Source organism: Chlorocebus sabaeus, chromosome X (assembly GCF_047675955.1).
Source record: "Chlorocebus sabaeus isolate Y175 chromosome X, mChlSab1.0.hap1, whole genome shotgun sequence".
Taxonomy (NCBI): Eukaryota; Metazoa; Chordata; class Mammalia; order Primates; family Cercopithecidae; genus Chlorocebus; species Chlorocebus sabaeus.
The window spans coordinates 130,182,921-130,255,009 of NC_132933.1; positions in this window are offsets into that span (position 1 = coordinate 130,182,921).

A 72,089-nucleotide genomic window follows, 5' to 3' on the forward strand; every position below is an offset into this window, starting at 1 on the left:
TCTATCTCCTTCAGTTCTGCTCTGATCTTAGTTATTTCTTGCCTTCTGCTAGCTTTTGAATGTGTTTGCTGTTGCTACTCTAGTTCTTTTAATTGTGATGTTAGGGTGTCAATTTTAGATCTGTCCTGCATTCTCTTGTGGGCATTTAGGGCCATAAATTTCCCTCTACACACTGCTTTAAATGTGTCCCAGAGATTCTGGTATATTATATCTTTGTTCTCATTGGTTTCGAAGAACATCTTTATTTCTGCGTTCATTTCCTTATGTACCCAGTAGTCATTCAGGAGCAGGTTGTTCAGTTTCCTTGTAGTTGAGTGGTTTTGAGTGAGTTTCTTAATCCTGAGTTCTAGTTTGATTGCACTGTGGTCTGAGAGACAGTTTGTTATAATTTCTGTTCTTGTACATTTGCTGAGGAGTGCTTTACTTCCAATTATGTGGTCAATTTTGGAATAAGTGTGATGTGGTGCTGAGAAGAATGTATATTCTGTTGATTTGGGGTGGAGAGTTCTGTAGACGTCTATTAGGTCTGATTGATTCAGAGTTGAGTTCAAGTCCTGGATATCCTTGTTAACTTTCTGTCTCGTTGATCTGTCTAATGTTTGACAGTGGGGTGTTAAAGTCTCCCATTATTATTGTATGGGAGTCTAAGTATCTTTGTTGGTACCTAAGGACTTGCTTTGTGAATCTGGGTGCTCCAGTATTGGGTGCATATATATTTAGGATAGTTAACTGTTCTTGTTGAATTGATCCCTTTATCATTATGTAATGGCCTTCTTTTCTCTTTTGATCTTTGTTGGTTCAAAGTCTGTTTTATCGGAGACTAGGATTGCAACCCCTGCCTTTTTTATTGTTTTCCATTTGCTTGGGATATCCTCCTTCGTCCCTTTATTTTGAGCCTATGTGTGTCTCTGCATGAGAGATTGGTCTCCTGAATACAGCACACTGATGGGTCTTGTCTCTTTACCTAATTTGCCAGTCTGTGTCTTTTAATTGGAGCATTTAGCCCTTTTACATTTAAGGTTAATATTATTATGTGTGAATTTGATCCTGTCATTATGATGTTAGCTGGTTATTTTGCTCGTTAGTCAATGCAGTTTCTTCCTAGCATCGACGGTCTTTATAATTTGGCATGTTTTTGCAGTGGCTGATACCTGTTGTTCCTTCCCATGTTTAGTGCTTCCTTCAGGAGCTCTTGCAAGGCAGGCCTGGTGGTGACAAAATCTGTCAGCTTCTGTTTGTCTGTAAAGGATTTTATTTCTCCTTCACTTATGAAGCTTAGTTTGGCTGGATATGAAATTCTGGGTTGAAAATTCTTTTCTTTAAAAATGTTGAATTTTGGCCCCCACTCTCTTCTGGCTTGTAGAGTTGCTGCCAAGAGATCCACTTTTAGTCTGATGGGCTTCCGTTTGTGGTAACCCGACCTTTTTCTCTGGCTGCTGTTAACATTTTTTTCCTTCATTTCAAGTTTGGTGAATCTGACAATTATGTGTCTTGGGGTTGCTCTTCTCGAGGAGTATCTTTGTGGCGTTCTCTGTATTTCCTGAATTTGAATGTGGGCCTGCCTTGCTAGGTTGGGGAAGTTCTCCTGGATGATATCTTGCAGAGTGTTTTCCAACTTGGTTCCATTCTCCCCATCACTTTCAGGTAGACCAATTACATGTAGATTTGGTTTTTTCACATAGTCCCATATTTCTTGGAGGCTTTCATCATTTCTTTTTACTCTTTTTTCTCTAAACTTCTCTTCTTGCTTCATTTCATTAATTTGATCTTCAATCACTGATACCCTTTCTTCTACTTGATCAAGTCAGCTACTGAAGGTTGTGCAAGCATCGTGTCGTTCTCGTGCCATGTTTTTCAGCTCCATCAGGTCATTTAACGTCTTCTCTACACTGTTTATTCTAGTTAGCCATTCATCTAATCTTCTTTCAAGGTTTTTAGCTTCTTTGCGATGGGTTCGAACATCCTCCTTGAGCTCAGAGAAGTTTATTATTACTGATCGTCTGAAGCCTTCTTCTCTCAACTCGTCAAAGTCATTCTCCATCCAGTTTTGTTCCATTGCTGGCAAGGTGCTGCGTTCCTTTGGAGGAGAAGAGAAACTCTGATTTTTAGAATTTTCAGCTTTTCTGCTTTGGTTTCTCCCCATCTTTGTGGTTTTATCTACCTTTGGTGTTTGTTGACAGTGATGTATAGATGGGGTTTTGGTGTCGATATCCTTTCTGTTCGTCAGTTTTCCTTCTAACAGTCTGGACCCTCAGCTGCAGGTCTCTTGGAGTTTGATGGAGGTGCACTCCAGACTCTGTTTCCCTGGGTATCACCAGCAAAGGCTGCAGAACAGCAAATATTGCAGAATGTTAAATGTTGCTGCCTGATCCTTCCTCTGGAAGCTTTGTCACAGAGGGGCACTGGCTGTATGAGGTGTCAGTCAGCCCCTACTGGGAGATGTCTCCCAGTTAGGTACTCGGGTGTCAGGGACCCACTTGAGGAGGCAGTCTGTCCGTTCTCAGATCTCAAACTCCATGCTAGGAGAACCACTGCTCTCTTCAAAGCTGTCAGAGACGTTTAAGTCTGTAGAAGTTTCTGCTGCCTTTTGTTCAGCTATGCCCTGTTACCAGAGGTGCAGTCTACAGAGGCAGGCAGGCCTCCCTGAGCTGTGGTGTGCTCCACCCAGTTCGAGCTTCCCATCCGCTTTGTTTACCTACTGAAGCCTCAGCAATAGCGGACGCCGCTCCCCCAGCCTCGCTGCCACCATGCAGTTAACTGCTGTGTAGAAATGAGTGAGGCTCCATGGGCCTGGGACCCTGCGAGCCAGGCACGGGGTATAATCTCCTGGTGTGCCATTTGCTAAGACCATTGGAAAAGCGCAGTATTAGGGTGGGAGTGTCCCGATTTTCCAGGTACCGTCTGTCTCCGCTTCCCTTGGCTAGGAAAGGGAATTCCCTGACCCCTTGTGCTTCCCAGGTTAGGTGATGTCCCGCCCTGCTCCATGGGCTTCACCCACTGTCTGACGAGCCCCAGTTAGATGCACCCGGTACCTCAGTTGGAAATGCAGATGTCACCTGTCTTCTGCATCACTTGCCCTGGGAGCTGTCGACTGGAGCTGTTCCTATTCAGCCATCTTGGAACCTCCCCCCCTTGAAATTCTTAATAATTTTATCCTTGAACTTGTGTTTTATAAGTGAAGTCCTAGGGGACAAGGGAGCATGAATGAGCAGAGGAGACAGGTGCAATATATGTGTCCCCCACCCCTTGCTGCCCTGCTCACATATTAGCATTAGAGATGCTTCTATGAACACAGTCTTCCAGTGGTCTCATGATGTGGGGGAGTTCAGTGAGACCTAAATCAAGTATAAGATAAGTGTGTTACATTTATGACTGAGTAAGCAGGAAAGTGAGGGACTACTGACATCCTGGAGAGGACACGTTTTTCATTCCAGCAGGAGCTTGCTTCAGACATGCTGCAAGAAGGTAAGGGCATTCTAAGGAACTTGTGGATCAGAGGAGCCCTGTGGTATCCGTTCTTATTCCTGTTACTTCCTCATATTAGCCAACCACTTACACTGAAAAAGATGATATTGAAATAAAGGGAAAAGATGGGGTAACCCATAATTTCTTTTCCTTTCAGTTTTTTTTTTACCCATTATTAAGTTGAAGGTAGAGAGTGTTGGTACATGTGCTTATATCAAGAAGTTAAGGAAAAACTTGTGAAATACATATGCGTGTATGAGCTATGAAACATGAACTGTGATTCTGTAAACAAGTGAAATGTTCCTATATTTACATTTAAAATGGGCATTGCACAATATAAAGATGAATGGTAAAATATATGGGAATGACTAAAGTTTTTGATTTTGCATTACTCAGAAGAACATCAAATAGCAGATTTAAAACACCATGACAAGTTGAGAGAGACTGCAGAAGAAAGACAAAGCTTCATATTTTAATACACTTAATGAAACTTTTACTGCTTTTTGAACAAGAGCTTCCACATTTTCATTTTTCATTGCCCCCTCCCACCCCCAAATTATAAGTGGTACTTCCTGAGGGTAGAAAACAGCAAGAAACTTACATGTGAGTTTCTTGAATAGAACCCATCAGGAAACAAGTGGTTGGATTGAAGAGAGGAGGATGTGAGCAAATGAATAGAGGACTTTTCATTTGCCAAGCTGAAAGAATAAAATTGATTGCAAAAGCAAAAAGGATTAGCACATTGTTGAGCAAAAAATATATTTTATGACCTATTGTGATACATACAAATGATGGTTTTTAAAATACTGATAGAATTTTCAGTGCAAACACTCAAGGAAGCAAGAAACCAGGCCAATAAGTAAGCAAGCAAGCAAACAAACAAGCAAGCAAGTAGCCAACTAACAAAATAGTACTTTAAGTTCTAGAGTAGTGGACAGGATAAATTGGAGATGAACTGGAGGCTGGGACAATAGATGAAAGAATGTTGCATTTGATAGAACCTTCAAAATATTAAAGAGACACTTAAGATCTAAGAATAAAACCACAGCAGTGATCTTTTAATCTTAGGAGATCCATCATTTCACATTTAGAGCCTTTCCTTTAAATGTGTCTACTACCTGAAGTAACGTCTCCTTCCAGTCTTTTCTCAGAAGTCTCTTCTTGAAAGAAAATGCATAGTTATCCTTTTATTATTTTTTAAATGGTCCCACAGACCCTTCACTGTAACAGCTTATGGACTGAGAGCTTTACTCATAGCTACAGTCCTTGGGCAGAGGGTGGTGAAGCTGCACAAGGCCCTGTGGACAAAAGACAAACACCCAGATATCAAGGTAATTACCCTGGAGACCAAACATCATGCTGTTTGTTTTTCTGCCTTGTCTGGTCATCTCCTCCCCTTGTTGCTGTATTCATGCTTGAAGGAACAGATGTTATTCATGCTAAAAAAGCAAGCTTCTTGTCCTCCTTGCTCATCAAGCACAACTCATTTCATGCTGGTGCTCGCTCTGCGGGTAATAGGTGCATTTAATAAAACTGTCCATCGCTCCAGAATGACAGAAGAGCACTCTACAGAGGTCAGCGGCTTTGGGCCATGCCCTGTGTTAACAGGGAATGGGGCATTGCTCGCAAGGAGTAAGCATTTTGTTATGACTGCAGCCTGACTTTCAACCTTGTTCCTTTCCAACTCCCCCTGGCTCTGAACAGGGAAGACACTTTCCTTCCAAAAGCCGCTTTATAAAGAGTGAACTCTCTCTAATTTATTTAGCTTTTCTTGTGCCAATATCCTAATAGTTAGACAGTAACTCCCAGTAAGTGGTTGATTACATTCAAGCAAATACACAGCTGAGCAATTAAGTGCATTCACTTGCACCTTAGAAGACCTGAGGTGGTAGGATTCTCTCACAGAAATAATTATGGCTGCTGTATCCTGCCTTTCTGTGGTTTGGGAACAATTGGCTCCTGAAGTTGGCTTTGGGTCAAGTGAGCTGTTGCCTGGATGTTTCTGACTGAGAAGTATTTAGATGTATTGTTTTTTCAAATTAGGTTTACACTAAATGTCATACCAGTCTTTCACAAAATGGATGCTTACAAGCTGAGAACACAGATTCCCATGCCCAATATAGATAGACTTGGTGAATCTGGTGATTTTGTATATATTATGTGTATTTTAATTTTCAAAGAATCGTTAGCAATCATTTCTTTGGGAAACATTATAGTCTTATGGAAAGAACAGTCGAGATGCAGGAAAACAGCATCTTCCAGCTCTTTCGCTAATTGGATAGCTGACCTTCAGTAAGCCTCTAATTTCTCTGTGCCTCAGTTTCCCTTACTACTATTACCTACCTCGTAGAGTTGTTATGAGATGCAAATGAACAGTGCATAAGAAAGTGATTTATAGACTGTTGAACATTGCAGATGCAATGCAAAACTGTTGAGTTTACATGCAAAACTCACATGCAAAACTGTTGAGTTTAGGTCTTGTGCTGTTAGGTGGGTGCAACTAGTTCAACAGAAATAATTTGCTCACCAAAGAATTTTGTTCTTCAGGAGTGAGGTGAGACTAGTCAGGGCCAGATACTGTAATAATAACTATAATTTATATAACAGGAAAATGGGGATGTGGGAGGGGAGACTACCATTTGCTAAATGCCTCAGTGACAGTCAAAAGCATTGTTACCTTGCTGAATCCCCACAATGACTCAACACATTTGCATCAGGATCACCCTTCCCACGGCTATTGCAGGAAGAGACAGAAAATCAGGGTACCTTGAAATAAAAATGAAGAACTGCTTTAGTATCTAGGCAATAAATAGTAGAAGTGTGTGAAATTGGTGATGATAGCTAAAATTTTAGAAAACAGCACAGTATAAGCAGGAGCAGCTGTGGCCAAGGCTGAACAAAAACAAACTGGAGAACTGGAGGCAAACCATGCGCGGGATAAAGATAAAAGACAATTAGAAAAGTGGTCTTAAAATGCTTCATAACATGGTACATTAATTGTATGTAGGAGTGTTGTCACCTTTTCTACTTGCTATTGTAGTCCTATTAGTATGCTTATGTTTATAGGCTGAATGTGAATTAATTTATTCGTTTTGATCCAAATACACTATAAGGGTATATATCATTACGTCTTCATATCTTTCCGTTATCCACACACAGCCCTGCTGTATCTAATTTATTTATCCAGAATCAATTTATGCCAGTTACACAAGGTGAAACTGTAGTGCTGGACAGTTTCTGTAGAAATTGCATGGCAGCTCCCAAGTACAATGTAGAGGCAGGCTTACTATAAGCAAGCTATTACCCTATGAGGCAAGCCTCCTATAAGTAAACACCCGTCTAGAGGGAGGGCAACAGAGAAGATTCCTTAGTCATCCAGACTGCCTTTCTCTTGGCAAACTCTTATTTTATAAACCTAGGTCATGTTGTCTACAGTGTAATATTTATGTTAATATATAAACTATTATAACTTTCTCTTGATAATCAACTAATACGTAAATCACCTGGCACATAAAGCATTTCTTCTTTTTTGTGTCTTCAGCCAATTCTCTCTCATAATATCACACATCGTAGGTGCTCAAAACAGATGAACACATGGTTTCTATTGCCATTCTTATTAGTAGATTTCTTCCTTTTTGCTTTCTGAAAGTAGATAATCATGAAATTAAATGCATTATTTATCAATTTATATAATGTGCAAGTACTTCTTTTAGTTTTCCATCGTTGTTAACCAGGTCAATAAATTAATCCATGTCAGAAATCTAGAACTCAAACTGACCCAAACCATCCTTCTCCATTTCCCCTTTCTCCTTAACCTGAATCTTCTGTGCTAGTCCTCCAGGCTGCCCTTATTTCTTCCCAAAGGCCACGTTGGGTTTTTTCTCCTGAAACTTTAACATCCTTCTGTCTCTAATTTCATACCTCCTATAGTATCAGATCAGACCTACCTCCATTGCAGGTCTTTTCCTCAACTCTCCAGCCTCTCCAACCTCCCTTCAGCCCTTCTTGCCTGCAACCATGATTCACACCTGATAGCAGTCTATTCTGGGTTCGTTTGCACATTGTTTTAGTCTGGTCATGCTGCTATAACAAAACACCATAGACTGGGTGACCTATAAACAACAGAAATTTATTTCTCACGGTTCTGGAGCCTGGGAAGTCCAAAGTCAAGTTACCAGCAGACTTGGTGTCTGGTAAGGGCCCACTTCCTGGTTCATTGATGGCTGTCTTTTCATTGTGACCTCACATGGCAGAAAAGGCATGGGGTCTCTTCCAGGCCTGTTTTATAAGGGCAAGCTAATTCCATTCATGAGAGTTGTGCTCTCATGACCTAGTCACCTCCCAAAGGCCCCATATCCTAACACCATCACCTTTGGGGTTAGGATTTCAACATACTATCTTTGGGGAACAAAAATATTCAAACTACATTTGATGTTCTAGATCAGTGCTTACAAGCACTTGAGTTTCATATTACCAATAACATTTCAAAGCCTAATTAGGCTAGTGGGCATTAGATTTACATTCTTTCCTGCCCTAGGAGAGACTTTTAAAAATTATTTGTGATCCTAATTTCATTTCTAATGACCAATTTCACTTTAAAACAGTGAGGAGGCATTGCACTCTGATGCTTAGATCTTATAGTGGAAAAGTACTTTGAGCCTAGTCATGAGAAAGCTCCCGAAAGCTGCATTGTGATCAGACCCAAATTACTACTGTCATTGCTGCATTTCTTCAAAGATATACACTGGTTACTTACATAGCATGCAAGATACTAGTTGAAGGAACTGAGATCTATGAATCAGATGTGAATGCTGCCCTTGAAAAATTTATTGTTAAGTAAGGGCAAAACGATGTAAACTCGTGTGTGATAGGGGCTTACTTGTCTTAAGAGAGGTGCAAAGATAGTGGAGTTCATTTTCAGAGTGAAGAATGGGTAAGTGCTTTCTGGAAAATCATGAAGAAAGCAGCAATTAAGCTTGGAGCTCAGGAGAAGTGCATTGCAGTCATTCCAACAGTCTGAATTATTGTCATGAGTGTTCCTTTCTGCCTCCACCCCCTGATTTTTTAACCTTAATTTTAGGTACATCATTGTGTTAGTCTGTTCTCATGCTGCTATAAAGAACTGCCTGAGACTGGGTAATTTATAAAGGAAAGAGGTTTAATTGACTCACAGTTCCACAGGACTGGAGAGGCCACAGGAAACTTACAATCATGTTGGAAAGGGAAGCAACATGTCCTTCTTCACATGGTGGCAGGAGAGAGAAATGAGTGTGAAGGTGGGGAAACCCCTTATAAAGACATCAGGTCTGTGAGAATTCACTCACTATCACAAGAACAGCGTGAGGGTAACCGCACCCATGATTCAATTACCTTCCACCTGGTCCCTCCCACAACATGTGGGGATTATGGGAACTGCAATTCAAGATGAGATTTGGATGGGACACAGCCAAACCATATCAATCATTTTACACACACACACATGCTGACAGAGTAAAGAAGAAAGTTATTGCTTGTGCCTCATATATCTGATATGTTCCTTAAAGACGTTAGTTCTTGGACGACAGTCTCTGTGAGTGATGTACCAGACACCCTTTGGGTCCTTTACAAATATTAACAGCCATTACTAACAAGATCTGGGGAGGGGTAACTCATTGTTGTTTTACTTTATGAATTTCACCATTGTTGCCCTCTGAGCTCAGCTAGTCTTTCCAACTTTTTTCCTCTTATGCTGTTTCACGCCCTCATGTTCTGCAGACAGCTCCATTTATAACAGTGTGATTGAGTGGAGTAGAGGATGAATGGAACTGGGAACAAACTTAAGGGAATCTATGAATCTGGTAGTCCTTGTGTCTCATGGGTCCTACTGGGACAGCAATTCACAACAGTATAAGTGGCTGTGGGTCGCGTATAGACATTTGGAGTGTGTTTAGTGCTAGAGGAGCAGCTACATAGAATTTCCAAAATGACTCCTGCATGCTCAAGAGTGACACAGAAGTACAAGTGGCTACAGAGTAAGTGGAAATAGAAAGCACCTTAATCAATCTCAAGGAGTTTCCTGGGAATGGAATAATCTGTGTCCTCAAAGGTAGAATGGACATAGAAGCAAACCATGCCAGACCCAAGAGAGTCTTCTGAACAGAATCAAAGTGGCGGTGCATAGCATTACATGCCCCACAGCCTGTTTTGTAAAACTATTTTTCTGCTCTTTCTTTGCATATTACAAGTATTGGACTACTATAACCTGATTTTTTTCTTTATGATGTTTATTCGTGAACGTCAGTGGTCAACCTTGACATAGCAGGCCCTTCTAACTACTTACGAAATACATTTTATCACAAGAGAAGAAGGAAAATTGTTCTTTCTTTCCTGCAGTTGCAGAAAGGCAGACAGTATTTTGCATTATAAAAGTATCCTAGAAATGTTACCTCTGCCTCAGGAGTCTCAAAAGAGACTCAGACTTTAGAGAGTGTTGTTATGTCCTAAGAAGGTTTCTGTTAGCTTACAAAAGAAATCTGTAAGTGTAATTCCAATTGTCTTTTATACAAATGTGCTGTCCTGGTATTAATATTTAAATTGGATTATCTGTTTTGCAAAAAGTATAAAATCATGTGAGGGTTCTTCTATAGAATAGAAGGGAATCACTGGCAGCACACGTGGAGATTTTAAAAGTATATATTTTCATAAGTTGGGTTCCTCAGGAAGCAAACAGAATTTAGCATATAGGATGTGTATTATTATTATTATTATTTTTTGAGATGGAGTTTCGCCCTTGTTGCCCAGGCTGGAGTGCAATGGCACGATTTCGGCTCACTGCCACCTCCGCCTCCCAGGTTCAAGCCATTCTCCTGCCTCAGTCTCCTGAGTAGCTGGGATTACAGGTGCCCGCCACCACGCCTGGCTAATTTTTTTTGTATTTTTAGTAGAGACAGGATTTCACTATGTTGGCAATGCATGTTCTTGAGACCAATCCCTGTGTAAGGGAGGGGAAAGGAAGCAGGGTTGGGTAGATGGGAAGGTTGAACTATGATGCTCACCTGACAACAGCCTCAGCTTACCTAACCCCAGGAATGTCCCTTCCAAGTTGTCCTGAGTTCACCAGGCCTTTCTACTCCCACATAATGAGTCTTTGGATATGGGCCACCATGCATGGTTTGCTGGAGCTAGCTCATACCGGCTCCCATGAGCTAATCGTGTGCATCAATTCCCATTCTGCATTCAATGAAGTCAGTCATGTCAGTATCTTGAAATCGGAAATGTAGGGAGTATTTACATCACAGAAATTGAAAATTGATCAATCCAGGCTTGTTTGTTTATTTTATTGAAGAGCCAGTTCTTAATTATTTACCAGGACAGCACTGTTACCATGGGGTCTTGAGTGAGGCATCTCTCTGAAACTGGGGCTGAGAGTGGAAGGCTAAATTCTTACAGTGCTTCTAGCAGCTGGGGGTTACACAACGTCCACCACAACTATGATTCTGTTGGTTTCCTATATAAATAAAGAGTTTGATGAATTTTTGATTCATTTAAATTAACAAATGTTGTTATAAATGGAGAAATAAACTGAGCAAGGAACAGATGACTGAGTATGGTGAACCCACACTGACCTCAGGTAGGAGCTGGCAAAGGAAAAAAAAATGAACCTCCTTCAGGCACATGGTGAGGATTCTGGACACCTCTGGATTATACCTGTAGATTGTTGGGAACTATGTTACTAAAATATTATTTTTGGTAGAAAACCGCTAAAGGTTTTTTTTTTTTTTTTTTGTAATTGCATAGTGTGGGTTGCGGTTTTTGTTGCTATTATGATTTCTTGTGGCTTTTTCCAAATTTACGGGGATAGATTTACAAAATAGTTGACTAATGCTGAACTCAGAGACCTGAAGATCTTCTTCTACATTTTAAAGTTGATCAGGTTAAAACACAATGTAAATTGAGAAGTGTGGGTTATCATTTTTTAAGAGAATGGAGACCCTTAGAACTGCAAATGGACTAGATTTTGTACCTTTGGTAAGCAGGTTGTGTTTCCTCACTAATAAAGTGTTGCCACCCCTCCGGAGGATGAATATAGGGCTTAAACTTTGGATGATGGAAAGCTCAGTGCAGTGGTATGAATGTGTTTTCTCTTCCCATGTCTTGTAGTTTTAGCCATATATTGTTGACAGAGTACAGGAGCATGAGAATACCAACACTGGAATAGGTTTGACTGACACACAACAGCTAAGCCATGTAGTTTCAATTAACATTTTCAGTAATGCGAGTATATATACTCTCCTGCCCCAGTTTTGAGCCTCAACACACACATTCGAGATGGTTACTTGGGACTTAGACTACAATTGGTAGTCTTGTGGTGGCACAAATCTAACCCATTCCATGTGGCAGTTAACATATTGTAAACTTAAACTTATCCTTTGACTTGATACCTTGTCTCTAATCCATTAGTATTATAAGTAATTTGTGATGTCACCTATAGTAAGCCACCCTTGCATTGCTATAAAGAAATACCTGAGACTGGGTAATTATAAAGGAGAGAGGTTTAATTGGCTCGGGATTCTGCAGACTGTACAGGAAGCATAATGGTATCTGCTCAGATTCCAGGGAGGCCTCAGGAAGCTTACAATCATGATGGAAAGTGAAGAGGGAGCAGGCAGATGATGGAAGGTGAGGGGGAAACAGTCATATCACATGGCTGGAGAAGGAGCAAGGTGGGGAGGAGGTGCTACGCACTTTTAAATGACCAGATCTCACAAGAACTCACACACTATCACCAGGACAGTACCAAGAGGGATGGTGCTAAACCATTCTTGAGAAATCTGCCCCCATTATCCAATCACCTCCCACCATGTCCCACCTCCAACAATGGGATTACATTTCAACATGAGATTTGTGTGGGAACACACATCCAAACTATATCATCACCCATAGTATCTCTGTTCTTACATCATAAAAAATGCCCAAAAATCTAGTTGTTAAAAAACTGCTGCCTATTAGTATTCCAGTTCCTGGGAGCATACCTTCCAGCGTAATGTAAAGATTTCCAAAGAGTATTTCAGTTTTTTACTTTCACTCTTGGAAACAGAGATTTCTTAATGCCCAATAATACTAATAGGTTTTTTAAATTTATGTAATTATTATGTGCTAGGTACTGGTTCTAAACATTTTATATCTGAACTTGTTTATTTTTATAACAGACTCATGAAGTAGATACTATTGTTATCATCCCCATTATGCATAGGAACATTAAGTAATTTGCCAGAAGACACACAGCTAATGTGTTATGGAACCAGAACTCACACTCTTAACTACTATGCTACATTGTGTCTCAACATAAGTTTCCTTCATAAACAACATCTCCTCATTTTTGTCTTATCTCAAGAACCTAGCGAAGTGCCCCGACCCAAAATTATTCCGTAATATAACGGATGGAGTATGAGTGAAACTCAGAATCTAATAGTCACATAGCTAAGCCATTTTACCCGTGTGCCGTTGAAAGAAAGTCATCCAAAAAGAGATTACTATCATGTGGAATGTAACTCTTATTTACTCTTCTCATTGAAGATTTCTATCTACTAATGCCGTAGCCAGTCAAATTGGTTCTTAAATTGTCTTCCCTTGAGCAAGAGTTGGGAAAGGGAAGGAAAAGGTGGAGCATGAATGTCAGTATTTCTCCAACTTTGATGTGAAAATGGTAATCTTGCTAAAATGCAAATTCTGATATGGTCCTTCTGGGGTGGGACCATATGTTCTGGATTTCTGCCAAGGGCCCAGTTGATGCTGTAGTTCTCCAGACTACATGTTGAGTAGCAAGAGCATAGTGTAGAAGAGCTCCCCCAGAGGCCTGTAATGATGCGTTTTGAAAATAAAAAAGCTGTTGTACCAGGGGCCATGTAATCAACTGCACACAAACAGAATGGGTGCGGCGGGGGAAGAAAAGCTTAGGGGAAATACAAGTGAAGAAACATGTAATGCATTTCAATTTACTGTACCAAAATAAGTGAGAGGAGAGATTTGGGCACATAAAACCTGGAGCAATGTATTTAGTTCTGGCTAATAAACATGAGTGCAAATGTTTCATTTCCAACCATAAGGTTCTAATAATTATAATGGTTATGGCAGGCATCATGTTTATCACATATTCTAAACAGAAGAACATAACAACTTACTAGAAACTTTTAATTATCTGTACATAAGTAACCTACTTTGTCAATGATTCTCCAGAGATAGGTTTATCCTGCACTATGCTTTGGGTTGCTTTGTCTCACCATCGCATCAGTTTGTGTGTGTCCTGAGATCATGAATTTGTTTTAAAATCATCTAAAGAAAACCTCAAAGTCTGTTATTTTATTTTATTTTAGATTTTGTTGGGGGAGCACATGTGCATGTTTGTTCCATTAATATATTGCATAATGGTGGGGATTAGATTTCTAGTGTACAAACCTCGAAGTCCTTATGTGTCTATATGTATCTCTGAGGAAAGATAGAAATGAGTAATTTTATGCTGTTTAGTAATTCCTGAGCCATCAGCCAAGGCCTTAAGATCTGTCTGTGCTGGATTGAATCAGCGGATATACGTTTGATGTATTTAAAATTCTTGAATAAATTTAAGTCAACTCTAGAAAAATAATTCTGTCCCTAAGAATGACAATTCTCAAAGCTGCTGTTGTGACAAGTTAGATCATTTTGAAAATGAGGGACTGAATAGGTAAAGAAGCCATATTTCAGAGACACGCCCAAATTTGACAGCTCACCTGTATCAGGCTGTCATTCAAGATGTTAACTGAGAAAAGCAATGAACACTTCACCTGTATGGACTAACGTGTTTATTCATTAATAAGGTTAAAAACCCATTTTGTGTTTTATGGAAGATTTATGCCAATAACAGACAGCAATTAAGATGCTTCTTGCCCAGATGTCACTATCAATTATGAGATGGATTCCTATAGATTGAAGATGAGCATGGAGCTGACTTACAGGGAACCTGAGAAGCATAATCAAGTGTAAATATGAAAGAACAGTGCTAGTTTGGGAATGTAAACAAAAAACAAAAAAGTAAAACAGAAAAGAAACCTAAACTCTGATCTGTGTGAAAGGTCTGCAGAAGACGACTTAACACTTTGAGATAAGGTAAAACATGTCAGAATGAGCTGGGAGGGAGAATAGCTAGAGAAGCAGGCAGGCAAGCCGGAAGGCTGACAGCAGGAACCTCCAAGTGAATGTGAATGAGGCCTGGGTAAAGAAAGACATCGCGAAGCAGTGGAACGGAACCACTGAAGTGCAAAGATAGGAACGGAAAATGTGTCAAGGAATGCTTCAGGTACCCATGGCACAACTGATTTCAAGAACTCTTGAATCAGGGCAGATAAGTCCCTGTTGCTACAAGCACAGCTTACAGAAAAGCTGGAGATGGTTATCTGACAACTGCCTGGAGTGCCCAAGGAGACAGAGAGGAGCACTTTAAGAAGGAGGTCCTACAACCATGCTGTGTCCAAGCAGTGTCTGAGATTGAAAACAAACAAAAAAACACTTAACAAAGCTAGGCTTTTGTTTTCTTTTTAATGTTCAAAAACACTGGATGAAAAAACACCACCATGTCTCCCTCCATTTTCCGGGAAGGTCATTTCGAGATGGAGTCTCGCTCTGTTGCCCAGACTGGAGTGCAATGACATGATCTCAGCTTACTGCAACCTCCGCTGCCCGGGTTCAGGCGATTCTCCTCTCTCAGCCTCCCGAGTAGCTGGGATTACAGGTACACACTGCCCGCCACGCTTGGCTAATTTTTTGTACTTTAGTAGAAACTGTGTTTCACCGTGTTGCCCAGGCTGGTCTCAAACTCCTGAGCTCAGGCAATCCACCTGCCTTGGCCTCCCAAAGTGTTAGGATTTCAGGCGTGAGCCACCGCGCCAGCCATTTTTCTCATTTTCACTTCAAATTGACAATTTTCCTGACTCTTTGCCTAGGTATTTGTATTTTTATATTAATGTGTCTGGATATCCATCACGTTTTCCATTGCAGGGGACTAGAAAATGATTTTGTGAGTTTCCGGATTTGATGCTGTTTTACTTCCTCTGGGAAATACCAAAGTTATTGATGTAGTTTGGATATTTGTCCCCCACCAAATCTCATGTTGGATTGTAATCCCCAGTGTTGGTGGTGGGGCCTGGTGGGAGATATTTGGATCATGAGGGTGGGTCCCTCATGAATTACTTAGGCCAACCCCTTGGTAATAAGTGAGCTCTTACTGTGAGTTCATGTATGATCTGGTCCTTTAAAAGTGTGTGGCAACTCCCCACCACTCCACTCTCTTTCGCTTGTTCCTGCTTTTGACATGTGAGGTGCCTGTTCCCCCTTTGCTTTCTGCTATGATTATAAGCTCCCTGAGAATTCACCAGAAGTCAGGCAGATGCCAGCACTATGCTTTCTGTAAACCATGCAGAACTATGAGCCAAATAAAACCTCTTTTCTTGATAAATTACCCAGTCTCAGGTATCTCTTTACAGCAATTCAAGAACAGACTAACACAGTTAAATTCAAGCTCATGAAATATAACTCATAAGCACAGTTTAGTTATTTTCATGTCTCTGATTTTCAGCTCAGATATACATTAGAAACACCTGGGGAGCGTTTTACTGCTGCTGTGGTCCCCTGCCTGAAAAAATTTAATTTTGTTTCTCTGGGGCAGTGCCAGGATTTTAGCACATTTGAAAAACTGTTAAAATGATTTTAGTGTGCAGTCAGAGTCAAGAATGGCGGGTTTAGCTATGGTGGGAACAATGTCAAATGATGTTGTAATATATTATATGTAATGAAAAGAAAGATTAAAATTTGAGACAGAAAGTATTTATATCATGCCAGTATGAGTGACATAAATTTTAAAGTTCAAAAAAAAAAATGATAACAACTGCAAGAAGTTCTGGTGCTTAGAGTGAGTGCTCATTAAGAGTAGCAAGTACTTAACTATTTTTTGTCGGTCTTGCTTTATGATAATTTTTTAAAGATTCATCTTTTTAATATGACCAGTTAACTAACGAAAAGGAAACTATGATTTTCTCTTGATAGTTAGCATATTTCATTAGCTACAGATGAGACGATTCTTTCCTATCTAATAAAGTATATTTTCCATCAATGTGAAGTGTGATTTTATTAGGCTGGTCATACAGACCTTTAATTCTCAAAAGCACTGTACTAGTAATTTACATAATTTGCCACAAGATGGATGTGGATACCTGGATTATGACCTCATCATATGAATCAGGAGCCAATAAACTAGATCTGTAAAGAGTAATGCAGTAAATATTTTTGACTTTGTAGGCCATATAGTCTCTGTTGCAACTACTCAATTCTGCCATTGTAGCCACAGACAATATGTAAACAAATTGGAGTGGCTGTGTTACATTAACACTTTATTTACAAGAGCAGGTAGTGGGCTACATTTGGCCTAGGAGCCAAAGTTTGTCATCTCCTCGTATAAATAGGAAAGCTATTTTTTATTGGTGTGCTAAATGCAAATATCAATCATTCTTTTTCTATCAAAAATGTAACTTTCTATTAAAATATAAATAGGAGGCTTAAATATCACAATACAATAATAGACCAAAATTAAAGAAATAGAGTTTGGGGCTTTAGAATTCTTGGCCTTTATTTCCTTCTGTTTTCCCACCTTTAACTGCCTGTCTATAGTTATCACAGAGAAGATATTACATTACCATATAGCTCTCAGTTGCTTTTGCTTTTGGATCACTTTCCTTGAGTCCCATTTATCTTTCCTGCCCTATGGCAAAACCATCTGTGTGTATCTATCTATCTATCTATCTATCTATCTATCTATCTATCTATCAATGGTTATGTGGGACCATGAGTTTTCATAAAAATCTTATAACCCTTTTCCAACCAAAGTTTTCCCTGGAACCCAACTTCAGAATCTACCTGAGTAAAAGGCCCAGTGCCTTCTTCACTCGGGTTTCCTTATCATGGCAGTAGGGGGCGGATTAAAGAAATTGCAGACAGATTTGACTGGGGGAGTTTATGAATATTTTCAAAAGGTCTGTGTTTAATTCTGTGAGTGGAGGTCATAGAGGTGAAAGGGTGGCAGTCCTCATGGGGAAGAGCCCATGCTAAAATGGTATATCAGCTAGCGAATAGCGATCATCCCAGGACAAGCCTACATGAAAAGGGCTTGAGAAAGTGCCCCTATCCTTGGTTTCTTAGGGTAGTGGGCATGAAATAGCATGTAAACGTTTTCTTCAGCCTTCCTTCCAAAGGGCATGGCTGTAAATAGAGAAAATGAGCCAACCCAGGAGAGCAACAGACATCTGTACAGACACAGCCAGGTTAAAGGCCAGTGTCCAAGTTCAGAGGAAATGAGCAAAACACAATGGACAACGGAAAGTACCTACAGACAAAATGCCCACACCTCTTAATACCTAAGAGCCATGTAACTGTCCCAGCTCCATTTCCAGAAGCTAGCTGCCACTTCAGAGCATGAGGACAGACGAAGCAGAACTCTAAACTGGCTTTAAAATATTGAAGTGCCTCAGCTATTCTGAATGTCTAATATTACATTTTTGCCAGTAGCTGTAATAGAGTTTCAAGGCAAAAAATAACTTTAATTTTAGTAAATTTTTTTTTAATTATACTTTAAGTTCTAGGGTACATGTGCACAATGTGTAGGTTTGTTACATATGTATACATGTGCCATGTTGGTGTGCTGCACCCATTAACTCATCATTTACATTAGGTATATCTCCTAATGCTATCCCTCCCCCACCCCACAATAGGACCCAGTGTGTGATGTTCCCCCTTCCTGTGTCCAAGTGATCTCATTATTCAATTCCCACCTATGAGTGAGAACATGCGGTATTTGGCTTTCTGTTCTTGTGATAGTTTGCTGAGAATGATGGTTTCCAGCTGCATCCATGTCCCTACAAAGGACACGAACTCAACCTTTCTTATGGCTGCATAGTATTCCATGCTGTATATGTGCCACATTTTCTTAATCTAGTCTATCACTGATGGACATTTGGGTTGATTCCAAGTCTTGGCTATTGTGAATAGTGCCACAATAAACATATGTGTGCATGTGTCTTTATAGCAGCAGGACTTATAATCCTTTGGGTATATCCCCAGTAATGGGATGGCTGGGTCAAATGGTATTTCTAGTTCTAGATCCGTGAGGAATCGCCACACTGTTTTCCACAATGGTTGAACTAGTTTACAATCCCACCAACAGTGTAAAAGTGTTCCTATTTCTCCACATCCTCTCCAGCACCTGTTGTTTCCTGATTTTTTAATGATTGCCATTCTAACTGGTGTGAGATGGTATCTCATTGTGGTTTTGATTTGCATTTCTCTGATGGTGAGTGATGATGAGCATTTTTTCATGTGTCTGTTGGCTGTATGAATGTCTTCTTTTGAGAAGTGTCTGTTCATATCCTTTGCCCACTTTTTGATGGGGTTGTTTGTTCTTTTCTTATAAATTTGATTGAGTTCTTTGTAGGTTCTGGATATTAGCCCTTTGTCATATTGCAAAAATTTTCTCCCATTCTGTAGGTTGCCTGTTCACTCTGATGGTAGTTTCTTTTGCTGTGCAGAAGCTCTTTAGTTTAATGAGATCCCATTTGTCAATTTTGGCTTCTGTTGCCGTTGCTTTTGGTGTTTTAGACATGAAATCCTTGGCCATGCCTATGTCCTGAATGGTATTTCCTAGGTTTTCTTCTAGGGTTTTTATGGTTTTAGGTCTAACATTTAAGTCTCTAATCCATCTTGAATTAATTTTCGTATAAGGAGTAAGGAAAGGATCCAGTTTCAGCTTTCTACTTATGGCTAGCCAATTTTCCCAGCACCATTTATTAAATAGGGAATCCTTTCCCCATTTCTTGTTTTTGTCAGGTTTGTCAAAGATCAGATGGCTGTAGATGTGTGGTATTATTTCTGAGGGCTCTATTCTGTTCCATTGGTCTATATCTCTGTTTTGGTACCAGTACCATGCTGTTTTGGTTCCTGTAGCCTTGTAGTATAGTTTGAATTCAGGTAGCGTGATGCCTCCAGCTTTGTTCTTTTGGTTTAGGATTGTCCTGGCAATGCAGGTTCATTTTTGGTTCCATATGAACTTTAAAGCAGTTTTTTCCAATTCAGTGAAGAAAGTCATTGGTAGCTTAATGGGTATGGCATTGAATCTGTAAAATTACCTTGGGCAGTATGGCCATTTTCACGATATTGATTCTTCCTTTCCATGAGCATGGTATGTTCTTCCATTTGTTTGTGTCCTCTTTTATTTCACTGAACAGTGGTTTGTAGTTCTCCTTGAAGAGGTCCTTTATATCCCTTGGAAATTGGATTCCTAGGTATTTTATTCTCTTTGAAGCTATTGTGAATGGGAGTTCATTCATGATTTGGCTCTCTGTTTGTCTGTTACTGGTGTATAAGAATGCTTATGATTTTTGCACATTGATTTTGTATCCTGAGACTTTGCTGAAGTTGCTTATGAGCTTAAGGAGATTTTGGGCTGAGATAATGGGGTTTTCTAAATCTACAATCATGTTATCTGCAAAGAGGGACAATTTGACTTCTTCTTTTCCTAACCGAATGCACTTTATTTCTTTCTCTTGCCTGATTGCCCCAGCCAGAACTTACAACACTGTGTTGAATAGGAGTGGTGAGAGTGGGCATCCCTGTCTTGTGCCAGGTTTCAAAGGGAATGCTTCCAGTTTTTGCCCATTCGGTATGATATTGGCTGTGGGTTTTTCATAAATAGCTCTTATTAATTTGAGATACGTTCCATCAATACCGAATTTATTGAGAGTTTTTAGCATGAAGGGCTGTTGAATTTTGTCAAAGGCCTTTTCTGCATCTATTGAGATAATCATGTGGTTTTTGTCTTTGGTTCTGTTTATATGCTGGATTACATTTATTGATTTGCCTATGTCGAACCAGCCTTGCATCCCTGGGATGAAGCCCACTTGATTGTGGTGGATAAGCTTTTTGATGTGCTGCTGTATTCGATTTTCCAGTATTTTATTGAGGATTTTTGCATCGATGTTCATCAGGGATATTGGTCTAAAATTCTCTTTTTTTTTTTTTGGTTGTATCTCTGTCAGGCTTTGGTATCAGGATGATGTATGAAAATGTGACAATTCGCACACTTATCTTTCTAACTCTAAAGTTTGCTCCTGCTGCCTATGTCTGGGGAGATTGGAAGGACCAGTGCTGGAAGGATCAGCATTCGAAATAAAGTGAATTTACTCATACATCATTGTGATATGTGTGTAGGCCAGCATGGGGATTCTGACCTGAACACAACCATTCTCTACTACTTTGCTGCTCTGATCCTTTCTAGAAGGATTCCTTGGTATATCTCATGTAGTGAAAAAGGCTTTGGTACAACCTTCGTCATCCAAGAAATTTGGCAAGAATTATAGAGACAGGCATATGTGGGTCTGTAAAGCTGAAAAGAAGTGTCTCAGAAAGGAGTATGCTTAAGGCAGTGACAAATCCTGATAAGGCTGCCTAGAATGCTGACAGTGGTGCATACCTGGCTTCCACTAAAGTGATTTTCGATCACCCTAATCCTAAATCAGGAGCCACAAAACAACTCGGGCACCTCTTTCCTAAATCAATCACATTCCTTGGAAAAGCTTCAAGGACCGCTTCCTGGAGAACCTGCTAACAACCAGCTCAACACTTACCCACAGCCTAAGGAATTAGCACAGACGATGCCAGACAATCAGAGGGCCTAGTGGACTTTGCTTTCCCAATATGGGCCACAGAGCCTGCAGTTTTCAGCTTTAAGAAAACCTATCCAGAATTTCTTCCTCCAAGCCTCTTGCCCCAGAACATAAACTCTGTGCCGAATCAGCTTCCCTGCTGGGCAGGAGAGCTTTCATTCAGGATTCACTCTTTACGCCCAGAGTCTTTACTTTCTTTTGAGCAATTTTTTTGGTTACCCCGTGCTATTATCTACACAATATATTTGTTTTGATTTTATAAAATTTAACGATAATATTTTTATTCTCTTTGGTTATATATTACAAATGATGTGAGTATCACCATTATTAAAAGTGCAGAGAGATCACCTTAGGAAATATGTTGTTGGTATGAAGTCTTAAAAGGTTTTAAACTTCATCATAGTTTGTAGTTATAATTCTTAACCTAAGTATGTCCCTTCCCCAAGCTTTTATGCTTAAATTGATCTTTTTATTGATAAATAATATTTTATATATTTATGGGGTCCATGTGCTCTTTTGTTAGATTCATAGAATGTGTAATGATCAAGTCGGAGTATTTGAGTATTTACCATTCCTATGTGTTAGAAAGAGTTCAAGTAATCTCTCTAGATTCTTTTAAATATATAACACATTGTTGTTAACTAAAGTCACTCTACTGTACTATGGAATGATACAATTTATACCTTGTACCTAACTATAGGTTTGTACCCGCTAACCAAACTCGTTATTGCACCCTCCCACCCACCCTTCTAGCCTCTAGTATTTGTCATTCTACTCTACCTTATATGAGTAAGAACATGGGATATTTGTCTTTCTGTGTCTGGCTTATTTTATTTAATGACCTCCAGTTCCTTTTTTTTTCTTTTTTTTCTTTTCTTTCTTTTTTTTTTTTTCTTTTTTTTTTTTTTGAGATGGAAGTCTCGCTCTGTCGCCCAGGCTGGAGTGCAGTGGCACGATCTCAGCTCACTGCAAGCTACGCCTCCTGGGTTCACGCCATTCTCCTGCCTCAGCCTCCTGAGTAGCTGGGACTACAAGCGCCCGCCACCGCGCCTGGCTAATTTTTTACATTTTTAGTAGAGACGGGGATTCACCGTATTAGCCAGGATGGTCTCGATCTCCTGACCTTGTGATCTGCCCGCCCGTGTCTCCCAAAGTGCTGAGATTACAGGCTTGAGCCACCGCTCCCGGCCGATTTCTTTCTTTTTTATGACCAAATAGTATTCCACCATGTATAAGTACCACATTTGTTTAATTCATTCATCCCTTGACAGACACTTAGGTTGATTTGATATCTTTGCTGTTATGAATAGTGCCATGATCAATATGTTAGTGAATGTATCTCTTTGATATATTGATTTCTTTTCCTTTGGATAAATATCCAGTAGTATGACAGCTGGATCATATGGTAGGTCTATTTTCAAATTTTTGAGAAATCTCCATACTGTTATCCATAATGACTGCACTAATTTGCATTCCCACCAATGGTGTATAAGTGTTCCATTTTCTCTGCATCCTCACCAGCATCTGTTATCTTTTGTCTTTTTAGTAGTAACTATTCTAACATGGTTGAGATGATATCTCATTGTGGCTTTAATTTGCATTTCCCTGATGATTAGTGATGCTGAGTATTTTTTCATATACCTATTAGCCATGTTTTGAGAAATGTCTGTGCATATCCTCTGTTCATTTTTTAATGGAATGATTTGTTTTTATGTTGTTGTTTGACTTCCTTTAATATACTGCATATTAGCCTCTTATCAGATAAACAGTTTGTTTATATTTTCTCCCACTCAACAGGTTGTCTCTTTACTCTTTTTATTGTTTCTTTGCTGTAATGAAGCTTATTAGCTTAATATAGTCCTATTTGTCTATTTTTATCGTTGTTTCCTGTGCTTTTGTGGTCTTAGCCACAAAATGTTAACCTAGACCAATGTCCTGAAGTGTTTCCTCTATGTTTTCTTCTAGTTTTATAGTTTCAGGTCTTTTGTTTAAGTCTTTAATCCATCTTGAGTTAACTTTTGTATAAAGAGATAAGGTTCCAGTTTCATTCTTCTGCATAAGGATATCCAATTTTCCCAGCAGCATTTATTGAAGACGGTATCCTTTCTTCATTGAATATTCTTAGTGCCTTTGTCAAATATCAGTTGGCTGTAAGTATGTGGATTTATTTCTGGATTCTTTGTTCTGTTCCATTGGTCTATGTGTCTGTTAACACCATGCTATTTTGGTTATTGTAGCCCTGCCATATAGTTTTAAGTCAGATAGTATGATGCCTTCAGCTTTGTTCTCTTAGCTTAGGATTTTTTAGCTATTTGAGCTCTTTTGTTGTTGTTGTTCATTTGTTTCATATGAATTCTAGGAGGTCTTTCAGTTCCTTGGCTATATTTATTCCTAGATATTTTATTTTTGTAGCTATTGTAAATGGAATAGCATTCTGGATTTTTTTCTCAGCTATTTCATTGTTGGTATATAGAAATGCTATAGATTTGTATATGCTGATGTTGTATCCTGCAACTTTACTGAATTTATTTAGCAGTTCTAAGAGTCTTTTCCTGGGGTCTTCAGGGTTTTCTAGATATAAGATCACATCATTTACAAAAAGTGACCATATATAATCTGTTTTTAATGGATGCTTTTTTAATACATAGCCTCATTCTAGTAAATATGTATTGTCATAGTTTTGACATGCTCATTTTATTTTTCTAGTAACCCTTAAAATAAATACGAAGCAATTTAAAATGTTTGTTCATGCATTAACCGGAATAATCACACGCTGGGAAACATAAAATTATGGCACAAGTTTTAGTTTAGGGTATATTGAGGTAGAAAACTGATGCCTACCTCTAGTACCTACCACTTTTGGCTTTACCTTTATTTCCCTATTTTTCAATTCACAAAGATATAAACCTTAAAAGTAAAAACCTTGTGGAGTATCTAGATATATGAGACCAGGTTAACCCTTCGGTTATGAAAAATTTCACATTTTCCACTGTGATGGTTAATTTTGTTTGTCAACTTGGCTGGGCCGTGGTGCCCAGATATGTGGTCAAACATTATTTGAGATGTTCTTTGAGAGTGTTTTGAGATTAAATTAAATCATTTAATATATTTACATCGTTTAACTTTGGGGAAAGCAGATTGCCCTTTGCAATGTAGGTGGGCCTCATCCAAGCAGTTAAAAATGTGAATAGAACAAAAGGCTACCGTCTGCAGAGCAAGAGATTACAAAGCAGCTTTGAGACTTGAACTGCAATATTAGCTCCTTCTGGGTCTCCAGTCTGGTGGCCTCTTCCATCAGATTCTTGACTCACTAAGTCTTCACAATTCCAAGAGCCAATTCCTTAGAATAAATCATATATATATATATATACACACACACACACACACACACACACACACACACACACACACACACATATATATATATACACACACACATCCTCTTGGTTCTGTTTCTCTGTAGAATCCAGAGCTTACATATGTGGAAAAGTTTATTCATTTTACATTATACCAATCAGTTACTGAACAAACATTGCTTGGGGAACTACTTGTGCTTTGAATGATACCAAAAAGTCCATAAACTACAATATAGCTCTTGTCCTCAAGGGGTTGACAATCTGTTGGAGGGAACAGTATGCATGCAATAAGATCACCACTAACCCCAAACAGCAGAACTTGTGTCAATATGTCGCCATGGAACACAGAAGCCGTATTCAATTAAGAAGGAGAGTATCCCGGGCTTGGTGGGGTTAAGGCTGTGGTTCTCTCAGTGTGGTCACCAGACCCAGCATCATCAGCATCACGTTATAATTTATTACAAATGAAAATTCTCAGGCCCCACTTTCATTCTACTGATTCTGAAACTCTGGGGTAGAGCCAGCAATTTATGGTTTAACAAGCCCTCCAGGTGATTCTGATGCACGCTGAAATGAGAACCGTTGGGTTTAAGAAAATCTCATGGAGGAGGCGACATTTTAACCAGGCCCTGAAGGCTGAGCAACGTTCAGAGGAGTAGAGAGGGAAGACAATTCAACTTGGAAAAACGTCTGGAAGAGACACGTGAGTAAAATAAACGTGTATAAATACTGGTCAAGAGATGGTGAGGATACTGACAAACGTGACTCGAATGGTTAGAAACGGAGTGTACAGTTAAAATCGGCTAGTTGGAAGGTAGATACATTCAGAATTTAGGGAGCTATTTTGGACTTTCTGCTTAAGGGGACCAGACTGGGTTTCAAAGATAAAACATGACCTGTATTCTATTTTCTTAGAAATGTTTGCCTTCATCTTCCCGTCTAGCTCAGTGTTTCTTAAAGTGCAAGCCAAAGGCTCCCAGCATCTGAATCACTGGGAGTCTGCCTAAATAAGCAGATCACCTGGCCCCATCTTTATCTACCAAATCAGAACATCTGAGATATGGATGATAAAATGACATTTTACAAAAGAGTACTCCAAGCAATCCTTATGACTCAGTTGAATACTGCCCCGGGGGTCCCCAAACTACTGTCTGCTGCCTATTTTTGTACACTCTGCAAGACAAGAATGTTCTTTACATTTTTAAGGGGTTGAAAAAAATAGGACTCTTTTGTGACATGTGAAAGTTTTATGGTATCAAAATCATTGTGTCCCTAAATAAAGTTTTATTGGAACACAGCCACAGCCATTCATTTTTGGCTATGGCTGCCTCCATGCTGCTACAGCAGCAGAGTTGAATAATTGCAGCAGAAACCTTACGGTCTACAAAGCCTAAAGTATTTACTACCTAGCCTTTCATAGAAAAGGTTTGCTTTTCCCAGCCCTAGGTGATCCGGAAGATCTGTGTGATTTTAGATTCCTAATCTGCTGGCGCTGATAATGGGGATGGGTACAAATGCCCCCTTGGAGCTAAGAGGAGGTGAAAATTCTAGAGCTTCCTGGCTTCCAGATAGCAGACACTTAGAGTCTCTTGATGCCAAGAAAGGAAGACACTTGGAGGGGCTCTGTGCAGATGAACATCTCCAGATTAAGAGTCTTATATTGGGAGGAACAAGCTATTTTATCTCCTAGTGACAGTTCTGGTTATTATGGTAATGGGAGAGGGCTAAATTGGGAAACATTGAGAAATACTGTAATTGAAGGCATTTTCTCCTGTAAGTTATGAATGTGACCTGGAAAGAGATCCCTTCAAATCGGACAAGTTCAGAATGAGGTAGGCTGCATGACGTCAGTAAAATTTTCTAGGATTCTGTGAACCAAGCTTGTCTTTGAATTTTCTGCATTAACCCTAGAGCAACAAGAATGTGTGGCTGCTGATAAAGGAACGCTAGATCAAGAAATAGGTAAAAGGAAAATTCTGGAAGGATTTAAATTCTGCAGTAAGAGATCTTGTTTTTATTATGTGGCCAGGAAAAATACAGATGGTTAGGGTTGGACACAGTCAATCTCAGAATCTTTCTCACTCACACACACACACACACACACAAACACACACACCCAGAGTGAGAGAGAAGACAAGCAGACAAGAACACTGGAGTTCAGCTCAGACCCACAGCTAGGATGGTGGCTAAGATACCAGTGTTTTATACAAAACTCTGTTACCTCATTCAATGCAGCCTATAGAGTAGATGGGGGCTCTGTAGTCTTTAATGGGGTGAGCAGAAAAACCTTTCTTGACAGGCACAGTGAGTCTCAGCTTTAAACTCTGTGGCATAGCTGTGAACTCCCCAGAGAAAAAGGCAACCAATGGAACTGCCCCGCAAAGAGCAATTAGCATTTCTGAGACAGAACTCAGAGCTTCCTCTGAGGCAGAGAGACCTAAGCACAAACAGCACCAAATACCATAAGCTCTCTGCACAAAAACAAAGCAAAGGTATTCTTTTCATGTGTCAGGGTGGGGCTCTCAGGTCTGCATTGGCCTTTCACCATCGTGATCAGAAACACGAGTTGCTGCTGTAAAGGTCAGCAGCGTGCAGAGCTTGTTTCTACCCTGGTGAGGAGAGTTTTCCACGACCGAAGAATCTAATTGGTTGCTGATGACTCACAGATGCTGAAGTCCACAGGCAGAAGCACTTGATTGGCTGTCACTCTGTTTCAGCATTCCCGGCCATGCGGGTCTGTAATGAATGGTATAGAGTGAGCAAAAGCTATCATTTGGATCAATTAATGTGATGAGAAGGGGTAGGGGGAGCTATCTTCTCCCACACACCTAACCTAATAGCTATTTCTGCTGCTTCATTTCATCACTGCTGCATTAGAGGATGCCTTTAAGAAAAGTAGTTCAGTAGATAGGAAACTTTTGAATGCTACGTAAATGTCAACTGTTTTTATTGTTTTTCCTCTGCTTACATCAGTGAGGTGAGGGTTACAAGCAGCAGGACAAATACAGAAACAGTCGTGACGAAAACTCAAGGATGACTCTGGCCAACAGAAAGGCTGGGGGATACGAAATTGAGCCTCTGGGACCCAGTTCTAATCTTAGCCTGGTTTTGACGCTTGTCTCAGAAACCTGCAAGAGACATCTACAAGATAGATTTTCTTTCTTTTTCTCTCTAATCTCAGTGCTGTTAATTTCCACAGGACTTTGAAGCTGGGTATCTCAGACCACACAGTGGAATCTTTCATACATACACTGTGTTTCAAATGCTTAATTGCTAGTTCATAAGATAATTAGCGTGAGTATAGGACTCAACATGAAATATTCATTTCGTACTCATGGCAACATGCAAGTAAATGCTATTATCCATATATATGATGAAGAGACTGAAAATCAGAATGGCTAGGAAAGTTGCACAAAGTTTTTGGGAAGGTAGGAAAACCCATGGGGACCCCAGCACCTGCCTACTGATGGTGGAAAACAAGAAAGCAATAACCCCCAATGGTCAGAGAGTCTAGCACTCAGAGTTCTGATTTATGGACCCTTGAGTCTAGACTTCTTTACTAAACACTTATGGAGCCTTCTGTGTGTCACATCTTGTATGTGTTGGAGTATAAAAATAATTGAGATGTGGATTTTACTTTCAATATGCTTACAAAACAGGGAAGGGACTCGTGTGTTAAGGCCAAGAGAGGGCTTTGCCCAGGGTGACATCAGAGCATACAGGATGAGCAGCTTACCAGCTGTGGAGGTTAAAATGTTCAAACCACTTAATGGTTGTGGATCCCAGCTTCACCATCTTCATTTAACTTTGGCCTAGGCAGAGATTATTGATATGGTGTCCATGGGTAGTTATCAGGAATTCTTTGAAGCTCCTCAAAATGTACATTTTGATCCATATGTGCATTTCTAGATAAGAAAAGGACCAGGTTCATATTGATGAAGACTCTAAAAGTTCTTCCACTTCTATCAACCTAGATATTTCACCAAGTATCAGGCCAGGATAGATAGAAATGAAATAATACTGTATTAATAACTTTGTCTAGAAAATGTAACATAGAAAAGTGGTATATAGTTGAAATGATATTTTTAACCAACTATATATCCTTTTAAAAGACTTCAAAAGTCTCACGGTTACTGAGAGAGCATTAAAACCAGAGTTTCTATAGAGAGGTTATGCCATTGAGAAGTTTTGCTGTGAAACTGCCAGAAAACAAAACAAACAGAACAAAAAAAACTGAAGGGCACACCTGGGATTTCAGAATAGCTTTATTTTCTGCAAAAGATATTAAAGGCTTTTATTTACTTTGGAGAGATAGTTAACCCTATGGAACCATTAGGTGCCAATAAGCCATTGAATCCAGATGAATTACCTCTGTGAAAGTTAAAGAATGCACTGAGGGAGGTTAAAGAGCATCTGACTGAGAATCCTTTTATAACTCATAATCTCAGCCATTCCAATTCTCGTTCCGGCAGTCTTCCAGGTCTCACAGCTGGAGCCTCCTAACCATGACCTACAGGCTCAGCCAAGCCTGGGCACTTGGAGGCTGGAAACAAAATGTTCTTAAGTTGGGGACAAATTAAGGATCCCGGATCATGAGTTTGGGAGCTCCATGTTTTTTCAACCTTGTGTCCTGCTCTGACCTTGGATCAAAGTTCTACAGTCGTAGCTTTGGGTTGCTCTTTAATTAGTGATTTTAGATTTTGCCATTTGATGTGTAGGGCTCTGCTTTGGTTCCAAATGATTATCTAGCAGAATTCTAGAGTCGCTTGTTGCTTCACCACTTTCGTTCTTGAGATTAGGGTCTGTATGAGAGGCACACTCAATCATTGCTCTATCTGCATTCAATGCTGTAACACCACAGGCTATAAAACAGCCTTCCTAAACTAGCCTCCATTTCCTCTTCCTCATTTTGACTCCAAGCTCTTCTAACCTCACAACTTGACTGCTCTTGGCCGTACCATGATTTGTGTATTTAGTACCTTGGCCTTGGTCATGTCCTGTGTAGCCCCTCCCTATGCTGCCTGATCCCTTGTTCTGCCCCAAAGAAGGCCGGATGTGGTATCTGGGCTATTAAACAGGGAACACAGTACAATGCCAAATGGTGTATTATAAAACAATGTATTATGAGAAAAGACAAGAATTTGCCTTATTAACAAAAGCTACAAAGCAAACTTAGGAAGTTTAGAGATCAGAAGATCCATTTTAAACCATGAAGTGTTGTGGAAGAGTGTTTAGGGAAAGGATTATGTAGCAGTAGAAATGCGTAATGGTTAACAAATCATTACTGACTTATAAAAAGTCTCACCTTGATAAGCATGTGTTATTTTAATAAGTGCTATTCTAGAAGCAAGATAAAAGCAAATTAAGGGACCTCATTTATTTCCCCTAAAAGCCTAATGCCATTCCACCCAAAAGAATAATATGTGATGACAATCATATACACATTTACATGGCATTAAATAAATGGCTTGAAAGCTATTATAGGGTTGAAAACCAAGAATGATGGACAGAAATCACTGTCAAATGATGGCAGCTGAGGACTTGGATGCTGAAAAGACTGTTGGCAACTATTCATCTATTGGCTGGATAATAACGGAATATGTAACATTCTGAGTAGCTAAATATTTGCAGTTGGGAGGTGGAGAGAGTGACTTGTGCCTTGAGATCAATAAGAGCAATATTTGAAAGCTGACATCCTCTATTTAATCTCTTTAGAATGAAAACTAGAAGGAAGCATAGCCCTCTGCAAGAGTGTGTTTTACTGGGATTAGTAAAAAGGGATGGATTTGCTTCAAAGAATTAATAGCATTCATTAAATAAAGGGCATATGAGACAGTATTAAATATTCAGAAGCAGACTGGGAGAGTAAAAAAATCAGATTCTGGAACTAAGTCCACCATTATTAACCAGCTGTGTGGTGCTGGACTGCCTCATGCCTCAGTTCCCCTATGTGTAGAAAAAGGTGATTGGTCACTAAGCTCTATAAGAACCTCCTGCCTCTAAGACTTGTTTTGATGGAGTTCCATGACATGCCTGTGAATCCTATTTAGTGACTCGTGCTCATCCTCGGGTTGCGATTTTCCCTAACACCAGCACAAAATTGCAGTATTTATTGCCTGATCTTCCCTCATCTCAATTCTGCACCTGTTTCCCCCATTTCAGTAACTACACTGTCACTGTGCCACTACTGCTTTGTGTCTACTGGAAAAATAATTTACACTGAGGAGCTATTGGACAGATGAGTCACCCTTCCCACATGCATTGATTTTTCCAAATAAGATCAGGAAGAAAGCAATGCATAACACCAAGAAGTGAGTGGTTGGTGCAAGGAATTCAGGCATCAGAGAGCAGGAAGAGGAAATATTGGAGGAGGAGATATTTTTGAGAGGGAACCTTCTAGAAGACAATTCCACTACTGTAAATTCCCTTGCCCCTCTTTCTTCTGCCTTCTATCCCAGAGCCTGAATCATAGTACCCCCACTGGTTCAGCAGTGATCCATATTAACATAGACGTAATAATGTAAACAGTATTTTTATTTAAATAATAGAGGATGGGGATATGCAGAGGGCTATAAGTGAGTTCAAGCTTTACTATATTTAAAAAGTCATAGATAAAATTTAAATTTGGTAAATACAAAGTAGCAGCATTCATAAATGAACAGATACTTGTTAAGTACCTGTTATGGACCTGGCATTATTCCAGTCACCAGTGCTACAATTGAATGATATGCAGACAAAAATTCCTGCCCCTATAAAACTTAAACATGGGTGGAGGAAAGAGATTAATCAAGAGAAATACATAAAATACAGGGTATATAATATAGTAGTAAGTGAAAGAAATAAGCCTTGCCACAGTGAGTGCCAGTTGCCACTTTAGCTAAAGAAGAAAGTTCATTGAGATGGCGACTTGCGGGGAAAGACTTTGAGAAGGTAAGGGAGTGTGTCTTGCATATAGTACCAGGAAGAGCATTCCAGGCACAGGAAACAGTTCGTGCAAAGGCTTCCTGGTGTGTTGAGGAAAGAGGCCAGCCAGGTATGTTTGATGAACGCATGCCTCCTGTGTTTGTGGAACAGCAAAGAAACCACTGTGGCTGTAGAAGAATAAGTAAAGGGGAGGGGTGGGCATTGAGGTCAGAGAAGTAAGGGGTCATGTCAGTAAGGGGTCATCAATTAGAAATATTAAAGTAAATACCAAAACAAATACCTGAGCTCAGTATAGTAGTATATAGAGAACAGAATAGTTATATGGGGAAGAGACAGAAGTTTTGTGTTACAAGCCTCTAAGCACTGAAGTTGTGTGCTTAAAGTCTTTGAGAAAAACAAATTATTTTTCTAAAGCATCCAATTACGTGCAGAGAATAGTGTGGTAGAAAATGCACTGTAGAAGTTTAAGCTACAAGTGATCCCTACAACCTGGCTTGTGGGAATTCTTCTCAGAACATACGGAACTTTCCCTGAGAAGGATGATTCACTGAAGGATGGCTATCATTTGGAAAGATGGAAAGGAATTTAAGAATGTCACCATAGGACTCCAAAAGACCTGGGAGAGAATGTAGCGCAGCTCCCTCATTTACCTGGTTATGAGAACAAGATTTAGATGGGAATAAAATAATTTGCAAGGTCTCACAGCTGGTTACTGGCACAGCTAGGACAACAACGTCTGTCTGCTTTCTCCCCAATAAATGCTTTATCCCATTAACCACAAAGCCTTTCCTTCAAACTTTCTCCACTCTCCTCAAACCTTTGATCGCATCACCTGCTGCCCTCACCCTCTGCAGATGATGTAGCTTCTTCACAGAAAATGGAAACATCAGGCCAGAATTACCTCTACTTCTGACCATCAAGTCTGGATTCCCTCTAGTCCTTTCCTCCTCCCATCCTTCTTCAACAGAAGATGTGTCTGTCCTGCATGACTGAGGGTTCTGATCTCACCTTTCCCTGTGGAAATTCTGGGAAATTACTTCTGTGGCTGCTGTTTCCCAATTTCCTTTATGGACTACTGTTTTCTAGCAAATTTGTAATTGTTGATCTATTCAGGGCTATAATTGGGCCTCTTTTTTTTTTTGTTCTTCATATGTCCTGTGGGCAAGTTTACCCACAAACACAGCCTTCTCCTCTTCATGCTGATTAACTCCTAAGTCCATAGCATCTGTTCCTTTTTCTTACTTTCAGACTTGTGACCTACAACCTATCAGATATCTGCACTTGAATAATCCATGAGCACCTCAAATGAGTCTAATGAAATTATCAATTCACCTGTTTCTCCTCCTTTGTTCCTTATTACTTATAACTTCTTACCTAGTTCCTTAGTACTATCTACCTGATGGCTAAAGTCAGAAACCTGAAAATCATCTGAGATATTTTTCCTCATGCTTCCATCCATTCAACCAGCAAGCCCAGTCCATTCCACTTCCCAAACATCTCCAACTGTTGCCACTACCACTTACATTAGTATTGAACTAATTCAGACTTCTCTCTTTTTGCCTGGATCACAGCTGTAACCTGCTAACAGGGCCCGCAACCTTTTTTTTTTTTTTTTTTTTTTTTAAATCAGACGAGTTAAGGTTAGTGAAATGGAAGCCACTGTATTTATGCAAAGGTATAATGGGTTTAATGTATGAAATAGTGCTCCATAATTGTTGGGGGAACTGGAAGAGCAATGGATAAGGAAGCTGACATTGAAGACCAGGGAAGCTGATGCCTAAAGACTCAGCCTGAGGCACTTAAATTGGTGGCTCTTAGTAGCTCACCAGGAAGCTGCTGTGAAGGTCATGTTTTCCCATGGTTTTTACTGCAACCGCTTCAAGAGAATAATTGTTTTGCCTTCTTTTCTACCTTCAAAATCCTGCATAACTGCCTCTTATTAGCAAACTATAAGGTAAATAACAATATTATGGGAAATGTAGTCCTGTCTTCTGTGATGGAGAAAAGAACTCAGAAGGGGTTGCAGTGAAACAGATTAGTCAACAGAAAATCCATCTTACCCCTAATTCTATTTTTCTAAAGTGCAGTTAGATCTTTCTATAAAAATGGGTGATCATATCATTCTGCTTAAAAACCTTCAATAGTTCATCATTCCTTTTAGGATAAAAAGAGATACTTTAATATCACTCACAAAACTCTTATATAATCTTGTCCCAGCTTATTTCTTTTACTGATTTCTACTTCTTAGTTATCTTTAAAACCTCCCAAGCTAGTTTTAAATGAATGTTTGAATGAATGATCCCAAATGGAAACAGTTATTACATTATTGGTTAGAGGTGATCAAGTTTGGCCAGAGAGGGACAATCTTTTGAATAACATTTAAAACTAAACAAATAAATTTGGACTTGACATAATAGGAAATAGGTCATTGAGTAAAAGAATGACTTTAGTGGAAGAAATATCTTTAAGTAATTTGGTCTTGGATATTACAGAGTAGAAATCAAAAGACGTGTAACTAGGACTTTAATAGAGTAAAAATAATGCGTTATTACTCTTGTGTTATTACATTCCTAAGATAAGGGAAACCTCATAATCCTTTTGATAGAAGAATTAGAAGAATTAACTGGCCTTGGTAGCAAAATACATGGAGAGGAGGAAATTGACAGGTTTCTGATTTGCAAAGATGCTGATACGACTGACTTAAGGAAGTCTAAATTGGGGAGGAGAAACGATAGATACAACAGATTTGAGGGGATGCTGCAAACAGATTGTTATTCAGCTAAGTAATGCCCAAAAGTTAGCTGCTAATTATGCTAAAACCATCCAGCTGATCTGAATTACCCATATAATTGTGTCACTTCATACTCTCACTTTGCCCACGGAAAAGAGCCTCAGAACTGAAAATTCTTGATTTTACTCTTTGCCAATTCCAAAGCATCTTGTTAAACAGAAAACGTTCCCCAGCACAGCAGAGTTTAAGCTCAGTGCTCTCTTTCCTTTTATGGAATGTGCACTCTTGACTACTGGTGCTGTCAAAAGCTAAAGAGAAAGTCACCTGGATTTGTGTGACAGAACTTCCTTTTTTGAACTTTCTTTTTCATCTTCCAGAGAGAATCCACAAAATCATTTGAAATAGAATCAACAGTTCAAAATAAAAGGTGGAAGCTTAGGAAAATTGGATTCTTAATTGACAGATAATTTACTTAAAAAAAAAAGTAAATGCTAATTAAGTTTACAGCAATATTAAGAAGGAATGTTCAGAAGGGATAAAATTCTTTATAATATTTGTTTATAATATTGAATTAGCATATTAAAAAATAATGGAATCATTCTTCTGCATCCTTCCAGGATTTTGCATCATTATCATTCAGTACTTCAAAGAGACATAAGTCATTTTCTTGCCATACAACCACCAGTGTATGAGGGGGAGGAAACACTAATGTCTGCCCTCATCAGAGAGTAAACATCTACCTGGACTTCTTGGGGAAATCAGAGATGGGGAGAGGGCAAAGGAACCAATTCTGTCTTACAGATTATTTATGTGTGGCTTCCTGGACTAATTGAAAGGGGGTAAAGCCAGGATGTGCTTAGGGGACCAGTGAACAGAGCCTCTCCAACCATGGAGCAGTCTTCACTCTCTCTGCATGACTTGGGGAGAAACCAGAGGAGATGCCCCCTTGTATTAATGTGGTTATATGTTTGTTCAAGTCAGATGTTTGCTCTTAGAGAGTCAGCTTAGGAGCAGGGTTCATACCCATGACACCCTCCTTCTTCCTAAGATGCCAGTAGGGTCACTAATGATTGATGATTGAAAACACACACAAAATCCTTTCACATTGATCATTATGGAGAGACTGATATTTTTAAATATGGTAGTTAAATTGATAGCCTTTTATTATTATTTTAGTGCCACTATTATGTTGTTATAGGACCCATTTCTTTGCATGAGTTTTAATCATATTGACCTTTGGGTTGCCATGCCATCTACACTCTCTACAGAAAAATAACTTAGGACTTAGAAACATACGATAAATACGGTGGTGTAAATCAATAGATCTGTATTCTTTACAGAGTATAAATAATTTCCCTTTATAAAAAACGATGGAGTTTGGATTGGTGATATAGCCTGTGGGCTTGCCAATCCCAGCAGTAAGCACATTGACATTGGCAGAAATGTTTTTTAAAAAGTTTTGTGACTGTCCCTGAAGTACGGTTGAATCTTTACCAAATTTCCGGAAACCTATTCTTATATAAGCATAACACTCTTTTAAAGAAACAAAAATATACTCTTTAGTCAATAAAGCAACCAAAGACTTGTTTATTGCAATGTAGTTATAAATTCCCAAATGGTGTGACTGACTTAATGTCACTTTTGAAAATAAAGGCTTTAAAACAGCAAGCTAATACCAATGCATGACCATCACTACATATTTTCAATATATACTGTTTTATAACATTGTTTATTTCCTGCTTTCATCAAATAATTTAATATAGAGCCTAACATGGTTAGTAGGCAACTGGAATGAGGTATAATAGAAGTCAGTGTGCTGGAGTAGATCATGCCTGGACTAGGCATCTAAAGACCTGGATTCAAGTCCTGGTTCTGCCACTTCATGGTGTATAGCAGATGCTCTCAATGCCCTGCCCATACCTCCTCACTCTTATCACATCAGTGCACAAGGCCCCGCCTCCTGCCTACTAGCATCTGTACTGGTACCTTTTGAGAAAATTTGAGAGCATTCTTGTGCTACTGTAGCTCACCCCACTGCCAGTGCAGCAGGCTGGAAGTTCTGAGGTATTATTGCCTCCCGGGAGCAGCCCTGAAACAATGGTATACAAACTCCAGCTCCATCACTTTGAGGGGGATAACTCTGAGGCACCAGTTCTACATTGACTCCCAATGTTTCTCCAATAGAATTAAGTTCAAACCCTCACAGTTGCAGCTGCCTTGATTGTGTACCCTGTATTGACTTTCTGCTCTTCCTTGTCTCATTTTTGACTCACAGTTGCCTATGGTGGAACTCAAAGTAAGACATAGTTACTGGACCTAGGAAGGTCATGCAACCACTCAGTATCTCATGTCATAAATGACAAAATTTAACAAAGCTTCTTCCAATTATAAAATTCTAAGATTTTTATTATCCTCCCTGCTTCTCATCTGGACTTTGAGAGAAGTATCTGAAATTTATAACGAAAGACTATTTACTGACAGTAGTGACCAATTTGTGATTTTCTTAACTCCTTTCCAAACTGCAGAAAATAGGGGAGAGTCTCCACTTAGACAATGGAGATGCTCAAAAGGGATAGCAATGGGAAGTCACAGAAGACGTTCTTTTCCAGCATATAGTCCGAATTTTTAGTCCCTGCATTGTTTGATAGCAAAATTAAACCTTAACAAAAACAATTCATCATTCTGTATATACCATAAAAAGCCATTAAGAGACTGTTTTTAGAAAAAATGACAAATATAGTCCCTCTGACAACTCATATACTTGACAACATGTATACTTGATATCCTCATCCTTTAGTAAGTGTCATCCTTGCAGCATTCCTGTGAGGTAGGGAGGGCAAAGATGAGTAACTCAGTCATCAGATAAGAAAACTGAAGCTGAAAAATGTTTAGTGACCATTCGGGAGCTGAAACCTTTTGTGTCTGTGATCTGTACATTTTCTGCCACATTCTATTTCTTCATGTTACCCAACAGTTTTATTATATACTAAAAGTGTCTCTATTCTCTTTGGTAAATTTTCTTGTTAGGATTCCTGTTTTGTGGAATGTAGTAATAATAACATTTGAAATCTATTTTATGGGAAAGATCATTTCCCACTCGGAAGATGAGCTGGGAATGAAGGTTCCATTGCAGATTCTTTTTGGTACTTTTGGCACTTTCTTATATTAAGTGTGTTCTTATCTACAGTATCTCATAGCATTACTATTTAGGCATATTATGCCTGATATTGGACAACATACTCAGAGAAGGATGTAATAAATGAGATTTCAGTGATTCAAAGAAGAATCCTGTTTACCTCCTTCACCTGTCCTACCTGCTAGTGGATTTCTGAAATGTTCCACCACTTTAGCTGAACAGTTTGATCTTGCTAAAATAAAAATATCCTTGACATGTGTCACAGTGGAATCTGTTTCCAGTCATTTTCACTATGAATAATTTTAAGTCCATTTCTGAAAACAGATTTGGTAGAGGAAAGGGAAGGACCATATAAGGAAGAAAGGTAGAGGAACAATGGGGTTGGGGATGGAGACCAAAAGAACGTGGAACAGCATACTGGCATATCTGACTTCACTATCTGCCTGAGTCCTAGACAGAGACTCACAGAATAAATGTAGTGGCCATGTCAAGGGGAAGTCATTGACTTTTGTGAATCAAAGTTTTCTCATTTGTAAATGATGTGTTAGGACTACGTGATCTGCATGTTCTTTCAGCTCTAGGATTCTCTTGTTCTTTGCTTCCATTGATCACATACTCCCATGGACATGGTAACAAAGATGAATGAGGAAATCCAGTTGGCTTCTATTTTCCTGGATATTAGCTAAGAATCAAAAAGTGGTAGTGAGATTTTGTGTTTGAGCATGTAATCCACAAAAGAGTCTTCAAAATAAGAAACGAGTAATGGCAAACTAGAGAACTAACAGTATGCATTATTTGCAAATAGTCTTGTGTATGTGCTTATAATGGGCCCCCAGCAATTTGACAAGGTACATATAACTGAAAGGTTATGTGTACCTTTCAGTTATGGTATGCTGTGCCTGATTTTTCATCCAGCTTTAACTTGGAGGCAAGTAAAAGGCTGTGTGAGATACCTAACCAGAAGGAAGCAATATGTTGCTTACTATCACTCATCATTCACTCACTACTTTCTATTTTTCCATGTGCCAAGTGCTGTGATCAGTGATTGGGTTTTCCCAGACATGAGGCCTGAAACAAGGATTGAAGTGCTAGTGGTTTCTGGATGTTTCAGGGAGTGCTGGTAGGGGAGTAGGGATGTTGTACAGGAAAGGGATGGCAGCTGGTAAAAGGTACATTATAAAACCAGCTACCACTGCATGTGACTAGAGCTTCATCCTGCAAAGAAACTCAGGGAAACTGTAAACATATGCATCGGATTTATCCTATTGAAGGGTCAAGGGAGATGGGGTATTTATTCCACAGCTCCCACCAGTTACTAACTATAAGCTACTCTTGTGAGATGGTAATTCTCCAGCACTTCTGGCCTCCACGTGGCAGGCAAGGTAAGCACTGATGGGCAGACAAAGCATAGCTCTTCAGCAAAAAACGCAGGTAGGAAGTAAGTAAGAGTAGCCTTCATTGAAGCAATAAAGATGAAGGGATGTGGGTAGGATACCAACAATATCAACACACAAGAATCCTCTCAATACATCCTTACCACCATCCTATGAGATAGGAACTATCACTCCATCATACACATCAGAAGACTGAGCTTCAGAGGCCGTAAGTGCCTTATAAGATGTAGAGTTGAGATTGAAGTCAAATATGTGTCAAAAACCATATTGTTAGATACTTATGTATGGTGCAAAAAGGAGAAAATGTGTCATCTATGTCATTACTTGACCCAAATGCTCCTCCTCCTATGAAGTACTCTTTGATTTTGTCATCTTTCTTCTGGTGTTACCACAGACCTCTCTTAGTTCTTTGAGAACAGTTATCACAGCTCTGTGTAATTAACTGTTTCAATTTACTCTCCTTACTAAATAGGAGTTTCTTGGGGAGACAAATAACGTTGATTTCTTCATTTTTTTATTCCCTTATACACAAAGAATTGGCATATAGATCCCTCAATTAATGCTGATAAAATGCCTATGCCAGATTTTTTTTGGTAGAGGCTCAAATTGACAGTAATTTGCCCATTCAAGGCAGCCAATATTGATAGAATCCCTGCTATGTGCTAAGGAAGAAATAGACATAGAAATGAAATAAAATAAATGTTGCTGAAATGCAGAGTTATATGTGTAAAACTTGTCTCTTTTCCAAACATTTCTACTCAGTCAACTCAGGTTTGATTAAATTTGTGTAGGTCTTCCAATGTCAAGAAAAAACAGTCTTTTTAATCTCATTTTACTCCTATTTGATAAACACCAAGAAACATGTAAATGCTGAAATCTGTTTAATTTGTTTTATACAAGCTGGGGCGGTGTATGAATACCTGGTTCTAAGATTGTACATTTTATGGCACTATTTATTTCTGGTGTCAAAATGAACCTATTCAAATATACACTAAAATTCTGTTTGCAAACTGGGGCCCATGCTTCTTTTGGCTGCTGATACACCTCATTGAGTATAGGACAGGAAGGCCGTAATTTTCTACATATTTCTACTGCACAGCAAGGCGTAGTTAATTTCCAGGTGCATATTGCTTTAATTTCAGTTAGGCCAATAATTTTTTGAATACAGTGCCAGGGTCCTCTCTGCCGGAGGCTATAATTTTATAAGAGCAGAACTCATGAAAGTGTGTGGGAGAGATTAGTGGGCGGGCCTGAAACGCTTTCTTTCTCACTTTGTACTGTGCAAAGCCTCAGGCAGAAGGTTTAGGAAGTAGTTTCATTTGGAGACATCGATCGAATTTGGATGAACTCTGGAGAAAACTCAGATTTTGCTTGAAGTTTAGTCATTGGAATCGGGAAGGGGGTCTCATGTACGGGAGATGATGTGTGAAGAAGATTCAGGCCCCACGTTGTATTTCTCTTCTACGGCTCTCTTGTACTTCCTTCTTTTTTGACGGAATATTGATTCTTAATATGATTGGGGTTAAACATGAAGAGTAAGTTTATTCCATGCCAGTCAGAACCTCTCACAGAACACGTGAGAAGTAGCGAACCAGTGATAATCCTTGGAAATTTTTTTTAAAAAGCCAAATGCATGCACAGAGGACAAAGTGCCCAATACTGGGGTTTATGTAACTGGCTGCATTGGCACAGTGGCAAATGCCAGCAGGAGGCCAGTGTGTCATGATACCCGCTGAAATTGTAAGTGGGCTGTCAGAGATCGTAGCATATTTATGCTGTATGGTTTATAGAAAAGGACACATCCCAAATGCAGAATGACCCAGAGTCCAAGTTATCAAGTTGAAAGTGTATATCTCATTTGTCTCATCTTCTTTGGCAGGGAGATTGCCAGGGAGACTGGGAAAAGACACCGTGAAAAATATTTCCATGTCACAAGTACTCATCCAGCAAGTACGTGGTGCCCACAATGTGATATTTGAGTGTTTTCACTGATTAAAACTCACAGTCAAACCCATTAGAGAGTCATAAAATCAATTTCGTGGGTAGCAACTGGATTTTTAATGAAATATAGAATAGAATAGAACGAAAGAGAATAAAGTACAGCAGATTGCATCTTATACAGGAAGGGTATTATTATATAAAGCTTTGAAAAATGTGTGTTAATATATACGTGAATATATGTTTATGTATATATTCATTTATATGTAGATACAGATACACATTTGTTATATGCATGAGATTGACAAGTGGGCTAAGACATGGTAGAAATGCATTTTTTACTATGGATTACTATTAAGATCGTTGACAAACCATTGTGGTAGATCCTAACACAAATACAAAGAAATGTAACCCACACATAAATCCCTGCTCTTCAGAATATTACAATCTAGTTAGAAATAAGGCACATGAAGGAAAAGGAGACAACTATTTGTTTTATTCATCACTTACCAAAATCAAGCTGCGTAAGTTATCCCATCTTGTTCTAATGAAAATCTTAGACACAGGAGTTATTGTTATCATCTTATAGAAGAAATGAAATAATTTGATCAAGGCAAGGCAACCCAGCCTAAATAGGTAGAGTCTGTAGCCTAGTCTAATGGTTAACACCACATTTTCCTCTATATCTTACCACCTTCCTGAAAAGGTGGCAAATGTGTATGAAATGAGTAATGTGAATAGGAAGAAACATGGAAATTTTAAGAAGATAGGGGATATTATTAACTGTCAAGGGGAGGGATGGGGAGGTTTCATGGACCAGGTAGGATGTGATTTTAACTGGAGTCAGGAGGAAAGAAAACAGGAATGAATTCCAAACAGTGGATAGGATATAAACAAAGTCTTAGAGTAGGGAATAAGCAAGGAATGCTTAGGACCCTGGGAAGCAGAGTGATCTGATACAGGGGAAGATACGTGTTTGGAGAATGAAGTGGGAAAAGGCTGGATAGAAGTTGGCCCTGTGTGAGACTGATCACATACCATGTGCCAGGCACTGTCCTAAGAGCTTTTTATACATTATTTAATTCTCATGACAACTCTGGACAGTAGATATTATGGTGCTGTTTGTAAAGAGGACTAAATGAGTTAAACTTAAGGAGTTCCATAAATTGTCCAAGGTGTTGTTACGGTACTGGGATTCAAAGACACATGTCTGAGCCTAAAGCCTAAGCTGCTAGTCACTCTCCCATACCTCATTCTGTGGGGGACACTGGAAATGATTTACAGATAAAGCTTATAATTTAGCCTCCCCACCCCCAGCAATACTACACAGCCCCAGCAATGTCATTCCCCTGAAGTTGTGTTGTGGCAACACCTGCATGATTATACATGTGGGAACCCACTTTAGTCGAATGGTGGAAATGGGAAAGGGAGGTGAGGAATAAATGAATGTGACATATTGAAGAAAGAACTGATGCAAAAAAACAGAGCAGAATAAAGGAATTGCCAGAGGTAATGTGGAAGTTCCAAGCCTGAGTAAATCAAATGATAACATTGGTGAGATGGTGAAATTAAGCCTTACGTTTAATTTATGGTCATATTGAAAGAACGCCATCTACATGACTTTTAAGATAACAATAAAGTAACCATATTTGTTGTGTGCTTACAACGTGCCAGGCATGGCACCAAGCATGTCGTGTGAATTAGTGCACACAATAAGTCGGATGAGGAAACTGAGGAATGGAATAGCTCAGTAACTTGCCCAAGATCACACAGCCTGTAAAGGTCAGAACCAGGTTTCAAACTCGAATGCTTAACTCCAACCCAGACTTCTCTTCTAAACTCCAGCCTGTATCCATCAACCTTCTTAACATCTCTACTGGAATTATATTATCTCAAACTTCACTTGTCCAAATAGAACTCCTGATCTCCCACTACCTGCACCAACCTCACCAAAACTGAACTTCCCACATTTTTTCCCATCTTACATAACGGTAAGTGCATCCTTCTAGTTACTCAGACCGAAAACCTTGGAATTATCCTTGACTCTTTTCTTTTGCTTGCACTCAATGGAAACATCAACACATCCTGTCTGATGTTCCTTCAAACCGTATGCAGAATCTGATACTTGTCACCACCTCCCTGAGCAAGACGCTATATCTCTTTCCTAATGCAGTTGCTTCCTAACTAGATTCCCCAAGCCTTCCCTTGCCCCTCTTTCAGTCTACTCTCAAACTGGAAGCCAGAGTGATCCTTCTAAAACATAGTCAGATGAAGTAACTTTTCTGCTCAAAACCCTCCAATGACTTGCCATGTCAGAATAAAAGCCAAAGTCTCTGGAATGGCCTTCATGGTCCTACAAAACCTCTAACCCTCAACCCTATGGTCTTCTCTCCCACCTGTCCTTTCTCATTCAGCTCCAGCTATGTGAGACTCTTCACGGTTCTAGAAATGTTACGGATGTATTCCTGCCTTGGAGCCTTTGCAATTGCTGTTCCTCTGCTTGGAATGCTTTTTCCAGTATGTGCACAAGGCTTACTCTTTGATTACCTTCAGGTCCCTTCTCAAACATCCCCTTCTCAATGAGACCTTGCCGGACCACCTGTCTAAAATTAAGAAGTGAATTTTGCTATTCCTCATTGCTACTTTGTGTTTCTCCTTAGCTCATACTGTTCCTCAACACACTATGCATTTTACTTATCTCATTATTATTGTCTCCATCAATGGAATGTAAGCCCAATGAGGGCAGGGGTTTTCTGACCTCTTTTGTTCCCATTCGCAGTACCTATAACAGCACCCAAAACATGTTAGACACACAAAAGACATTTGCTGAATGAATAGATAAAACCCAAGCAATCTGATTCCAAAGACAACACTCTTAGACCCTAAGCTGAACTACCTGTCCGTAGTTGAAGAATGTTTCTTGAATTGAGAAGTTCTAAGTGTTTTTACCCAATATTAATTATTTGTCAAGTCTAGTGAGGGCTTAACTATTTCTAGATAATCAATGCAGCAAAACTATACCATCTATAATATGGTACATGTTTTTGTTTGGTAAGTAAAATGTCCCCTTCGGAGTTGTTAATAAATGGGCTGTTATCTGATTTGTCTTATTATCACTGCAAATTTCTCAAGACGGTTTTATTTCTCTATATGCAGTAAATGTACTGCCAGAGAGTATATGCATAATCGGTAAGATAAACAGTATTTTAATTACAGCATATACTTTTTTTTATTTCATGATTTTTGTATTGTTTTATAGAATTTCTTATTAACTCCCTGTTAGCCTCCTTTTACATTTAAAGAAATAGACTGAAGTTACTTTGAATTTTCTATCATGGTTCTGGCATGAGGAATGTAATTAATGATGTGTAAGAAGAGTTTGTTCAATTCCTATCTTTAAAAAACCTATTTCTCAAGTACCTAAAATTATGAAATACCCTATCTTATTAACCTATTTCTCAAGTATCTAAAATTATGAAATACCCTATCTTATTTCTGAAATTCTTTAATGTGTGTTAAAATCTCTACTCCCTTGGTGCTCATCCATAATGTGAGGTTTTCTTTTCACTTCCAATGTCCTGCCCAGTTTGGAAAACTTGCACTAACATTGGAATTTTATTTGTATTTAGTACGTCTTAAAAAGTGTCCTTATATGTAAAATCTACAGTTGCCTTTAAACCTGGGTTCCTTTTTCCACATAACAAGATAAAGCATGAACAAAACTATGTCCTTATTAGTACTTGGTGCTATTAAGTACCTTTTTAGAAGGATAAGTTTTATCCTTCTAAACATGTTCATTAAAAATTAGCTCAGGGCAAATTTATTAATCTAAACCCTTACACAGTGAAGCAACAAACTTTTTGAAACACTTAATCTGTTAGTAAAATAGTTCAAATGCCTCCTTCTCAGTTCTTCTATATTTAAAATGGTTGATTTAATTGCATTTGATCATTCCAAGTTTCTTGATAAATGTTGAAAAGACTCACGTTCTGGCTTAGGTTAAAGCAGTGTTCCCCAAAGTGCATTCCACAGAATGCTAATCCTACAAGTGTTAATTGCTGATGTTCAGGGGAGAAAAAAACCTCTTTCCATGGTCACGTGAATTCTGGAAATGCTCAGTTAGACTGAAAACAAAGTTTAACATGTGTCTTATTGTGGAACTTCTCTGAACCTTTAATAGTATGAGTTGTGAATCCCAAGAGGAAGGATAAAATTTACAGGGATTTCAAACTGCTTTCACCATGGAAAATACTTTCTATGAGCCACCTCGCTATAGTAATGTTCCTTAAAACACAGTATGGGAAATACTCGTTTAAAGCCCCAGCAAGAAGTAGGATTATTCATCATCAGGAGAATATCTGCATAGAATTTAAAGTGCTTATTGTTGAGAGACATTAAAATGTCTGTTATGTGTGTTACTGATAATACTTTCAACTTGCAATTTTAAATATTTGACTCTCTGTGGGAGGGAAGGGTGACCTAGCCATGATAAAATGAGAGAGAGAACACAGAGCAATTACAAAGCATTTTTCCATTCTGATTACTCTTTTTTAAACATCTTCTGATGTCTGTGCATTTTGTCTCTGTGAGATAAAGGTTCTGAATTCCGATGAGGCAGATCACAAAGGTGATGTATTTTTAATGAAATCTTCAGGTCGGACATGCCCAATCCAATTCTTAAGATTGGTTGCCCTATTACCAGGGTGACCATATGTCATGGTATGTCCAGTATAATCCAGATTTTTACTTGTTATCTCTGTGTAATTACTAGCACCTCCTTTTAGTCTAAAAAATAGTACTATTTTGGAAAACAAATTATACTGTCACTATTCCAATTACACATGTGTGGCAGATTATATTTTTCAAAGAGGTTGCAGCAGTATCTCTCCTGCCCACATGCCACTCTCCCATCAATAAAAGGGGTCTAATTTCTCTCCTGGAATCCAGAAGGGCCTGTGACACACTCATAACCAATAGAGTACAACACAGGTGACACTGCCTGATGTCCCAGCTGAAGATATAAAAAGCAATTCTGCAGTCTCACTTGAACCCCACGTTGGAGCCCTTAGTCACCATGTGAGCAGTCTGATTGCCCTAAAGCAGAGTCATACTGTGAGGAAACCCAAGCTAACCCATGTGGAGAAATCACATGGAGAAGCCCTGAGATTCCAAGGAGAGAGAGACGCCCAGCCAGCTCCCAGATTCTCTAGCTCTAGTCATCATCTGTCTGCAACCACATGAGAGATCCTGAGCCAGAAGTGTCCAGCCACAGGCTTCCTGGAATCCTAATCTGCAGAAATCATTAAATAATAAAATGACTGTTGCCATTTCAAGCCACTGTTTGGGGGTGATTTGATATGCAAGAAAAGAGAAATGGAGCACTGGAATTTGGATCAGACATAAAGTTAGAGGGCTAGTGGTCCACTTACCTTGTTTTGAATTTGAAATTAGGCAGCAGATATTTAATTGACTTTCTGAAATTCAAGTTAAACTGGAGGCTACATAGAAATGTTACATCCAAGTACCTCCTATCCAAATATGAATTTGCAAAATAACATAATTTGGTGAAATACAAAAGTACCAAAGAACAAGTCTGTTGCCTTTCTTCAAGCTCTAATTATACCTCTTGTTTGTTTTTGTTGTGTATAGAAAAGAGAATATAAAACATACCTATTTAGCTTAAATACTGAGAGCAAGACGAATGTGTGTACTTTTGCCACCCAACTATAAAAGTGGAACATAACTAGAACCTTCGAAGTGCCCTCCCCAAGTTTCTTTCTGAATTGCCCCCTTCTTTCCCAGAGGTAAACACTATGCCACAATTTTAAATTTTTTTTCCCTTAATTCTCTGTGTAGTTTTACAGCTCACATAGTTTTCCTGAGGCAATCTATTACTTTTCTAGGTTTTTAACATGAGAGCATGCCACTTAGTTCTTTTGCCTAAATGTATGTTTTTTAGATGTATCCATGTTAATGTGTGTAGCTGTAGTTCTCTCCTTCACTTGTTACGTAGCTCTTATTTCAGTTAACTAAATCGATGGGGAAAATGAGACATGCTCACTTGCTTCAGAAGTTTCTACAGAGTAAAATGAAAGACAAAAGCAAGAAAATACAAAACTGATTTGAAAGCATTTACAATTCATACATAAAGGAAAAAATCATCTGTTCATCTCTCAGTTTTGAAGTACTCAAGTCAAACCACTTTGGTATCTGAGTCAAGTTTGTATGGTGTCTAGCTGAGAAAGCAGCCTGATAATTGCGTCATGTTAATCCAGCAGTAACAAATTTCTTAACACACTTTCATCCTCTCCTCACTATGATCATCATAGTGACATAGGCTTCCTAGATGTTCACCCATACTACTTCTTCCTTTTGGGTTCACAGTTGTATATTGGTGCCATGTGACTGATTCTGGCAAGTGGAAAGTTAGCAGAAGTGATGTATCCCTATCCAAGGCCTCACCATGCTTACTCCTCCATAAAAATTCATGCTTTCTATTCCCCACAAGATGAGAAACTCAGAGGTCGCCATATTATAGGTTGCAAGAAGCCTGGATCCCATAGTTGCACTAGGAGATCTGTCAAGGAGAGTCAATTGTCCAACTGACACTGGGCTTTGAAAAACTGAGATTTTTAGAATTCTTTGTTGCAGCAGCGTAACATTGTCTTGTCCAGTCATTATTATGAATAAGTGTTGTAGAACACAGTGATGAGCTAGAGGACATTACGTTTTTTTGTTTTCTGTTTTTTTTTGTTTGTTTGTTTTTGTTTTTTGGGACAGAGTCATGCTCTGTCACCCAGGCTAGCTCACTGCAACCTCTGCCTTCTAGGTTTAAGCAATTCTCCTGCCTCAGCCTCCCGAATAGCTGGAATTACAGTCGCCGGCCACCACACCCTGCTAATTTTTTGTGTTTTTAGTATAGATGGGGTTTTGCCATGTTGGCCAGGCTGGTCTCGACCTCCTGATCTCAAGTGAGCCATCGCGCTCAGCGTCTGTTTTAAAATTCTACTTTCACAGAGGCCCAGCAGTTTTGGTGAGGTTGGAAGAGAGTGTAAGATAAAATTCTATTAAAAAATAGCAAATACCATTGATTGAATCCTTATTTGCCTGGCAATGCGCCACACAATTTATAAGCAATATTTACTTGGTTACTTACAGCAACGTATGAAAGAGATACTATTTTAATCATCAGCATTCCATGTATGAGGAGCCTGAAGTCTAGATATGGGAAGAAACTTAAGGTTGTAGAGCAAGTGAATTCCAGGGTCACCACTTGAACGCAGGTCCTTTTTTCTCCAAATTTCATGCTGTGAACAATGATACTTAACTTTAAAGTTTCCAGGGACAGATCAGTTTAGTAAAAAGTAATTTCAACTGGAGGCGGTGATTGGAAAGATTCCAGTGTTTGCCTGCCATAGTTTCCACATTTTTGATACTCTCACTCTGCCACCGCGAGTGGGCTTACTGAGGGAGTGTGGGATGGGAAATATCCTTAACTATTGCTACTTGCCTGCAGATGCCTCATTATTGTCACTGCCAGGAAAGCAAACTCGAAAGGGAGAAGAGGCAGAGGAGTCTAAGAACAGGCTCTGTGATGTACATCAAACAGCCCTTGGACTCATCCAGAGCTGCTGGCAACCCAAAGATAAATTGAGTTGCTTGTGTCCGTGTTGAGTTTGAAAGTCCAGTGTTGTTTTGCACATGAGCATTTGAAATGCCCGAAAAGTATGTCAGGGCACCATGGCTGTTTAGGAATTCCAAATTGCGTGTGGAGCTTGATATGTGATTGTCGCTTAATAGAGTTTGCAAGTGACATATTTATTAGACATTGATGAATCTCAAAATTTGGAGAGGTTCAGATAAGCATCCTGAGAATCAAACTCATCAGTTGCACTTCTGACATGTTAAGGGTTTCCTTTTTTAGTTTAGAAGAAGTTATTTTCATGATGCCTTCTGAGTATGAAAAATTTGTGTAAGGAAACTACTTTTCATTAACAAGAGGAAGGCAGGACTATATAGTCTATGTAGAAATTAAAGAGCCTTTTAGGATAAGATAATGCAGTGAAAAGAAGCACAACAGACAAGAGGTGAAATTGAATAGGAAAGAAATAAAATCATATATAGAAGCAGAAGGGAAGAATTACATCCAGAATGGGAGGAAGACATAAAGGAAGAATATTTTTTTGAAAGGAGTGTGCTTAATCATTGACAGTTTCCATGAAGAAATATCATGGGGGATGGATTAAGAACATTCTACTTTAAAGGAGGCTTAAAGAAAGATAGTCAATCTGTAAATGTTTTCCTTACTAGAGGAAAAGATAAATATTGATTCAAAACAATAGATAATCTGAAATTCACTTTGTACTTGGAATGAAGTTAGAGGCCACGGCCTCTTATACATATAAACACAAACACATTTTGTGCTCCCTACTAGTTCTTGCCAGCTGTAAGCAAGGGGTATGCATGGAGGAATCCAACCTCACCCACATCCCATAGCAACCCAGATAAACCACTTAAGAAGGATGGAATTAATATGGTTGCCTCATAATCCTCAGTAGGCTATAAAGGTTGTGGGTTTTTTTTTTTTTCTTTTTCCTTTTTGAAAAGCAGATGAGATAATATGCCTATGGTATCAGGATAATGTTCCCTGTCAGCAGAGGGAGAAGGGAGAGAAGAGATAAAAGAGGAAGTTCCTTTAATCTGAATTGCTTTGTGGCTGGAAATTCACAAGTATAGCCTGGAAGGCCTGGAGAGCTACTGCACTGCTGCTCACGTGGTGCTGATAAGCAATGCAGTTTATTTCCATCATCTCAGGATAACTATAGGGTGACCACCCACAGGCATGGGTGAAAGGAGAAGGAAGATGAGAGGGAGCAGAAAGCCTCAGAGAATATCTCCCCTCGTAGTCTGGCTTTACTACCCTTTATTTTTGTTCGTATTCCCAACCCTATCCCCCCTTCCTCTTCACCCACCTTAGTGCACAAGTGCAAGAGTTAATAGTAAAGCCATGACTAGGAAAATGGAATGATGCATTTATAGCAGCAACTGAGGTTAATTCCTAAGTCTGCCCATAGATTTATGTCAAGTATCTGGCTCAGCTCTAAGTGCATAGTTAGCATACACAAAACGTTAGTTTTCTTCCCTTTTAATCACCCTTGCTCCCTCTAATCTCCAGTTTCTCAGATTGATTTATTTGGGGCTGGCATCTGAGAGTAGGTTGACTAGCTGTCTTTAGGGACTTTTGTCTCAACAAAGAAGACTACAGACGCCAAAAGTTTGAAAATCCCAATCCATGAAATGTATGATAACTCATACAAAACAAAATTAGTCATTTGGGCCTCTGCTCTTCTTCTTAACATTTGAAAAAATAACAAATAATAACTCTTTTCTCTTTCCTAACTTGTGTCTAGTAAAAGAAATTTGTTACTGAAGTATTTTGTCTCAAAGTTATTATCTTGTGTTTTTCTAGAAACAAATTGATATTAACAGTAACAAAAACAATGAATTTTGTACATCAATAGCCAGCCAGTGGCCAGTAACTGAAGTAATTTACATATATTGCCTCATTTGATCCTTACAACAACCTTCAAAGTGGTTATTTTTATCACTAACTTATAACTTTCTGATTTTAATTAAATTAACTGACAAGAACCCTGGTAAATTATCAGAAAAATTGCTAAATATGTTGCTAAACCCTACTAGGACTTCTATTAATCTTTACTGAAAAGGAAATTCAAGATTGCAATGTTGCTTTAATAAGCATGAGCTAACCATAATACAGCTGAGCTGGAAAATGTGGATGACTCACTTTACAATCACCCCCCTTTGCCTGCCTGTAGCTAACACTATCAAGCACTTCCTTATGTTAGCATTTAAACTCATCCAAATAAATTAATTGATGGAAAGATATTGGAGATTATGTAATTACTTCCTCTGGCTCTGGTGGTGTTGCCATCTGACTTCCAGGCAGCAAGATGAGATCTAAATTAAATGCAAATAATTGTTCACAATTAGAAAATGAAATGCCTGGAGAACCCCATGATATTTTAAACAAGCTGATGTACTTGCCATCGATCAACAGTTGAGGCTTTCTAGCATGTACTTGGCTTGAGTCCCAATGATGACATTGTGCATAGCAACAAGATACCCTTCTACATCAGAGACAAGAATTCCCAAGGATTCATCCTCCAGTAAGAAGTGAACTTTTATGAAGTTGTATGCATAAAAAGTATTCGTAGTTCAAATTTCTGAGGGTTATCGGGGAGCTGATTTCAGGTCATACAGGGGCTTGCAAAAGTACCAAAATAATTATTTAAGTTAGGCATCTTGGATAGATTAGATATATCTAACCTTCACTCAGCACAGTTAAGTGGGTGAGTTTTGTATTGCTTTGATTTAATTTCCAGCTCCCCACCTCCCAAAAAAAGCCATTTTCTTTTTCAAGATGTTTCTCAGGATCTTCGGGGATGTCATTGATATGAAGTGATCCATCCGTACCTATAATGATGACATCTAACCAAAAAAAAAAAAAAAAAACTTCATTGCCTTTGAATATACTAAAAAGATGCTATCTTTTCAGTAGAGACAAGGGCAGAATGATGAAGGAAAGACATAGCCTGAAATAAGAAAAGGGTTCCAAGAAAATGCCCTTAACAGGCTAACAGCTTAGATGGATAGAAAGGCTTTTATAAACACCATTAGTATTCATTTAGTATAGGTAGCAGACAGCAACAAGAATTGGAAAATAACTTGGATGTGATCACTGAAGGAACAGAGGGAGGCAAAAAATATAAGCTGCTTTCTGAGCACAAATCTCTGTCACCGGAGAGCACAGTTGGAACGTCCTCTTTTCCTGATTAGCAACCATCTAATCAAGGACACCTAGTGCCTGCCAGGTCTATATACATGTCACACAGAGAAGAAACAGAAGGGTTCAGGTCAAGATGTTTACTACCTATTATATGCACCAGGTTAAGAACAATTTTAAAAATAATTTTTTGTCATAAATGTAATGGGATGAGGTAAGTGAGGGTAGTTTTTTTTTTTTTTTTAATAGAAAGTTTTTCCAGAAGTCTTTACTAAAGAAATCCAAAACCTCAACATGTGTCTAGATATAGCTAAGGTAAGAGGGCATATGAATAAAGCAGAGAAAATCCAGAATATGTATATACAAGTATAACTACAGATTTAAATGGAACAGTTGTCTAAAGAAAGTCTCCTCATCCTGGAGAGGCAGAAACTACGTTATACAAAGGCCTTCAAGTAGAATATTTGGTAAGATTTGCTCACAATGTTACTACATTATGGTTAAGTCTTTAAACTGCAATACTAACCCGTTTGATTGCAATGTGAAATAACACTGCTCAAGTCCCCCACCCCTGGTGGATATGTAACTGGGGTCATAGAGTAAATGTGTTTTCTCCCTATTGTCATATTACACAGGAAAGCATATTAGTGTAATTGGAATGCTTTGTGAGTAAGTAACCAGAGCAGGAGGAGAAGTTATTCAAAGATTTCTTATACCAGCATCAGATGGTCCAAAATAGGGATATACCTGCCAGATGGGCAAGAGTGTAGCATCTGCTTGCCTGGGCATCCTCTTTGTTGTTCGGCATTTGGAAAAGCTTGAACATTGTTGGCTTTTCAGTGTCTCCTTTTTCTCCTTGTATTCGCAGTGCCTGCCTAGCATACCCCAAGGCTCAAAGATGATCTCAATTGTGATTGAAGAGTAAATGAATTAATGAATGATCTTCTTGTCCGATGGATAGTTTTTTCTTTATATTTCTTATTTCTTTGAGACAATCTTGTTCTGACCAAAAAACAGTGGTCTGTGCCTTAAAGTGACTTTGCATATCTCTGTTCTAATCCTGTGTGTGTGTTTGTGTGTGACACTGAAGCTGAATTCTGAGCTAAGTAATTCACATTTGAGAGAAAAACGGGATGGAAAGTCTGGTAGGCATTATAGTACAAAAAAAAAGTCTACTATGCAAAATAAAGAAAAGAACACTCAAGGAGCTGTCATGCTCCTCAGAATATCTTTGGGTTTATTGATACATTTCTTGATCTTTACAAGCTGACCCTTTATATAGTTCCTTCTCCACTCTGCAAAAATTTATTAAGATGACAGCAATCTTGGAATGATCTCGGACTTTTAAAGATCACAGGATGGTTTCTATGTATAGTCATGACTTCCTCAAGTCAACTTTTAAATATGTTAAGGTCTGCACTTAACAGGAAAGAAATGTAGACTTCTGTTCAACCTAAAAGGATCACATAAGAATTAGGACTGACTTTGCAAAATGAATTTGATTCCCCTAGCAGCTCTCAACCAACCACACTTTCAACTTACATCTCGATGTAAGATACTTGAAAAATTGTGATGCCTTTTGAGGTCATAATGCAGTATTGGAAACACAACTGCATTGCGAGAGAAGTCATGATGTTAGGCACTTTCATTCTTAAGCCCTCTATTTCTTAATGGTCACTCTATTTAATGATGATTCTTAAAAGACTTGTGGGTGTTTACTGATACCCAACAGGGAAATTGTTTAGGGCTTTTTATTCTCTCCTTTAATTCAAAAATACTTATTTAAAAGGTAGCAGATACACATGATAGCTAAAAGTGCCCTGAAGGAGATAAATTTGTGTTAAATGCTACTTGCTTGTCTTTTCTAAGATTCATAAGAGTACATTTTAAACTCTTTACAAGGATATAGTTGAGGTATTGAATATTTTAAAGCCTGGACAAGAAATGAAGAGTATTGAGAATCCTAAAGTAGCGATGAGCTATTTCCATGTATCTCTAATATCCAACCAAGCCAATACTTCAAGTTTTCTTAGGTCTCGATGATTTATGCATTATTTCTATCATTCTTTTCTGAGTTTCTGTTCTTTATGAAAATAAAACATAACCATAGATTCTTTTCTTACATGGGCATGTATAATATGTCTTGCATTTATAAGAAATAACATACAACAAACATAAACACATCCAAAGGTCTTTGATATTTGGCATTAAATGTTATCCCTTCCAAATATCTCCCTAAAGGGCTCTTTGTCAGTTTTGAAAATGGAGGCACAACAATTTCAAGCAGCTATGTAAATATGTCAAGTAAAAATGAAGTTAATATTTATTTATAAAGGCATTTACCATATTTAGATGCACAAACATTTGACCATTTTTAGTCTTCCTTCAAATTGAATGACTTCCAAAGACCACAGAAAAATTATTGTGGGGAATGTTGTCAGTGGATATGTCTCAAAATGAAAAAGGGTATTGGAAGGGTATTTTAATTCTTGAGCAAATACAGAGAATCTTTCAAATAATCTAAGGAAGAAGAAGAATCATCCCTGAACGTAAATCAGTTGGGAAAAAAATCATTTGAATTCCATCACTGGGTGATACTTTAATGGATCTCAGAGAGAAGCAAAACACAGTAATTAAAAATGAAAAGAAAGGCAAATTAAAGAATGCCAATAGTATTAGTGTGGAAATGGGTGCCTTGGATGAAGCAAGGCAGGATTTTAAATAAATGATTTTGTAATGGACCCATCTGTCTGCTCTGCAAAACTACACTATAATCTGGCACAAATTTTTGTATGTTGGGCTGAGAAGACGCTAAGAAATTGAAATTTCTCGTGAGCAGTAGGTAAACAGTCTTTGTTCTCGTTTATCTTGAATTATAACTGATCATGATGACTTGAGCATCTCAGTGAATAATTTTCCAAGCCCAGGCTGCCAAATTCCAAAGGACAATACTTGTGATACATCCATTCATTTGCTTCCTTTCATGACTCAAAACCAATCACCTATAGTCGGTTATCCTAATGAGTTGAGAGTCTCAAATTCAATCATTATTACAGGTGATGTATGTAGCCCTACAGAATGTAAGAAACATTTGCTTGGTGCAAATAAGCTAGCATCTTCTTACCTATTCAGATTTATAGGAATTACCTGCTCTACTACTGCTTCTCCTTACCACCATTTAGTCAACCACAGTCATAGAGCACCTATATTAGGCTCAGCTGTACCCAAGGCACAAGGGCCACAAAGATGAAAAAACAGGTTTGCCACCCTCAAGAAACTACCTACATAGTGAGAAAGATGGACCCACAAGCACATAATTACAACACAGTATTAACTGGTAGTAAAATAAGGTTAGATATAAGAGCCTATGAGTACAAGGAGGAGTTCTAAAGAAGGCTCCTCAAAGAGAATGATGTGCTAAATTCGTTTTAGGTCTGTAATATGACAGTAATAACAACTACAGCAATAGCTGCAATTTATTGAGTGCTTCATATATTTTAGACACAGTGGTAAGCAGCTAGCATGATTAATTTTATTTCAACCTTTTAGTGACCCCAGTAGATTGATATTATTTTCTTCATTTACGCAGGAGAAAATTTGAGCATGGAGAATTTAGGTAAGATTCCCACTGTCACACAGCTAATGAGTGGAGCCAAGGCTTGAGTCAAAATCTGTCAATTTTCAAGCTGCTCTGTTCTTATAATATTTTAAACATTTTATTTTGATATAATTTTAAAGAAAAACTGTAAGAATAATATAAAGAATTTCCATATGTCCTAATCTATGCTCTCCAATTGTTAATACTTTTACCATATTTGCTGTATCATTCTCTACTCCTCTCAATAGATAGATAGAAGATGGATACATACATATGTAACTACATACATCTATAATTTTTCTTCTAACTCAATTGAGAGTAAGTTTCCAGCATGATGCCCCATTATCTCTAAATACTTCAGGGTTTATTTCTAGAAAGACAAGGATATTCTCTCATACTTGCACTATAATTAGCAAAATCAGAAAATTAACAGATTATATATACATATTTTTTTTCTTCTAGGAGTCATTAAATCCAGGATCACGTGTTTCTTTTAGGTGTCATGTCTCTTTGGTCTCCTTTATTCTGGAACAGTTCCTCAGTTCTTCTCTTTCATGACATTGACATTTTTAAAGAACACAGACCAGTTATTTTGATACCTATTTTTTCAAGTTGGAGCAGTCTGATGTTTCATCATGATTAGATTCAGCTTGTGCATTTATTGGTAGGAATACCACAGAAGGGTGGTTGTGTACTCAAGAGCCTCATATCAGGAGGCTGTGGTGTCAGTTTGTTTCATTACTGATAACATTAGCTTTGATCATTTAGTGGAGGTGGTATCCACCAGATTACTGTAAAGTTACTATTTTTCCTTTTGTGATTAATAAGTGTTTTGTGGAGGGCATAAATACCCTGTTCCACAACAAACGTTCACCCACTAGTTTTAGCATAATGACTGTTGACTGAATTAATTATTGGTTATGATGTCTACTAAATGATTATTTCCTATTTCCATCATTTCTTCTGCATTCATTCATTGGAATTCTGTAAGGAAGAGCTTTCCCGCCTCCCATTTTTTTCTGTATCATTTATTTATTCATATTTGTATAAACTCATGAGTTTGTAGTCAGGGAGTTATAATTTGTTACTATCATCATTTACTTTGCTGTTCCAGTTGTCCTAAATTTGGGCAGAGTATCCCCTTCAAGCTTGTTCCTGTGTTCTATGAACATGTCTCAATCATTCTTTGAGGCTACTTTCTGGCACCACAAAATTTTCCAGGTTCACTTGGACTTTCCCTGCCCCATTCCTGGAATCAACCATTTTTACAAAGTAAGTCTTTGTTCTTCACTGCTTCCCTTTTGTTTTGTTTTTGTTTTTGAGACAGTCATACTCTGTCACCCAGGCTGGAGTGCAGTGGTATGATCTCGGTTCACTGCAACCTCCGCTTCCCAGGTTCAAGCAATTCTCTTGCCTCAGTCTCCCAAGTACTTGGGATTGCTGGAAAGTGCCACCATGCCCAGCTATTTTTATATTTTGAGTAGAGATGAGGTTTCACCATGTTGGCCAGGCTGGTCTCGAACTGCTGACCTCAGGTGATCCATCCACCTCAGCCTCCCAAAGTGCTGGGATTACAAGCTTAACTGCTTCTCTTTTTGAGCACTCACCAGTTTTTGTTTTTATACATGGGTAATACAGGAATTGTAATATCTGTATTAGATGGAATATTAAGGAGTCATTTTCACAACTACAATTATAATACGAGCTGCATCAAGCTAGTTTGGAGTCAATGTTTAAGTCCTCAAAATGCCTTTTAAAATCCTCAAATAAAGGATGGCTTGAGTACTAGCAAAGATTTAAAAAATAAGAAAAGGAGAGCAAGAAAAGGAAAAGAAAGAGAAAATATACACAAGAAAAGTAATAAAAATAATTTTTTATACCTTCTCTGGGTCAGGCACTGAGATAAATACTTTCACATGTAACGTCTCGCTATATTCCTGCAACAGCTTCTTGGAACAGAAATTATGATCGTCGCTTAATATGAAAATAGAGGTTCAGATATTTCTATGACTTTCCCTCACCTACAGAGTAAGGAAGAAACCGAGGAATTGAATCTATGCATGTCATATTCTAAACCAGTCTTCTACCCAGTGCTGCCTTTATACAATTTTAATGCTAATTCATGTCCTATATCCTATTTTTGTAATTGGCCAGCCCTCTACAACTTACATAGTAGCTCTTTATTTACCCATTTCCCAAATACCAGAACACCTTATGCTCAGACAGATGATAAAGGCTTTCCTTAGCTCTAAGAACAACCTGTTACAGTATACATCTTTCCCTGAATTAGGATTCACCACCTGCTTTTTAGGTTGGCTTTATTTGCTGAACTGTGAGGCACAGTATTCTAGAACCACTTGACATATCACAGACAGCCTTTATTCAGCAGGCTATTATTAATGCCTCTTGTAATAAACGCTATACCTGGTGTCTCCGTTTTTTAAAGCCTGTAAATGTTGGGGGAGAAATGCAGTTCACTCAATCAGTAGACAATTTGAGACCATAAGGAATTTTCATTTCTCTAACAGGGCAAAACTAAAATGTCTGATTATATAGCAAAGCAAGGTGATGGTTATGGTGTTTACTCTGTGCATGAATCTATTACAGATCAAAACCAAGATGCATCCACAGATACGTACAAGTAAGTTAAAGCAGTCAGGATTCAGGCAGGCTTATGTGAACCTTATGGTAAAATATGAAGAAATACTTCCCAATAGAGCAACTGGGAATAGATAATAGCTAATGTTTACACGTTTTGAACCTATTCATGTACATTTGCATCTCACATAACCCTCTGAAGGAGAATGGATGCATCATTTCATCTTCATTTTACAAGGAGAAATATTGGGATTCAGAGAAATGAAGTAACTTCCCCAAGATCTCACAGCGAATCAACTGGCAGTTGATACTCAGACTCTGCCTAGTGCTCTTTACACTACACTATGATTAAAGTTCTTCAAATTAGATTTTTGCTAGAACCTCACTAAGCTTAATCAAATCATTGTGAGCAGATGGGAAGTAAAGGAAATCCATTCCCACATTATTCCTTGAAGCCTCTTAATAAGATATAGAAGAAGCAATGTGGGGTTCTTTCTTCTATCCTTTTAGTCAAAATTATGTTTTGTCTTTTAGTAGATCACAATACAATGTATGAAATATATTTTGACCAAATTAATCCTTCCCTGTCAATTAGAAAACAAGATGCATTCTTGCTATTTTACTGTTATTTTTAAATTTAAGTTTTCTGGTATATAGTAGGTGTATGTATTTGTGGCATACCTTAGATGTTTTGATACAGGCATGCAATGCGTAATAATTGCATCATGGAGAATGGGGTATCCATCCCCTCGAGCATTTATTCTTTGTGTTACAAACAATCCAATTATACTGTTTTAGTTATTTTAAAATGTACAATTAAATTGACTGTATTCACCCTGTTGTGCTATCAAATGGTAGATCTTATATATTCTTTCTAATTATTTTTTGGAACCATTAACCATCCCTACCTCCCCCCAACCCTCAACCCCCGACTAGAGGTTTCCCAGCCTCTGGTAACCATTCTTCCACTCCATGGGTGCAATTGTTTTGATGTTTGAATACCGCATATAAGTGAGAACATGCAGTGTTTGTCTTTCTGTGCCGGACTTATTTCACTTAACATAATGACCTCCAGTTCCATCCATATTTTTGCAAATGATAGTTATCATTTGTTATTAAAACAAATCCATAGTGACAGATAGATTGTTACTCCTATTTTTTAGATAAAAGTCTTGAAGCTCAGATGACACAGCTGATAATCAGGGAAGCCAGGGCAGAATCTCTTTGTTTTGCACATCAAAACCCATTCCCTTGACAACTTGGCTATACTACACTATTAGAATGTTGCAGATACTATGGTAGATACGAGTCTACCACTGATCCCCAATCCTTTCTCACAAAGGAAGTCAGTGAATTATCTCCAACCAGGAGTGCCTGGTCTCTTTTTCCATCATTCATTTGTATGTGCTGCCATGGTCCCTCTCTCCTATCTTCTGCAGCCTTCTGAGTGCAATTAAAACATGAATTTTCATTTTGCAGGAACCTATTAGGTCTCAATATTGAGTCCATGTAAATATCACCTGGAGGACTTGTAAATACACAAAATTTTGGGCCTTATCCCCCCAGAGATTCTGATTTAATAGGTCTTGAAGGAGGGATGGAGCAGGTCTTGAGACAGTGCTTTTCTTTATTTTAAAACCAAGTTAGTTCTGTCTTATTGTTGAAAATTTATTAATTCCAAGAGTACATGTGCATGTTTGCTACATGGGTATGTTATGTGATGATGCTGAGGTTTGGGCGTCTAATGATCCTGTCACCTGAGTAGTGAACATTGTATTTGATGAGAAGTTTTTCAACCCCCTGCCCCCAATCACTTTTGGAATCTCTAGTGTTTATTTCCATATTTGTGTCTGTGTGTTCCCAATGTTTAACTCCCACCTATAAGTGAGAATAAGTGGTATTTGGCTTTCTGTTCTTGCATTAGTTCACTTAGGGTAATAGCCTCCAGCTTCATCCATGTTTTGTAAAGACCATTATTCCATTCTTTTTTATGGTTGTGTAGTATTCCAATTTATACACATCCCACAGTTTCCTTATTCAATCCACTGTTGATGGGTACCTGGGTTGATTCCATGTCTTTGCTATTGTGAATAGCGATGTAATAAACATATGAGTGCAAGTGTCTTTTTCATAGAAGAATTTCTTTTCCTTTGGGTATATACCCAGTAATGGGATTGCTGGGACAAATGGTAGTTCTATTTTTGGTTATTTGAGAAATTTCCATACTGTTGTCCATAAAGGCTGCACTAATTTGCGTTCCCATCAATAGCGTATAAGCATTCCCTCTTCTCTGCAACCTCACCAATATCTGTTATTTTTTTACTTTAATAGCCATTCTGACTGCTGTGAGATGGTATCTCATTGTGGTTTTGATTTGCATTTCTCTGATTAGTGACACTGAGCATTTTTCAAGTTCGTTGTCTGCTTGTATGTCTTCTTTTGAGAACTGTCTGTTCATGTTCTTTACTTTTTAATGGGGTTGTTTCTTTATTGTTAATTTGTTCAAGTTCCTTATAGATTCTGGATACTAGTCCTTTTTCAGATGCATAGTTTGCAAATATTTTATCCCATTCTGTAGGTTGTCTGCTTACTCTGTTGATAGTTTCTTTTGCTGTGCAGAAGCTCTTTAGTTTAGGGTACAGTTATCAACTTTTGTTTCTGTTGCATTTGATTTTCATAACTTGGTGGTAAATTACTTGTCTAGGCAAAGAGATAGTGCTTTTCTAACAGATTCTCAGATGATCCTTATATTACAAGTCCAGAAACCACATTTTGCAAACCACTGCCTTAGACTGGGAGGAAAACAAAGTCAATTTACCTCATTCCCTGTCTCATAGTACTCCTGTTGGGGACTGAAATCAGTTGACAATTTTTTTTTTTTTTTTTTTTTGAGACAGGGTCTTGCTCTGTCACCCATGCTAAAATGCAGTGGTGTGATCTCAGCTCACTGCAACCTCTGCCTCCCAAGTTCAAGCAATTCTCCTGCCTCAGCCTCCCAACTACAAACACAGGCTACCTCGTCCAGCTAATTTTTGTATTTTTAGTAGAGATGGGGTTTCATCATGTTGGCCAGGTTGGTCTTGAACTGCTATCCTCAGGTGATCCACCCACCTGGGCCTCCCAAAGTGCTGGGATTACAGGCGTGAGCCATGGCACCCAGCCTGTCTGACAATTTTTTAAAAAATCATCCATCATATCTCAGCACACTTTTAGGCACTGCATATAAAAAGATAAAGAAGCTATTACCCATGATTTCAAGGAGGTCATAACTTGATAGGAGACAGGCATGTAAACAAATAAATGCAATAGAGTATGACAAGGCCTATAACAGTGTAAAACAAGATATAATCAGAGGACCAAGAAGTGGTGACTTCTCTCCTTAGAGTTTACATAAAGGTACATAAACAAAAGGTAACAGTTGAAAAAGAGTCTTCAGTATAGGTACAAGAGGTACATTCTAGGTGATCGGAAGTATGTTCAAAGCCACAGAAATACAGTATTGGTGGAGTTAGAAGGAATAGGTAGGTTTGTTTGTATGGTTTAAATGCTGAATATGCTGGTTAGCAGCAAGAGAGATATTAAAGGAATATGATTGAACAAACAGTGAGATTGGGTCTTGTGTGTAATGTAACATACCCTTTTCTTAGGATTGGGAAAGTAATATTAGTGTTTCTATCAGTGGAGAGCATTATAAGACTCGAGCTTTAGAAATAACACTGTGGAAAGTGGTTGGGAAGATGAAAGAACACGGTGACAAGGGGCACAAAGACTCTTGAACAAAAAGAGTGAGACTGTAGACTGGGATACCAAAGATTTTTAATACTAAGTAAATTCTGCCTAATTTGTAAATGCCTGTACACATTGTATTGTAATTATTTCTTTATATGTCTCTCTTACACAGTAGACTGTAACTCCTTTGTCATTTATCATCAGCACCTATGATAGGGCCTGGCTTTAGTAAGAACTAAAGAAATGTGGACTGAATGAATAAATACATTAATGAAAACCTATATACAGTTTATTTTCCTTTGGACTTCAATCTCATTCTCTTTAAAATGAGGAGAATTCATTTTATTCTCCCCAGCATGTGACGAATGAATGAATATTAATAAAGTGATATGTGATTATTAGGAAGCAAGTCGAAATGGGTAGCATTCTGGTGATGGGATTTATCATACAAATGATAACCAGTTGAACCTTCATTATTTGAATAAAATTTCTGAAATTATCTCCAAATTGCTTTGGTATAGATAGCTGGACTAAATTAAAAGTGTTATTACAGAAGTCTTCAAATGTCCATTAATTCTTTTGTGGAAGTAGGTTAATTTGCAGAAGATTCACCTATTCCTATATGAAACCAAGGCACTGCTGGTTCTGTCAGATAATTTTCTCAATTACATCTCTAGGCAATTAAATAAATTGCAAAAAATACACTTTATTTCTTCTGGAAACTCTCATTCTGAAGGGAGTGAGATTCTTACCCATAAGAGACTATGTGTCTGTGGTCTAAAAAGAAATTTTAAATAAATTTTAAAATAACGGATTTTTATCTTATCTACTTACTTTCCTGATCAGTTCTTTTCCTGACAGCATGGTGTTTTCAAAACCACGACATTTTCATGCTTCTGTGGTTTTACTTGTTCCTCCTATTGACAATGAAAAAGTTCAAGGATACAAATTCTAAATAACAAAAAGAAATAATGACGTAAGAATTTGGCCGGGCATGGTGACTCATGCCTGTAATTCAGCACTTTGGGAAGCCGAGGGAGGCAGATCACTTGAGGTCAGGAGTTCAAGACCAGCCTCTCCAACATGGTGAAACCCCTGTCTGTACTAAAAAAGGTTGATATAATACTAGAATATCAATTTGTGTGATTAACCATATTAAGAGTTAAAATAAGAAAAATAACATAAATGTCTTGACACGGTTAAAGTTGATAAAATTGAATTCTGTGTTACATAATAAAACATTGCAATCCTTGAATAAATCAAAACTCTTCCTGCCCTTGGTAGCTAGTCACCATAAATTTCCCTCCCTTGGTGACCTCGGACAGCAGAAAGAACAGCAAGCACCATTTCAGTGTGCTTTCACGCAGGCACAGAAAGATCCTGTCCTTCCAGTTTTTTAAATGGCTGTGGCAGGGCTATAATGACCACTCTATACCTATCCACAAGAGAAGTTCTAGGTGGTTGGAGGATACTAAAAGGGGAGATAATTGGCAAGTTTGGTTTACAGAAAGAATTTGTATCCACATCAAGACGGTACAGCATGAGAATGTTAACAGGGTAACTGTCTACGTTACTCACCACAGCACAGGGCTAATATCAGAGGCTAAAGCAACAAAGAAATTCTTGAACACAAAGTCAAATCTCAAGAAGTCAGAAAAGAGAAAGGCAAATATAAGAACTTAATAAGAAAGTGCATAGATAAAGGTAATTTTCTATGCAACCATGGTTAAACTGTGTATTTTTAGCCGATTGTGTGTTCCTTTGGAAATCGGCAATAATATTTCTCTGGAGTGTTTCATTTGCTTTCCTATTTGATAAAATGCAGAGAGAAGCTTGGGATTATCTGGAATATGACAAAGAGGTCATTATATGTCTCTTTTTATTCTATATTTTAAAATATTTTCCAGAGTTTGTTAGTAACCGTATGCCAGAGTCCAAATTACTACAATGAAATTTAGAATGTTTTTTATATTTTTAAAAATTCTATATATTAAGTGATATTGTATTGAATTTATATTGATTCATAAATACTTAAAATTGTTATACTATCAAAACTAGCTATTTAAGATAAAATCCATTTATAATTTTTTATAATTAGTCCTTCAGTGGAGTTTTAATTTTTCTTCCATCAGTTGCATATGCTTATTATATATTTTATGTATACTATATCACATGTTATATATGATAAACATATAGAACATACATGTAACAAACATGCCTATATATGTTATAGATATTTTTCTCAATTTGCTGCTACTACAAATGGAATTTTTTTCTCCATTATGTACTCTAATTTGTTAATGTTTACATACAGGTAAGTTAATAGTTTTTTGTATTGAATTTTATACTTAGCCTCTTTATAATATTCTTTCCTTGATCTAATAGTTTTACAAATATAAAAGAATGCTACCTGGAGTGATTGTTTTACTTCTTCCTTTCCAATATGTATGCTTCTAATTTCTTTTATTTAATTACATTGGTGAATACTTTCAGAGCAACCGTATGAAACATTGATGATAACTGGATCATTGTCTTATTTCTGATTTAACGTCTTCTAGTGCTTCTTAGTTGTGTTTGAGATATTTTTCTCATCATGCCAGGGAAGATTCCATGAACTCATATTATTATTTTTAGTTTGTTGTGTCGGTTTTATTTAAAAACGTAGGTTGAAATTTGTCAGACAGTTCAAGTAATTGTCGATACTGTAATAGATTTTATATGTGATGTACAATATGATAATTGCATTTGACTGCTTAAATATCCCTGCATTTTCAAGCATAGTGTGTTCATTTTTAACGCACACATTTATGATAATTTGTGTGTGTATATATATGTGTATATATTAAAATAGATTTGGGAGATTTCATTTCTTCAGAAAACATCTTTGAAATATTTTCCGGATTCCTTTTTTTTTTTTTAATGTCTTTGAAAACAAATTCTCTCAAATCATCTGTTCTCCATCCACTTGAATAGCTTTGATAACCTTCTTAATTTCTTCCATGAATATTGGTCTTTCTTGGTTCACAATTTCTTTGAGTTAAATTTTGGTGATTTATATTTTCTTGCAATCATCAATTTTATCTAAGTTCTCTATTTTAATGGAGGTTGGCAAAATGCTCTAATTCTTTTTATTTTTCTCTAGTCCTATTTCTTCCTTATTATATCTCATTTGTTTATGTTCTCTTCTTTCTTCAATTAGGCTATAGAGTGATCTAATTAAGCTTATTGAGAGTTAACTTTCTATTTTATTCATTCTATGCTTTTCTGTTTCATTCATTTATATTTTCACATCCTTTCTGTTTTCTTCGGACTTATTTTATTGTTTGCTTCCTAGCTTCATGAGTTGAAGGCTTGTTTAATTTACTTAAATTTTCTCCTCTTTATTAAAGTGTAAGTACTTAAGGCAATGGGTGTCATCCTGATTCAGTTTTAGATGTACCTCATATATTTTGATAAAAAAATTTTCCCTGATTGTTATTGACTAAGGATGTGACATTTTACCTTTGGTTTATTCTTTAAACCAAAAGTTAAGTGAGTTTAAAATTTTCCATCTGGAGACTTAAGAAAACATACAATAATCAAAATGAAGCAATGCAACAACACAAACAGAGCGAAGTGATTTTTTTTTTAAATTTTACTTTAAGTTCCAGGATACAAGTGCAGAACGTGTAGGTTTGTTACATATGTATATGTGTACCATGGTAGTTTCTGCACGTATCAACCCATCTTCTAGGTTTTAAGCCCCACATGCATTAGCAATTTGTCCTAATGCTCTCCCTCCCCTCACCCTCCACCCGCCAACTGGCCCCAGTGTGTGTTGTTCTCCTCCTTGTGTCCATGTGTTCTCATTGTTCAACTCCCATTTATGAGTGAGAACATGCGGTATTTGTTTTTCTGTTCCTGTGTTAGTTTGCTGAGAATGATGGCTTCCAGCTTTATTCATGTCCCTTCAAAGGACATGATCTCATTCCTTTTCATGGCTGCAGAGTATTCCATGGTGTATATGTACCACATTTTCTTTTTCCAGTCTGTCACTGATGGGCATTTGGGTTGGTTCCAAGTCTTTGCTATTGGAAATAGTGCTGCAATAAACATACGTGTGTGTGTGTGTGTCTTTATAGTAGAATGATTTATAATCCTTTGGGTATATACCCAGTAATGGGATTGCTGAATCAAATGGTATTTCTGGTTCTAGATCCTTGAGGAATCGCCACACTGTCTTCCCCAATGGTTGAACTAATTTATATTCCCACCAACAGTGTAAAAGCACTCCTATTTCTCCACAGCCTCGCCAGCATCGATTGTTTCTTGCCTTTTTAATAATCGCCATTCTGACTGGCGTGAGATGGTATCTCGTTGTGGTTTTGATTTGCATTTCTCTAACGATCAGTGATGTTGAGCTTTTTTTCCATACTTTTTTGGCCACATAAATGTCTTCCTTTGAAAAGTTTCCGTTCATATCCTTTGCCCACTTTTTGATGGGTTTTTTTTTTTTCTTGTAAATTTAAGTTCCTTGTAGATTCTGTATATTAGATGTTTGTCAGGTGCGTAGATTGGAAAAATTTTCTCCCATTCTGTAGGTTGCCTGTTCACTCTGATGATAGTCTTTTGCTGCACAGAAGCTCTTTAATTAGATCCCATTTGTCAATTTTGTATTTTGTTGCCATTGCTTTGGACATTTTTGTCATGAAGTCTTTGCCCATGCCTATGTCCTGAATGGTATTGCCCAGGTTTTCTTCTAGGGTTTTTATGGTTTTGGGTTTTCATGGAAGTCTTTAATCCATCTTGAGTTAATTTTTGTATGAGGTGTAAGGAAGGGGTTCAGTTTCAGTTTTCTGCATATGGCTAGCCAGTTTTCCCAGCACCATTTATTAAATGGGGAATCCTTCCTCCATTGCTTGTTTTGTCTGGTTCGTCGAAGATCAGATGGTTGTAAATGTGTGGTGGTATTTCTGAGGTTTCTATTCTGTTCCATTGGTCTATATGTCTCTTTTGGTACCAGTACCATGCTATAATGTATACTGTAGCCTTGTAGTATAGTTGGAAGTAAGGTAGCATGATGCCTCCAGCTTTGTTCTTTTTGTTTAGTATCGTCTTGGGTATACAGGCTCTTTTTTGGTTTGATACGAAATTTAAAGTGTTTTTCTCCAATTCTGTGAAGAATATCATTGGTATTTTGATGGGAATAGCATTGAATCTGTAAGTTACTTTGGGCAGTATGGCCATTTTCACGATATTGATTCTTCCTATCCATGAGTTTGGAATGTTTTTTCATTTGTTTGTGTCCTCTTTTATTTTCTTGAGCAGTGGTTTATAGTTCTTCTTGAAGAGGTCCTTCACATCCACCGCGGGATTCGTCTGCATTCAGCCCCTCAGCCTAAAATCTTTAGCATTGGCTATGTGGCGCAGCCTGCCCTGGGGTCCTGTTCTCTCTAGGATTCTCTGGTTCCAGAAATTGATCATCTATATTCATGTTTATGTCAGGCATGGCTTGAGTCATTCAGAAACATGGGGTCACTCCTTCTACCTCATTCCATCATTAGAAATTCACATTTCTTTAGTGAAAGAAGAAAAGCGGATTCAAGAATCTTTTTTGTTGAGTCTCCCCAAGGCCTCTGATAGTCTTCTTATCAAGACCACAGTACATTTTCATGGTTTTGTATGGCAGAGTGGCATAGGGGGGGATGTATGAGGTTAAGAAAGAATAACAGCTCAGACATCTCATTCTCTTGCCAACACTCTAAAATTCTTCTGTCTTCATTCCAGTGTTAGTATGAGCAGTGGTTGGAATGACAAGAGCTGTAAAAGCCCCTATTGTGACTTCCTTGATTCTCCTCTTTGACTCTGTTTGACTCTCCCACTGACTTCCTAGGGAAGATGTCAGAAGTTGGTTTCTCGGATTAAAATTAGATTAGGTGGGAAGTTTTAGCCAAAGTGTCTGGGAGCAGGAAATCCTGGAAGTTAAGGGGAGATAAAGTTGTTCAGAAAACAGAAAGACTTAAGGAAATTAAGATCAACTGTTAAATCCAGGTTTCAAAGCAAGGCTTTGAGGAACAAAATAAAGGAGAGCAATAAAGCAGTATTTCCTGAACAATTGACAGAAAATTGTCCTTGATTCCCCTAAATTTTTTAAAGTTTTATTTATTTATTTATTTTGGCTTCTGGCTTCATGGTGCCAGGGAGGAGTTATTCTGAAGATGATTATTAACTGAAGCAAATTGTTCTATAGGATTCAAATGAAAGTAATTGCCTCCAATTCCAGCTCACATATTTTTGGAGACCTTCAGTCAATCTCAGATTTTCTAGGGATCCTTGGAAAGTACTATATCTTCTTTCTCAGGGCCTCTGGCTTTCAAATGTTTTTGTTACTGTTTAAGGAATGCCTCTACTTTATACATATAATCTCTGTTCTGTATAACATCTCCCACAGGTTATATATAGCCCTTCTCCTTAATTTACCTCAAAACCTCTCACCCAGGGCTTTTGTATATATTGGAAGCTTTCTGGAGTGTTGGGTTGACAAATTTTATGTCACTTTGTTGTTCACCTCGTACCTCATAGAGCAGCACTATCCAATACAATAGATATTAGCTATCTATATCTATTGATATTGATATAGATACTCTATCAATAGATATAGCTGTTGAACACTTGATATAGCTGGTGTGTGACTGAGGAACGAAAGTTTAAATTTAAATTTTATTTGAATTCAAATACCCAGTGTAGCAAGAGGATACCATGTTAAACTGTGGAGGTCTAGGGTCTTTTATTCATCTTTTCCCAGCATTTTTCCTCTTTGTCTCCTCCCCCTAAAACTCAGTTCCTTTCTTTGTTATACAAAAAAAAAAAAAAAAAAAAAACCCTTGTTTTACATCTATTACATTTAATTTGGGATCTATTTTTGCACTCCTAAAACTCATAAATATATTCTGCTAAACGATGGTCCCTCCCCCCCAGATCTTGCCTGTGAGAAGCAGAGAACTAGCCAAAGATTTGAATTTTTTCCTGAACTTGTCTCTCCCTAATCATATCTGAAAGCAGAAACGTCCAGTGTAGGAACTGTCTACCAATTTATATGAGTTAATAGCTCCCCTCTCCTTAGCAGCAAGGGTTACTCAGTTTTGGTTTGATGTAGTCAATTCTCCTCTCCATTACACCCCTTACCTTTGTTTGTATACGTGTAATACATAGGTAGAATACTACCACAGCCCACTTCTGTTTAAACATTATCATACTCTTAATCCTGACCTACAAGATTAGAAATAAACCTAAATTCAATTTATGAGAGAGCTTAAATTTGGAAAACCTTATCACTGGCTTGTATGGATAAAGCCATAATACAGTGTTGTCATTAACCATCCACAGACAATAATGAATACCCCAAAACACATGAGCAGGCTAATTATCACTAGATTCTCTGAAATCACTTAACAAGCATTCTGAGTAGACTGATAAAAATTAATGCAGATTTTCCACACAGTCCTAAAGAAACGTATATGAGTATTTCTGAGACAGAATGGTTTCATTTAGGTAGGCAAAACTATACCAGAGAACTGAACAAAGATTTATTTCAGATTTCAACTAAAACTCATGTCTTGGGATTTAAATTCAGGAGCTATAATTTACAGCTTGACATCTGCTGATCTCTTACCAACAGATTATACCTGAGAGTTCGATGGGGTGGAAAAGTGATTAGGTGCTTTCATACTTTTAACAAATCCAGTGGCACTTGTGCCCTTGAAAATTATTTAATCCCATGTCACTTTTATCCACATTTTAACTTCATTTTATTGAGGTGCTTGTTCTCTTTTATTATGAACCAATTTTTGGCTACAAATATTTAACAAGAAATGTGGTAACCTCTGGTTTCCGATTCACCACATAAGAAGCTTGAAAGTCATCACTCTGTCCTAACAAGTGAAAAACTGCACAACTGAAATTCAACAACTCATAGAAAAAAACATTGCCCCTCAAACTGGAGAGACACACAGGCAGACAGAATCACAGCTTATCAGATCAGAAACCTGTAAGCGGCAATCTATACTATGGTAGGAAAACCTAAACTGTAATTGATGAATTTCTGGAGGCTCAATGTAAGCAAATATGAGATTTTAAAACTCCAGGGTGAGGGACATCAGCAAGATGGCACAACAGGAAATGTCAGCCTTCATATCTCCATAGAAACACTAATTTACCAACTATCTATGGACCAAAATACTTTTATGAGAACTCCAGAATCCACTTCAGAAGTTGCAGCACTCATAAGAGCAAGCCCCCAACCCCCCGCAAAAAAAAAAAAAAGCACATTGAAAATCAGTAAAAGCAATTTTACTTTACTCATGTTACTCTATCCCTTCACTTGGCACAGCGCAGCACCAAGAGTTACCCTTGGCCCACAGTTTCTCCCATGGGAGAAAGGGAAGCCTATCCATTCAACTTCCCCAGCCTTTTTGGGTCATCATTTGGGAGACCTGCTTCTGTCTTGCCTCACCCAGAGTTCTGAGGAAGTTGACTTAGATAGAAGGCCTGGGAGCAGCTAACCACAAAGAAAAGTTGGTGGAGTAGGGGATTGGGGGGGATGGCGGGGAGGAAAGTTCATGGTCTCAGCAGCCAATGCGCAGATCTCAGAGCCAGCGTGGCTCTTAGCAATCTTAGCAGCTGGTGCAGTTCTCAGCAGCCAGCGTATGTGGCCCTCAGCAGCTGACACTCGGCTATTCGCAGCTAGTGTGAATCTCAGAAGCCAGCTTGGTTCTGCAGAATTGGCAGAAGGTGAATAATCTTGAGACTTCTCCTTCAGGAGGAAAAAAAGAGTAGTTAACCTTGCACCCAAAGTCCGAGCATCTTACTCTCTTGCCCTAGGGAAAAGTAGTGGGTGGCTGTCAACTGTAAGGATTATGAACCATGATCAAGTGGAATTTATCCCTGAATCATTCACCATGATCAAATAGAATTCATCCCTGAAAGGCAACTATAATTCAACATATTATGCAAATCAATAATGTGATACATCACATAAACGGAATGAAGGATTAAAAGCATACGATCATCTCAATAGCTGCAAAAAAGCATTTGACAAAATTCAATATCCTATCATGATTAAAAAAAAAAAAAACATGCAACAAACTGGATGTACTGCAACATAATAAAGGTCATATATGATGGCCCACAGCTAACATCATACTCAAAAGTGAAAAACTGAAAGCTTTTCTTCTAAGATCCAGTACAAGGCAAGGATGTCCACTATTGCCACTTCTATTCAACATAGTACTAGAAGTCCTAGCCAGAGCAATTAACCAAGAAAAAGAGATAAAAAGCATTCAAAATGGAAAGGAAAAAGTAAATTTATCTGTTTGCAGATGTCATGATCTTATATATAGAAAGCCCTAAAGACCCCAACAAAAAAAACTTATTAGAGGTAATAAATTCAGCCAGGTGCGGTGACTCACGCATGTAATCCCAGCACTTTGGGAGGCCAAGGTGGGCTGATCACAAGGTCAGGAGTTCAAGATCAGCCTGTCCAACATGGTGAAACCCCATCTCTACTGAAAAAAAAAATTAGCTGGGCATGGTGGCATGCACCTGTAATCCCAGTTACTTGGGAAGCTGAGGCAGGAGAATTGCTTGAACCCAGGAGGTAGAGGTTAAAGTGAGCCGAGATCATGCCACTACACTCCAGTCTGGGTGACAAAGCAAGACTCTATATCAGAAAAAAAAAAAAAAAAAAAAAGTAATTTGGTAAAGTTGAAGGATACAAACCATCATACAGAAATCATTTGAATTTTTTTTTTTTTGTTTTTTTTTTTTTTTGAGACGGGATCTCACTCTGTCTCCCAGGCTGGAGTGCAATGGTGCGATCTCGACTCACTGTAACCTCCACTTCCTGGGTTCAAGTGATTCTCTTGCTTCAGCCTCCCAAGTAGCTGGGATTACAGGCACCCGCCACCATGCCCAGCTAATTTTTATATTTTTAGTAGAGACAGGGTTTCACCACAGGCTGGTCTCAAACTCCTGACCTCAGGTGATCCACCTGCCTTGGCCTCCCAAAGTGCTGGGATTACAGGCGTGAGCCACCGTGCCCAACCCAATCAGTTGCATTTTTACTCACATTTACAAGGAAATTTAAGAAGACAATCCCATTTTTAATAACACCAAAAAGAATAAAATATTTACAAATAAGGAAGTGAAATATTTGCATCTCTAAACATAGAAAAGGTACAGTAAAAATATGGTATAAAAGATGAAAATGGTACACTTGTATAGGGCATTTACCATGAATGAAGCTTGCAAAACTAGAAGTTGCTCTGGATGGGTCAGTGAGCAAGTGGTGAGTTAATGTGAAGGCCTAGGACGTCACATTACTCTAGACTGTATAAATACTGTACACTTGGGATACAGTAAATTTAAAATGTTTTTTTCAACAATAAGCTTACTGTAATGGTTTTTATTTTATAAAAATTTTACTTTTTTTTAACTTTTTGACTCTTGTAACACTTAGCAGCTTAAAACACAAATACAGTGTACAGCTATCTGAAAATATTTTTTATATCCTAGTTCTATGAACTTTTTTCTATTTTTAAAGTTTTATTTTTTAAAACTTTTTGTTAAAAACTAAGACACAAACGCACATTAGCCTAGGCCTGCACAGAGTTGGGATCATCAATATCACTGTCTTCCACCTCCACATCTTGTCCCACTG